Source organism: Amphibalanus amphitrite, unplaced genomic scaffold, assembly GCF_019059575.1.
Source record: "Amphibalanus amphitrite isolate SeventyFive unplaced genomic scaffold, NRLGWU_Aamphi_draft 000179F_arrow, whole genome shotgun sequence".
Taxonomy (NCBI): Eukaryota; Metazoa; Arthropoda; class Thecostraca; order Balanomorpha; family Balanidae; genus Amphibalanus; species Amphibalanus amphitrite.
Window position 1 is genome coordinate 19,639 of NW_024881674.1, and position 71,701 is coordinate 91,339.

Consider the following 71,701-nt stretch of genomic DNA (forward strand, 5'->3'; position numbering starts at 1 on the left):
CTCGCCAGTTGCCAGCACGGCTGGCTTGATATAGAAACGCGAATAGTCGGGAGGATGTGGGTGGAGTCCTTCCCTGGAAGGATGCGTGGAGTTCATCGGCCTCGAACTTGCTGCCCTGGAACTATCCATAATCCACTAGGCAACACGGAGGACCTCGATATGTGTTACCTACATGTTACTGAATGGAAGACCGTTCCTGATATCATTTACCCGAGTAGACCATACACCATTTTCTTAAAGGAAAAGGGCCACCTTCAACATGGGGATTGAAACTGAGATAGCCATCTTGTAGCCCGTGTCCGAAAACCTATCTGTCTACCTCCTTACGGCCGAGTTCGGCCTCCATTCGTAGTTATCAGCAATTTTAAAAGAAAATACGCCAGGAATGCGTCCTTATCCCAGGAATGCGTTCTTATCCGACAATACAGCCACCCGCGGCGAGGCTTTGGTTTTTTACCAATCAGCTCCAACCAGCTCAGCTTTAACCAATCAGCTTATCTGACACAATCCGACGAGTCTGTCTTCTGAACGCTGATTGGCTTGAGTGTGACGTCATCGCTATGCCATCATACAGTAGGTGCCGTAGAGAGTATCAACATAGTACCAATATGTTAAATAGTTTTAAATACTTTTTCGCGAATTGTGCACTTCTGGCACCAGTTTTAAAAAGAAAATGAAAAATAATAATGTCAAAATGAAAAACAACGATATCTTCATATTTCACGAAGGTGGCCCTTTTCCTTTAAATGTTAATGGTGACTAGCACGGCCCATGAAAAATAACGAACACAAAAATAAGCGTTTATTGGCAACGGTAACAACGTGGTAGTGCCGAAGTTGCAGTGATTGTTTTTAATATCATATGCCTCATGCTGTCACGCACACATACAATACTGTCAAACTCAAATGGCTGGTAGTGACTCATCAGTAAGGTGCGACGCGGAAAATAACAAAAAAGGCTAGTTCACAACGCATGCGAACCATTTTGAGGTGCCTTCCGGAGTCTACACAATGCAGGGAAACACTGTGTGCTGACATTGTCTCAGACACTTCTCAACACGCCACTCGCTATTGATGGTTACAGTTCAACACGTTTTGATTCTTTTAAGAATCCGGTTTGCCAAAAAGGATATCTAGTGCAATAAACATCGGCACTTTTATGTACTACACTTGCAATCTAAAAAGCAACAGGAATAGGATGCACAGCTGCAACATTCAGAGCTTCGACGGTTCTTGATATGCATTAATCAATCATTAGTCGAAATAGTGGTCCTATTATGTGATATCTACTTTCAAGTAACTAATCCAACATCAGTACCTAATTACATTTCCAATTCTAACTTGTCTACATCTTCACAAACGTTTCACAGTCCACATTATTTCGTATTCCCTTGCGTCCTTTGTCAACATTGTCCACCTCCATATTTGTATCTCCGATCCGCTCATCACTGCGCCACCTAAATAGGCACCACGATGACTGGTGGCGGCGGCGGCGGCGGCGGCGGGCCGTGGCCTCCTCCGCCGCCTCCGGCGTTCAGCACAATGATCTGCGGCGGCGGAGGTCCGTGCCCGCCTCCGTGCCCGCCACCGTGCCCTCCGCCGTGCCCTCCGCCATGCCCTCCGACGTGCACGTGCACGACAGCGCCGGGCGGCTCGGGTGGCGGCTCGTGCGGCGGCTCGTGCGGCCCGTGGTGCACGTGCACGGCTACCAGCGGGCCCTCGGGCTCCTCCTCCTCCGGGGGCTTGATGATGATCGGGGTAATGATGCCGCTGAAATGGACACATTATGTCTAGTTAGTAGGAGATCGGTCAGGGAGAAGTGGGTTTTAACGCGTGAAATTTATGAATTGAAATTGCGTTATATATTTATTGTCATGGGCGCAAAATGACCTGTGCAGTTGGCGCGCCCTAAAGCACCGATACACAACAACAACAATATCTATCGTCGTCCGTCGGTAATTTTAGCGTTTGAAATCGATATCGATAGGATTTGTTTACGTTTACCCACCCACATTGCAATGCTTCTCGGCTTTCTTATAAGTGTAAAAATACTGCTAGATTGGGCCTTGATCGTTGGGCATGTGAAGTTAACCGTAAGATAAGATCACATAGCAAGCCACAAAAGTCCGTTCGTGTGTTGAGTTTGCTTGCGATGGACTATGAAATTCCAACAACACTTTTGATTGCAGAGGAGAAAATGAAATGCGCTGTGTTTTTATTGTTTAGTTCATGTAAGTTATTTGCTCTGGCTGTTTATTGCCCTACTGTTATTGAGCAAATGCCTCTGGTGGTCCCTGCCCAAGGTGAAAGGCGGATGATGCAAATGCCAAAATAAATGGCTGAGAAATCGTTTTGTTTTTGCAATTTGGATGCATTACCAAAGACACTAACTTATACCAATATTAGGTAATCGTTTTGTTTTTGCAATTTGCATGCACTACCAAAGACACTTACTTATACCAATATTAGGTTCTCATAAGGAGATGTGAACCCCCACACCCCTCCCTTATGCAGTGACTGTCAGTGGCAAATATAATCGAGGTAATTTTCCTCAATTTCCCGATGTCGATCCCTAAGCGCAGTTTCTTGCCGTCCATCGCTTTGCAAGCGCCACCTACATCAGTTGGCGACCCACTGCCCTGTGCAGCGACATCTGAACCCCGAACCCAACCAACCTGGGTCGACCATTGCACTCCCTTACACTGTCGACCTAGAAATTTTTATTGATAATTTGGATAACAAGCTGATAAGGTATTGGGAAGGTGGGCATCATAACAACTATCGCCTTCATGCGATTCATTTGGTAATTCCGAGCACCAACGTGCTCGAGCTGCTTAATTTCTAACAATTACGGGTCATTGACCGGACCTGGAAGGTCAACCGATGACCTAGGACCTTAAAATTTGGTATCATCGGCTTCCTCTCCTGACGGGCAACACGCTCGATTTTCCGCGTAGCTCTAGCTTGATCAGGGGCTAAACGCGAGGGGGGGGGGGGTCGTACCAACTTGTGCTGCCGTCGAAGGACGCAAAATGGCCTGTGCCGGCGAGGGTTAACAGAAGGTTTCTATGCTATATATATTTTTTCAATGTTGAGCCGTGAGCGTTCATCTATCTCTTTGATGTTCTATGCCGCGTCCCCTAACTTTAAAAGTAAACTTTTCATGAAGTCATAGAAGTGAGTTGCGCTTCGCGATGAAATATTCTTGGTATAGGTGGTTGCGCCAATAAAGTGTATAATTTGTTTATGCATGAAACAAATCAATGCAATTTGGGACAATGGATTTTTAGAAATAAACAATAGAGAAAAAAGTTGACCTCTACAGGACATTTAAATCATGGTAAAACCAAATTAATGTTTGCCAGTGCTCTGGCGAGGAACATGATTGAAGGTAACATGAAGGTAACATGATTGAACATGATTGAAGGTAATTGAAGGTAAAAAAAGGTAACTTTGCATTAATTTTGCTGTAGACTCGAGGAATAAGGTCAATGTAAGACCAAATTGTTTATTTTCTAAACAGAATTTAAGCGTCGAGTGAAGGTTAACTTTTTCCCTATTTTCTCGCTTTAACATTCATGATGTTCCTCGTAAGAGCGCTCCAAAGATTAACCTTTTATTCTTATTTCGTTTTTTTCCTTATTCAATCCTCGGCCCTCGCTTATAACAATTATTTTTAACCACACTTTTACAATAAGAACAAAATTAGCCCAACGTTAGTGCCCATAGTGGGAGCAACGGAATGAAAAAAGACAATAAAACAGCCACACTTTTCTGTCATAAGGCTGTAGTATTTTTACGAGAACGCTGCCAAAATCTTGGCACAAACCCATGGTCATTTGTTATGATGCTGTTTAAAGTTTCTTTTTTTTAAAGCTCATATGCGCCTCCCTCTGCGTTACGTTAACCGCTCAGATGCTAAAAACTGCGCCACTCTCTCCCCGCGCTACTCAACTCACCCTCCAAGGAAGAAGCCGTCGGCCACCGAGATGGCACCCAGCGCCACGAGCAGTAGCACCTGTCCGACAGACGTCCATACAATGTCAGATATCATCAGCTGTAGTGCAACTGGGCAATCGACAATAGTTTCGGGCTACCTATCCGTTATGTTAATCGATAATTTAATTCGGCATTGCAGTTCAGTTACTCTTTCATTTCTGATCCAATGCATCCGGAAATAAGTGATCATGTCAAATGTTAAAAAAAAAACTTTAATTTTTATCGCTCATCATCTTTTAGAAATGATATCGCAAATAATGCATTGTTATTTTAAAAAATCGCTAACCTATTATGAATAAGAATATCCAAGCATCTATGTGTCACAGAAAGTAGCACGGTTTACGATAAAAACAGCTAAACTGGATGCATGTGTCATATTGGGCTGATGCGGTGCGACTTACCAGCCGCGTCATGGCTGGAGCCTGGGGGGCCACTGCGCTCCTCGTTTGGGCGGCCGGGCCTTTATATGGCGTGACTGTACACTAATGAATGCGGTATCGGACAACAAAAAACTGTAACACGTGCAAACAAAATGGCGATACCATAAATGGCAGACGGTTCTTGAAACCGCGTTTCCTATCTAGAATGCTGTAGTGGCGCATTGGTTTATCAGTAGTGGCAACTTAGAACATGGTGTGATTAGCAATTGTCTGGTTGTCAATGGTCAGGTAGGACATACACTTCATAGAATATTTACCTGGGCAATAGAAGTTTAGACAGCGGCTTTCATTTCAGCAGTCTTGCCATGAAAGAGACTATAAAGGGGGCTAAATTTTCAGCAGCATTTTTCAGAAATAGAGGCTATGTCTTTGTCAGTATTAGTGTCATGGGACAGACATGGTTTGTCAATGTTCTTGTCATGAGGCGGACGATGTTAATTGATTGTGTCCATTCATCTAGTGTAGCAGATGCTTCCTGCCCATCGGTGCACATTGACATTACACTCACAACTTACACGTTTCTCTCCTCAGGCTGTCAAGGACATAACATTTCCAAACTATGGCAAGGATTCCGCTGTTCTGTAGGTAAGCTTCACAAGTTGTTCTGGGTGTCATCTTCTAGTTTATTCATTTGTTTGTCGCGGCTGAATGAATCATCTGGTATGGGCAGTTTTCCATGTTTACCTCATAAACAACGGTATTAGTGGTGTGTTGATCACACGCTGTACAACCCTGACCGCTTTTTTAACCGTTTTCCGTGTGAAGTAGGTCACTTCTGCTTTCATTACATAATTGCAGCTTCGTCTGAATGACTAATGACAGGAAGCCGATTTCTATTTACCTCTCATGCAACAAATAGCAAATGAAATGAGACGAAACGCCAGCAGTTGATCATTCAGCTTCGTTCAGTTGGTCATTCATTCAGTATAATTCATTGGTCATTCATTCAGTATAATTCATTGGTCATTCATTCCTTGGCCATTCATTTAGGGTCATTCTAGCATATTTTAGCTGATACACTTGACCTCAACTTAATCTGTGGTGATGAAATTAAGATAGGTACCTTATATTTATTTTGTTTAAACTTTACAGTTGTCTCAATGGTATCGTTTGGTTACTGGAAATGGTTGTGACCGGAGTCTTTCACTTACCGTTGTTGGGCTGACAATTAACCCGCGCCCCGCTGGGCTATTCAGCCATACGCGCCCTGCTGGGGGGGGGGGGGGCAGATTCTGCCCCCCCTGTCTAACTTCCGAACCGATGGTCGTAGAAAGACGGGGAAAACGGCAATCGAAAGCTCTCAACAAGGCGGATCTTAAGAGCCCAATTTTTTTTTGCTTAAGTAGGTCAGAGGTCAGGTCAAGGTCAGGTCAAGGGTACAAAATGCAAGTTTCTACAGTATCGGCCTTGCACCGTAGTTGCCGAAGAATGGACTGAGACTGATTGCCCAAAACGTGTTCTTGACTACCAAGACAATATTCGTTGCATACAATGTCATTCAAAGGTCAAGGTCAAGGTCAGGTCAGGTCAGGTCAGGTCAGGTCACCAAAAACAAAATATAGAAAAGGGCATGTGCGACACATGTTTTATGGGTCATTTTGCTCATATAATTCAATAGGCACACTCAATAAGTGATATGGACCACCTCTGAATGAATTTCAGGTCGAGGCCAGGTCAAGGTCAGGTCAAGTGAGGTCAAATTTTGAAGTTTGTTTTGAAGGCCTAAAAAGGTGTCTATCTGATGCAGTTTTTCACGGCGAACCGAATGGTGCTCTTTTTGGTTCCGTACAAGGTCTAAAACTTCCAAAAAATCATTTTTTTCAAAAAATTTGTGTGTCGTGACGTCATAAAGTTTTGAATAGCTCCCACATTTTTGAACCGATTCTTCTAAAAATTGGTATGTAGGTGCACATAGACCACTTCCTCTGACATATATTCCGTTTTTTTCGATACACTCAAAATTCTGGATTTTATAATTATTTTCCCAAAAAAAAGTCAGTTTAAAAAAAAATGGAACAAAATCCAAAATTTTCAAAAAACCGAGACAGCCATTTGATAGACAAAGTAGAGTCACGTACAACCTTTTTTGTTACGTCTTGATTCCTTTAAAAATGAAGATGTCAGCGGCGTTTGAAATTTTGCCGTTTTTGAGGCGAAAATGGCGAACATGACGTCTTAAAACGTCAATTTCTCAAAAAAATTTCCGACAGATTTCGCTCAAATTTTCAGGGAACGTGTCAAATTGATGTATGATAAGGTACCGAAAGTTTGACGTCGCTGGCGTAACGCGTTTAGAAGTTATTGGCGAAAAACGGGAGGGGGGCAGATTCTGCCCCTCCCCAGCGGGGCGCGGGTTAACTCGTTGATCATCCGAGATTCGAAATACTGAAAGGGACGTATGTGGTGGATGCAGTATAAGCAATAAATGATAATATATGCTGTTTTTTTTTTTTGGTTCGGGAATAACTCGAAAACGAATAGACTCTTGTAAGTACTAATTGTAATATTTTCCCGAATATATCGGTTCCTTAATTGCTTTCAAATAGTCAAATAGTCACACGGCTTTAACAGATATACCTAATGGCCGCCCCATACTGGAACTCGCATGCGTGTTGCGGGTTTTTGGGTTTTCGGGTTTCTTCAAAATTGAACAATACAATCTATGCTGAGTGACCCACACTACCATCTAACAAGCGAGTCTGCATGTTCTTAGCTTGCGAGCCACCTTGAATCGCATTCCAAAAGTTGATTTTGAGTCAACTTTCGATTTTCCTCGCTGCGAGGTCTGCGAGTTCTGCGAGGTTCGCGGGTTTTTCGCTGGAGTCGAATTTTGGTTCGTTACGCTGGTGTTGCGACTACATGTAATTTATCAGGAGTATGAAAATAACCTCTTGCTCATATCTGAAGGAATTAAAAAATTAAAGACCAATATATATTCGGGCGTGGCCCTTCCTCAGTGGTACAGTGTTACAATGGAACAAGCTTGTTCCATTGTAACACTGTACCACTGAGGAAGGGCCACGCCCGAATATATATTGGTCTTTAATTTTTTAATTCCTTCAGATTGAGCAAGAGGTTATTTTTCATACTCCTGATAATCTTATCAACAATGCTCAACTCAACGTTTCAATACCTGAAATCATACATGTAATTTTCTGAAGGTGTACCGGCTTCACTGCAATCATGAAGTTTCCATGAGGGAACGGTCTAATCACTCTATAAATCAGTATCATGCCAGCAAACTCAAAACCTGCAAACTCGTAACCCGCATGCGAGGTCCAGTGTGGGGCGGCCTTAAGTTTGCGTTCCATCCCTGACTGATCCCATGCCAGTCAGGGGGGGGGGGTGCCCCCCAATAGTTTTTTTTCGCGATAGCTCGGAGCACTCCGGAGATAGAGAGCTGAAACTTTGCATACCTGACCTTTGCTTCGATCCAGAGCTTTTTACACCAACTGAATTTTCAGTTCAGGTCAGGTCACTGACCTATGACGTCATAAGTAAATCTCTGCGGTCTGCGCGGTCGTGAAGTGTCTCAAATTCGCAACGCCCTCAGTGCCAGAGGAGCTTTCACACGGAGGTGAAACTTGCAGTACCTAGTATGCTTTTGGATTTTTCCTAAAGCTCACATGGGCCCAATCTTTAAAGGTTGTGCTACCAAATGGCGTACTATCATTCCACCCCACTCTATTTACGGCACCCTATTCACGCAATCTTATAAAGAGAATAGTATGGTAAGTCTATTCACGCCATTTTGCCCACAGTACAAATCAACGCCAGCAGGAAACACGCAACGTGATTGGTCAATGTCTTGTCGCCGTCGCTATTGGAAATTATGCGTACTGTTTGCGAACAGCAAAAGTTATGTGTTTCAATTTTTATGGGGCATTTATTTCTTTTAGAGACAGACATATGTGTAATGAATAAGTTATTTATGGAAAACGTGATAGCAAACTATGGAAAACACAAACATGCTTGAAGAATTCTCCTGAAAAGTGGATTGCCGACCAAATAAATTTCAGCGAGGGCATTCTCGCGCTCAGAAATTCGAGTGAATAAAGTGTTTCTTCTACTTATCATTTGCATTTATTTGCTGTTAAGGCATTGCAATAAACTTGTTAAAGAATTATTTAAATAGTCATTTAATTATAGCTCGGCTACTGTTTCAGTAATTTAAGTAATGCCGTTGACAATGAAGCTCCTACAATTTGAGCATCAGGATATCGTACATTAACTGGATCAATTCAAGATATAGCTTATTTTCCTTCTTGTCATAAGCTCTTGACATTTTCCTTCTTGAAGATAAACTACTAAAATTCGAAGACAACGTACATGAACTGCATTAGGTCAAGTTACAGCTTATTTTCCTTCTTATTCAAGCATAGGTACCTGTTACCTAACCTAAAGCTAAAAAGCAATTCCTCAAAAGATTGAAGAACCCAGTCTACATATCAAAGCATATCAAGAAAAATACTCGGCTCAGAAGTCAGATCGAGATGCAGAAAGAGAAGAAACAACACATTGATCCGTAACTGTGCCAGACAGAAAGTGAGGAGATACGAATAGTGAGTAGGAATTAACAAATTTTTTGACAAACTAAGGTATATCATCATTAATTTAAATATCTAATCAGAAGCCATGAAGTGCCCGTTATTTGTGTCATACGTGAGACGTGAGAATAGGCTAAAGATCCATACCGATTCTATAATGCAGTGGCTGCCGAAAATCTATGATGGTTACTGGTGCTAAAATCTTCTTAAAAAATCCCCTTTTAATTTGAAAAATAAATCCATATAACGATGACCACTCGTTTTTATGTGTTTTAGTGTGCATTTAGTTCCTGAAAATACGTATTTTGAAATTGATCGTTGTCTGTATAATAGGTAAGCATCATTATAATGAACCTGAGTTAATATGTGGAGGATGTATTAATCTTAAAAATATCATAACGTAAAATATTGCATATTTATATCATAAAAACATTGAATTTATCTTAAATGAATTAAACTGTCTGAGAAGCTCGTCAGAGTACGCCACAAATTCTGGCGTGAAATAGGTGCCGACGATGCCGCAATCAGCTGATTATTGTTTGTGTTTTGAGATGTGCACAGCTGCTCACGGCTGAAATCATTCTACGGCACATCCAAAACTGGCGGTTACCAAAACCGTAAAGAGCGTGCCGTGTTTTCGATTTCACAGAGCTTTATAAGATTGCGTACTATATATCCAGCCTTAGAGTGCTGCCATATCCATTTCACGGCGTTTATAAGATTGGGCCCTGGGGTCAGGACTCAGGTCAGTCACGTGAATTCACCATTATAAGGCATTGGGGAAATATGGAAACTGTTATTTTAACGTCGGGAATGATCTAAAACTGGCTCAGGCACACGCAGTCGTGATTTCATGGACCCCTTGCAAGGTGTCCGATACTTTATTTTTGCATTGTTGACCTTGCGTGACGTCAACTTCATAAGAGATTTTCGTCAATAACTTCCGACCAAATTGAGCTAGCGAGTCGGGAAAGCCACCAATGGACTTGGGAGGACCTGCCGAATTGAATGACATGCTACATGTTTTCCTTCAACCAACTTCGTGACCTGAGGGGCTCTGCCCTGACCTTGAGCCGAGGTCAACACCTAAGTTCACCTCACCCGAACAAGAAGCATACCATTCGACGCGCCCGACAAGGCAAACACGATAATGCCAAAATCGCGTCTCTGCGTGTATTTTTGGCGAAGTTTAAACCCGTGCCTTGGACCACTTGACCTGACCAATTGCTGCGTCTCGTAACGGCGCAGACGCCCTTTTTCTTCCACGAGGCTTCAATAAAGATGAAACGGCGAGGGTATCGTACCCCCCTCGGCCGGGGCTATGTAGAGAACCAATAGGTCTGGTGAGGGTTAATAAGCTCAGGGTTTGCATCACTAGTAGTAAATGAACAAAAGTACTGCTGGGTGCAGGGTGAAGCACCTCAGTGAGTCATATTGTTCACACTTTTTCAGAAGCTAATTTTTACCGATCTAGACGTGACCGTAACTGTATATAGTGGCCGCTGCACTGGTGCCGCGCCGGCGCCGCGAGTCTCTTGTTCCGGTCGAGCAGGTAATTGATGAGGTAAAACGAGCTGAATAGCCTACTCATTCTGCGAGTTGATTAAGCCGGGAGTGGAGTTCCGAGAGACGAGCCTACTCCCATTGTGTCGCCGATTCTTTTGGAGATGTTTTCGGTTCGGTGTCAGCCTTTGCTTATGGAATCGCGTGCAATCAATGCTTTGAATTGTCATCAATGTCACTTGTTTCCTTGTATTGTGTTGTATTTGACGGGGATGTCTGTGCCGTCATGGTAGTGAAATGAATGGGTTTAATAGACGGACAATTTTTCTTTTAATTGTGCATTGTGCGTGTTATGATATTAATTTTTCATACTTATTCGCAAATCAATATTTATCGCGTCGTTATTAATGCATGATGTCTCATGCCTCTACATAGTGACAAAAAAAGATCGTTTGCGATTCAGATTAGTTAATTAATTTTCTTTGCCAATTTTTATCTAAATTTTGCAGATATCTCAGTATATTGCTGAAGCTCTTAAGTTTTAACTGAATTGAAACATCTTCTCCTTAGTACAAACAAATGGTTATTAAAGTCGATGACATTTCTATTGATAGACGTCTCATTCTACTATACCTACAAAGGAAAGACATATGCCGCTTGAGAAAAAGAAAGACATATGCCGGTACTTAAGTCAGATTTTCTAAGCCTTTCTAATCGTTTAAGGCGCTCTTATGGAAAGCCCACGTAAGGACTCAATACCTATAACATTGGCCGCTTGAAATTTTCATCTGAATCTGGATTTTTCTTTCGACTCTCTATTCATTGTAAAAGTTCGATTAGTTTCTTATTTATTTATGCACTTAAAGCGATCAGACAGGCTTAAAAGAATCCGATTTTAGCATAGTTATTTCGAATACACTACGTTCACTTGATATATTCCTTCCCGGTATATTATTATGCATGAATGTTTATTATGTGGTAAATAACAGATGAGTAGCAAATAACAAACAGAATGTAACAAAAACCGAGCGTAGAAGGGTTGAAAGGTGGCTTTGGAAGGTGGTGGAAGATGTCGGAAGATGGACGGGAATAATAACAATGCTTATGCGGGGTTGCGTCTTTTCACAGTCGGGAAACAATGAGCATTGCAAACTTCAAACGGTTCACAGAACATTGCCGCGTATTGTTCATTCACCGTACCTTATACAAACCGAAAAAATAGCAATTAATTATTAGGTGCAGGAAATTCGCTTTATTACATTAAGCGTATACATTTTTGCATTATTCATTTTTGGTTCATTTTTGGTTTCATGATAGGACAGCTCCAGTAGCGGCGGAATACCCTCAGTTAGGGGGGGGGGGGCACTGCCGACTTTTGGTCCCATTCTTTCCATTCTCTCTCTCTCTCTCTCTCTCTCTCTCTCTCTCTCTCTCTCTCTCTCTCTCTCTCTCTCTCTCTCTCTCTCTCTCTCTCTCTCTCTCTCTCTCTCTCTCTCTCTCTGTCTCTCTGCCTCTCTCCCTCTCTGTCTCTCTCTCTGTCTCTCTCTCTCTCTCTCTCTCTCTCTCTCTCTCTCTCTCTCTCTCTCTCTCTCTCTCTCTCTCTCTCTCTCTCTCTCTCTCTCTCTCTCTCTCTCTCTCTCTCTCTCTCTCTCTCTTCTGTCTCGCCCTCAAACCTGTGCGAATCAATGTTATAGATCAGAAGGATATAAAGCCAGTGCATACTGCACAGTCAGTCTAGGAGTATGTAGGCTGGTTGCTGGTTCCGATACAATTATCCCTCGCATGTGTAGGGGGGGATCGGATGGACCCCCCATGGATTTTCGCGAATAACTCGCGTAAAAAGCGGCCGATCGCAACGAAACTTTCAGTACCTTCGCATTGATCAATTTTGCGCCTACCCTGAAAATTTCATGACCCTGACCCAAATGACCTTTGACCTGTGACCTCTTTTCCGAGACCATGTTTGGCCGGAATCGCAATTTCGTGTATGTCGGCTCGCATTAGCCGCGCGTTTGCAAGCTTTTCGTGGTTTCAAACGTTCAAACATGTGATTTGATGTTGCTCCCATACATAAGGGTGGGTGGCAAGGTCACCTGAAGGTCAGGTCAGGTCATTGACCTTTGGTGACCTGGGGTGACCTCGGTTCACTTTTTCGAGTTTTACATGTTTCTAGGCTAGTTTTTGGAGCTGAATTCGAATTTAGCAACCATTTGAACATTTACGAAGTAGTTTTGGTGCCTTCGTAACATGTTACGAAGCTGTCAGAGGCGGTTGACACGTACTACGAATACCCGTCACGACGCCTACTGGTTGACCTGACCTGACCTGACCCGACCTGGTCTAAATGCTTAAAGCCATCATCTGTGATCAAAACTAACACGATATTCGTGATCAGCACCCCGAAAAACCCCTTAGTAGCCACACTTTACGACTTTCTAACAGGTCCCGATTTTCCCGACTTTGGGTCATTGACCTGACCTGGAAGGTCAACCAATGACCTAGGACCTTAAAATTGGGCATCATCGGCTTCCTCTCGTCACGGGCAACATGTTCGTTTTTTCCGCGAAGCTCTAGCTCGATCAGGGGCCAAACGGCAAGGGGGGGTCCAACCGACCCCCCCCCCTACACATTAGAAGCTGGCAAACGCCGCACACATGCGAGGGTTAGGATAGCTTCCACTTGCGATAGTGCTTTCAATGCGTGCCACATCTGTGTGTAGTTTCGCTTGCTACACTTTTACAGTTTCAATGAAAAATAATCTTATATCGTCGTTTGCAATTGTCCTTCGGCAGATCTTAAATGGCATTTGTTCGATGAAGGTCCGTATTTGCTCATTTTTCGATTAGTATTCCTTTATTACGTCTTTTAATGATAAACACCTTATTTTTTCTTAATCATGTTTGTGCGCTCGGCGTTTTCTTTATTTAGGCATATTAATTGATTGTTTGCTTTAGAAATGTCGCATTATTTCGCCAGCATAAATGATAAATATGAATGCGAAGCTCATCGATTTTTGCGTCCAGTTCGCTTTGAGAAGTTCTTCCGTGGCATTGACTGTTAAATAAGTCCAATCACTTGTAATTAGTGTTCAGCGAAGTGCGAATGGCCCACATGCCCTTTCCTTGTTATCAGAGGGATTAAGGTCTCGTTAGGAAATCGTTGCCAATATTTTCCTGTTCAGACGGTGTTTACCTGTAAAATTGTTAGCCATTGACTGGTGCTGCCATCTAGACGAGACACCTTTATTTTTGTTGTGCGATATCAATACGAGACGCCGTTATTTTTTGGGTTGTGCGTGATGAGCGTGGCAGGAAACACTTATATAGTTATTATTATTTCTACTTGAGTTTTATAATGATATTTATCACCTCATGTTCTGTTGGTGAACACTCTTATGTAGGTATAAGGGACAAAGTTAATCTTTGTTAACTGCCATCTTTGGAAAAACAAAGCTCATTACAATCATGAACATCAACAAGCCTGACCTCGTTCATGGATTTAGTGTTCAACTGTATATTGTTAATGGCCTGACTTTGAAAAGTTGATCGAATTATTCTCAATAAAAAAGTGCTAGCGATAACTAGATCAAGGTCAGTGGCGTATCCAGGATCTTGAAAAGGGGGAGGCCAAACCTGCTCAAGGGGGCCCCACCCTTACCTTAGGGGCCCCAGTGGTAGCATACTTAACCCACGCACAGGTGCGGTTCTTTGCCACTGAAGAAACGAAGCGAGCGAGCCGCTCAGAGTCACCGGTGTTGGTCCCTCAGACGTGTCTATGAAAGGCCGTCAGATCAATGCGCTGGTATGGGGTCCACACAGGCGCCGTTGTGGGGCCTTAGGGCTTAGAGACGTTGGTAGGGGCTGTCATAGGCATGTATGGGACCCTGAAAGTTACTAGTGGCCCTTCATAGGCCGGCAAGGGAACCTCAGAGATGCCGGTAAGAGGCCCTCAGAGTCGCTGGTTAGTGGCCGTTAGATGCGCTGGTATAGGGCCCTCGGAGGCCCCGGTGAGCGGGCCTTCAGAGCCGCCGATGTAGGCCGTTAAGAGGCGCTGGTGTGGGACCCTTAGAGGTGGCGGTGGCCGGTGAGGGCCCTCCCAGTCGCCATTGTAAGGGCCCTCAGAAATACTGGTGTGGGCCGTGGGGGAATAACAAACAGGTGTGGGGCCCTTACAGCTGATCCCTCATTGGTCGGCAAGGGCCCTCAGAGGCCGGCAAGGTCCTTCAGAACCTCGGGTGGGGCCCTTCTGGAGATAAGTGTGGCTACATAAGAGACCATGACGTGTTCTCAAAAGCCCCGTGGTGTCCTTTCACTCCTTTCCAGTTGAAGCGTGGCCAGCGCGGACCCTCTGATGTCAATTGGCACCGTAGGGCCCCTCGAGCCCGAGGGGACCCTAAACCACATAACGGACACGTGTCCCTCGCCCCCTGGCTATGCCATTGAATCCAAGTGATCAGGGGCCGTTAAGGCAATCAGGGGCCTCTCAGGTGACTGCAGAGGCTTTTCAATTGATCAGGGGCCCACCAGGTTACCGTGACCAGGAGACCCTCTGATAATCAAAGGCCGGTTATACCAGGGACTCCACGGGCAACTAAGGGCCTTCATGTGACTGCAGAATCCCTTCAGATAACCAGGTACTCCCCGGGTAAACATGGGCCCTTCAGGTGACTAGGGCTTCTTCAGATGACTGGCCAGGGGCCATCCAGGGGATCAGGGGCCCCTTGGGTAACTAGGGGCCACTCAGATAACCAGAGGTCCCTCAGGTAACCGGGGCCCCTCGGGTAACCAGGGGCCCCTCAGGTAACCAGGGGCCATCGTTACCAGGGGTCCTTTACCAGGAGTCCTTCAGATAACCAGGGGTCCCTCAGGTAAACAGGGTCCCGTGACCAGGGGCCCTCAGGTAACCAGGGCCCTTCAGATAACCAGGGACCCCTCAGGTGACCAGGGGCCCCTTGGGTAGCCAGGGGTCCCTTAGACAACCAGGAACCTCTCGGACAACCAGGGGCCCCTCAGATAATCAGGGGCCCCTCAGGTAACTAGGGGCTCGTCAGATAACCAGGACTCCTCAGGTAACCAGGGGGCCCCTCAGGTACCCAGGGCTCTCATGGTAGTTAGGGGCCCTCTGTGTTTGTGACTGTGATAGATATCGCTCTTTGATATTGTTTTTTTTTTTTCGAGTAAAAGACATTCTGTAGTACTGGAATTAAGACAGGGAGACCCATAACGCCTTCGTCACGCTGGTTCCCCTGAGTTATCCTTGGACCTCAGGGGCTTCCGTGGCCCCCTTGGGTACGTCACTGCACTCAAGTGACCCAAAGGGCCCACTTGCATGTCTGATCACAAAGGGGGAGGCCATGGCCTCTTGGCCTCCCCCCTGGATACGCCACTGATCAAGGTATCTCAAATCCACTCAAACTCGAAATTGAATAGTGTGGTACATTTTCCCAGGAAAGAGCTAACGGATATCGGGTTCCCAATTCCCATACAGCGCCTTCCGCTAGCTATGACTCAGTTGAATGAAAATGACCTCTATCACCAGTTTGACATGAATGTTGTTCCTTTGACATACACATGTACCTATCATTATGAATGAGAATTACTTGAGTTTCTCAATCAGTCGATTCATTTTGCAATTTCAAATGCATTTAAAACCCGTCATTTGTAAAGCTTATTTCCTCAAGTTTTCTAGTCTGTGACGTTTTCTAGTTTGTGTTATTGATTTTGTAATGAAACCAAACGAAACTTCATCTCAATAAAAAGAAACAAATATTTTGATCCTTGAAATTTTATTGTGTCAACACCAAAGAAATAATTTTCCCACGTGTCTCCTTGAAGCGATTGGATGAAAATAATTGGCTGACTCACTCCACCAAAAGTACAATTTCCTTGACCGCGATGGACCTTGTTGTCTGGCAGTGCCATGCAGGAAACACGAATTAACAACGGCGAGTCATGACATTTATTTGCACACGACAACATGAGTAACAATGGTTCACACGCCGCGGGCGTTCCGTCGACGGTGAAAGAGAAGAATGCAGGCCCCACAACAGTCCCCTGATGGGCGCGCGGCGCGCTCAGCCCACGTAGCCGCCGCCGCCGATCACCGTCACTGGGGGCGGCGCGCCGTGTCCCCCGTGTCCACCACCGCCGTGTCCACCGCCACCGCCCGGTGGAAGGTGGATCGGCACCACCATCGGCGCGCCGTAGCCGCCGTGGCCGCCGCCCGGGGGACCGCCGTGCCCGCCGCCGCCGCCGCCGCCGCCCGGCGGGAGGTGGATCGGGACCACGTGGACTGGTGGACCGCCGTGGCCACCGCCACCCGGCGGGTGACCGCCACCGCCGTGGGGCGGTCCTCCGTGCGGGGGTCCTCCGTGTGGGGGTCCTCCGTGCGGGGGTCCTCCGTGTCCTCCTGGCGGGGGACCGTGACCTCCGGGCGGCGGACCATGACCTCCGGGCGGGGGACCATGACCTCCGGGCGGGGGACCGTGACCTCCGGGTGGGGGACCATGACCTCCTGGCGGCGGACCATGACCTCCGGGCGGGGGACCATGACCTCCGGGCGGCGGACCATGACCTCCGGGCGGGGGACCGTGACCTCCGGGCGGCGGACCATGACCTCCTGGCGGGGGACCATGACCTCCGGGCGGGGGGACCGTGACCTCCGGGTGGCGGACCGTGACCTCCGGGCGGCGGACCATGACCTCCGGGTGGCGGACCGTGACCTCCGGGCGGGGGACCACCATGTCCACCTGGCGGGGGTCCGTGTGGCGGGCCGTGCCCTCCTGGTGGCGGTCCGTGACCTCCTCCACCACCTCCCGCATGGGGCGGCATGATGATGGGCAGGATGGTCAGAGGCGGGGGTGGCGGAGGACCGCCGCCGCCGCCGCCGTGGCCGCCCCCGCCGTGGCCGCCGCCGCCCTTCAGGATGATGATCTGCGGTGGCGGAGGTCCGTGACCTCCTCCATGTCCGCCGTGACCTCCACCATGACCTCCGCCATGACCTCCTCCGTGACCTCCGCCGTGACCCCCGCCGTGACCCCCGCCGTGACCTCCGCCATGACCTCCGCCGTGACCTGCGTGCACGTGCACCACCACGGGTGGAGGCGGCGGCTCCTTTTTCGGCGGCTCGGGTGCCTTGATCACGATCGGCGACACGCTGAAGCGCAAACAAATCGGGAGGTCAGAGGTACAGGGATACGTCGGACCCGTCAACTGGACACTCACCAACTTTCATCGGCGTCAAGGCATGTTGCCACATAATAACCAGTATAACGCCTTTTGGGGTGACTAACGGAGCGAGCGAGAGGGTGGGCCTTGCACGTGCGAAATTGCGAGGGGGTACCTCCAACTGACTTGTGCACGGCACCCTACTAACCGGTCTCTAGCGATGTGCCAAATTTGGGCACAATCGGCCCAGCCGTTCTCGAGATCTGGAAGCGGCACCCTGCACGTGCGCACGTGCAAAATGGGTCCCAACTGACTTGTGCACGGCACCCTACTAACCGGTCCCTAACTGTGTACCAAATTTGAGCGCAATCGGTCGAGCCGTTCTCGAGATCTGGAAACGACCCCTGCACGTGCGCACGTGCAGCAGCACCCCAACTCTGGCACATGGATATGCAGTGCCTAGTGGGTGCCTACCTACATGCCAACTTTCAGCGCGATCGGCCAAGTAGTTACCGAGATATTGCAACAATTACAAAAGTGACACCTCTTCGTTTTGCACGTGGCACGTGCATAAGGAGTCACCCACATGCATCGGGAATAGTCCAATACTTGGTAGAAGGAATGAAGCTACCCCACAAAAATTACCGCATGTAAATCGGTCAAGTGGTTGCTGAGATATAAGCCTCGCAAAAGCGTGACCACGGCCGGCCGGCCGCTCATACTCAGAAATTTCCGTTAATCTAAGGAAAGACTACGCTCGCTTCGCTCGCTCCGTAACTATTACCAGTATAGCGCCTTATGGGGCGACTAACGGAGCGAGCGAGAGGGTGGGCCTTGCACGTGCGAAATTGCGAGGGGGTACCTCCAACTGACTTGTGCACGGCACCCTACTAACCGGTCTCTAGCGATGTGCCAAATTTGAGCACAATCGGCCCAGCCGTTCTCGAGATCTGGAAGCGGCACCCTGCACGTGCGCACGTGCAAAATGGGTCCCAACTGACTTGTGCACGGCACCCTACTAACTGCTCCGTAACCGTGTACCAAATTTGAGCGCCATCGGTCCAGCCGTTCTCGAGATCTGGAATCGACCCCTGCACGTGCGCACGTGCAGCAGCACCCCAACTCTGGCACATTGATATGCATTACCTAGTGGGTGCCTACCTACATGCCAACTTTCAGCGCAATCGGCCCAGTAGTTACCGAGATATTGCAACTATTACAAAAGTGACACCTCTTCGTTTTGCACGTGGCACGTGCATAAGGGGTCACCCACGTGCATCGGGAATAGTCCAATACTTGGTAGAAGGAATGAAGCTACCCTACAAAAATTACCGCATGTAAATCGGTCAAGTGGTTGCTGAGATATAAGCCTCGCAAAACCGTGACCACGGCCGGCCGCTCATACTCAGAAATTTCCGTTAATCTAAGGAAAGACTACGCTCGCTTCGCTCGCTCCGTAATTATTGTTAATACCACATAGCATAATAACTATTATTTTTACTGTAGTTATCATTATTGAGATGTTTTATAATTTCTTTCCAGAGTATTTGGTTGACCTTCGAAGCCACTCACTTCCAGTTGCTAACTAAACTACAAGAGAACGTTGGAATGCTGAGGTAGCGAAATTTGATTTTGATCCGGCTACTTTGATGTTCTCTTTTTCATTTTCTGACAGGCGTTGCCCTGGGGTCAGCTTCAGACCCGTTTTTATTTGCCGCGATTGCTTGATTAACCTTTTCAGCGGTATTTGAGGATGCAGTGGAAAATTTCAAGCATCTGCTGCGATCTTTTATGATTCATAATCATGATGGCAAATGATTCATAGCCAAAATGGCTATATTTTTTCTCATTGTCCACGCTTTGGATGCGTTTAGATGTGAGATTGCTTCCGTCCAAAGCTTAGTTCAAAGCGTCAGCGCCGCTCAAGGGCACGACTAGCTTATTCCTGGAGCTTATTTACACATCCTGTCGTGTGCATACCTCATCTCCATATTAACTTACTTATTGAACGGCTCGGCCAATCGCTCACGAATAGCTATTAACTTTCAGGACTAACCAGTTGGAGACGTTGCTGGAAGAATGGCTGAGCCCTTTGCCATCTAAGAATAATAAATTTGTTCGCTGCTGCAACTACGATTAACATTCGAACTATAAAAAAACAAAAGGTAGTGTATCTAGTGTTTTTTTATAACTGTTATTTATCATTCAGGCCCGTGGCCAACAAACGAGCTTTTACAGTGAAACCGTTGCACTGAAATGTTTTGAAAATGTCAGTCAAAAGTGGTGCATTTTATTTTGAATTGCTCTGATTATGTCTCTTATATCACGCATCTTTTCTATTTTATAAACAATGTAAGGAGGGCAACAAACACTTATTTTGATTGATAACAAGTTATAAGACATCTACAAGTTGTTTTGAAACTTAATCTTTGTTTTAAACTACGCTGGTGGTTTTACGATGTCTTCATGTTTTGATGCTACTTAACTCGTTTATAAATCATTCTTGAACGGCGTTGTTCCAATCCATCGAAAACCGATACCCTGATCCATATGTATATATCATTTTCTAATGCCTGGTTACAGTCATTCAGTCGAAAGTGGAAAATGAATTGCTTGTAGCAGACTGTCAAGAAATCAAGCTGGAGCCCGAACTTACCCGCCAAGAGGTCCCAGGATGAAGCCATTGCTGATTGTTGTTGTCACTAAAACTGCTAAAAGCAGAACCTAAGGGAAAACAAGCGATTTATATTTGTTAGAAAGCACACGAGATAAGTTTGTCTAAGCGGTAGATATCGGCTTTCAGCACATTCATTCCTAGCCGTATTTGATGAAGCTCATCTGAGTGACAAGCAGCGACACATAAAGTGAAACTAGTGCTTAAATATACACATAAAGTGAAATATGTCAAATAAATCTAGTCCGTGAGTTCATCAGACATATGAAGTTTCTTGACAACAAATATGACTCACAACACCTCTTTGCGTTCCCACTCCCTTCCGTATTATTTCATATCGCACATTTGCCGTCGCTTCGTCAATCACTGCACTAGTCTTGCAATGCCGCTTTGCTGATCATTCCATGCATGTTCATGCCACATGGTTTGATGTTCACACCTCTGACGTATGCCACTTACCAGCTGCTTCATGGTGCCGCTCCGGTGGAACACTGCACAGTGACCAACAAGGACACCGGCCCTTATATAGCGTGCACGCCGCTGCCAGGAAATGCGACACCGAGGATGAAATTAGTGACCGACCGTCCGTGGCGGATGCCCACCAGTTTCCTGAGCCGTCGACAGCCCCACCTTCCAACGGCAGATGTGGCGAGACCCTGGGGGTAAGCGGGACTGCCCGATAGAGCACCGAGTGAGAGGGTGGAACGGTGTTCAGTTTTGGTGGGGAACTCCCTGGGTGGATGTGTCACCTTTATGTCTTTCCCGTAACATAAATTATTTACTTTCCTAGCACCAATCTTTATGGCATCAAATCTAGTGTGATTTTATTATTTTTGCTGACACACTTCAGTGGGAGCGGTTTTGCCCAACACCGAACTGACCGTTAAATTCGCATCAGCAGTCCCGTCGTGGTGAAACGAATGACGCTGCATTGAAACAGAAATGATTTGGTGTTTTCAGTGGTTCAGAAGAGTTCTATCGATTTTACTGGAAGTTAACATCGACTCTGCCCATCGGATGTTCGGGACTGCACCATAGACTCTTGCGCATGTCGTGTTTATCCGACTGGGCTCGACAATCGGCATCTATAAATCAGTCGCTCATCCATTTTCTTCTCGGATATCGGCCCTTTATTTTCGCAGAAATGACAAAGACGTATTTCCAAAGCTTCTGAAAACAAACGTTAGTAAGAGACCAAATTTTTAGGGAGGCTCCCGTTGAAAATCTTGAATTGGCGACTCGTTTCCCTGTCCTCTGCAGGTGCCGGCGCTTATGCAAATTCCAAAGGCATCAAGGATACATTTTTATTCTGAATATATGCATGATATCTGCTGTAAACAACACCAGATCACAGTTCACTCATCAGATTTCAGATCACGGTTCGAGCACCATATTTTAGATATAAGTTTCAGTTTCCCCAGATCAGTGATCTCAGCGATGCGATCCATGCTCCTTGAGATGAAAGGCGTGGTACATACTACATACACACATCAAGTCTAAGCGTGAACAACGTATGATCGAAATTCAAAGCACGAAACAACACCACATCAGTGTTCAGCATAAAATACTGAATAAGAAGATGCCAATGCACTCTGCTAGAGATTTTCACTCCCTGGTAAAAACAAGATGACTTGAAAGGAAGCTTGAAAACTGACTTAAACTTTTACCGTATCCCAAAACTGACTAGAATGCAGAAGAGTTTCTGATTCGGAGTCGGAGTCGGAGTCGCCCGGAGTCGTGGCAACGAACCAGAATCGGAGCCGGAATTATTCAAACTGCCTCGACCCCGACTCCGGGAATGTGCGGTTTGTAGAATGAGTCGTGGCATGCCCAAGAAGTTGACAGACTTAAGCACGCGCCATGCTTAAGTAAATTTACGCATATTATCCATTGGTTCTGAATAAGTAAGATATGACTTCCACGTTACACCATACTTCAGTCCCGATCCTTCCCATCTAAATAGTTATATGTACCGTAAAACGGGGTGAAGTGAGACAGTGGGGTGAAGTGAGACACAAGATACACTTCTTCCTATAATGAACAGTTTGTTTAGGAACTGAGCAAAACGGCGCAAACTTCCGGGCAAACTTCATGGAAGTTTGCACCGTTTTGCTCAGTTCCTAAACAAACTGCTCATTATAGGAAGGAGTGTATCTTGTGTCTCACTTCACCCCACTGTCTCACTTCACCCCGTTTTACGGTAATTTAGCTCTCTGGAACCGAGCAACGCTTCTCCGCAGGGAGATTAACTGAGGTCTCGGCTTACGCGGGGAGGTCGTCGTTCTAAGTAAGGTGCAGCGACTCACAACAGAAAGCAGCGAATTACCTTCTTCGAGATGTCTGAGATGTGCACAAACTCTTACCGTTGATCTATAATGGACTTAGGTTTTTGCTATGGCAGGTGAAAATCATATAGCTTGAAAATCGGTCCTCTTAAAGTGACCATCCCACCTTAACATTAGTTTTGAGTTAAGATAGGATACAGGCCTCTCAAACGCGTTATACATAGGCTGGGTCGGGCCGGGCAGGACCGCTCATACATGCTTAGATTTTTCCGTTATGATGAAAAGACTCACTTCGCGCTCGCTCGAAATAAGGTATGGACAACCCTGTGTCCTGCTGCACTATAGTGATTGACAAGCTAACGCTGATCCAGCCTTAACCATTCCAGCAACCTACCCAATCACCGTTCCCGCTCTAGTGAGAGCCTAGCGCTCCTACAGGGGGCCACCCGATATCCCTGTCCGGTCATATCCCAAAGAAAGAGCGGCACTGATCGTTTGCGGCGTGCTCTCGTCTGCGATGACTCGTGTCCAGAGCATTTCACCGCATTGAGGGGCCTACATCATATGCGGGCCTTTGTTGGTTATAAGTATACTGGCTTTTGGGGGCTCCACGCAGTATCCGGACTCCTGAGGGTCCACACTGGCATTTGATGAACTCGCGCCGAGCTCTGCGGGCCTCCAAAAAGAACGTTACTCATGTTTTGACTTTCGAGCAAATGTTTTATCGAGAGTTTCTTCTCTAACATTTTGTGACGGATTTGAGAAAGAAAGAACCTATAATGATTCAACTTCATGCATGCGGCAATCGGGAACGCCTCGGAAAGACATTTGAGGAAATTGAGAGGTACCGATCAGAAAATTATCCATGCATTGTTCAGTTGTTCACGCATAAGACAGTGGGAAACCATAAGTTTAGTGCGGGCTATACCTGGCAAGGAATTTAACTGTTCTTTTCTCACTGATATTATTAGAATATTTAACGGAAGACCCTGAAATAAGGTAACGGTGGCGATGCACGTAGCCAGGAAAATGGCCTCAAATGCATCCGGATCCGCACCGCATTGTACCGTTTTGTTCAAATGAGGCATTAAGTGGAACTGCGCATTATGCGTGCACCGTTACCCTTAACGCTAAGCCATGACCCATTAATCATATCCACGGTGTTAAGATTACCTGAAACACAGATAACAGTAGTACTACTGTTATCTGTGCCTGAAACGTTTATGACTGTTATTCTAAAATTTACTTTTTTACCACGGATACACCGACATAGGAATTTTGAGGCAGAGGTTGAGGTCTAGACGAGCTTGCTTATGCAAGGTCAACCGATTCGAACTCCTTTGTCTGCGACATTCGCACATCTGTCTGGTACACGACCAACATCGTGACTACAGCCACCTGCGGTTAGGAAAACGTGACTATACCACCGCTGTATTGTCAGAGCCATAGTTGACAACCAAGTGTGGCGGTGTATTTGAAACAGGCCCGTTTGGCTACCGGTGCACAGATGTAAAGGGTTCCGGCGCCCTTTTTATGAAACGCAGCTTCAAAGATTTCGACCATACTGTTGCGTCTCATCAGTTCTAGGCTAACAAATGCATTAGAATTTTCAACTCCAATTTTAAAAATATACATTGATCTAGTACAGTAGTTAGCCGCCGTTAACCGTTTGCTATTTGTAGAAAATCAGTGCATGCTGATTATATTTTTTAATTACAAGCCTGCAACTACGACAAAGACACTGTCGGCGCGTACTCAGACTATTTAACTGGAAATTTCCTCATTGTGGCTGTGAAGCTCATGAACTTGACTGAGGACAATGAATGACCGTAGACTCACCAAGGTAACAAAGGAAATAGATCCGTGTTGATGCTTTGCATCGAATGCCTGCGTGTTGCTGTGTATAAAGAGTGTCACAATGGGTGGGTCACCCGTCGACAGTGCTTGAGATATGCTGATAAACGCAAAAGAAAAGGGACGAAGCTAGAATTGTGAAGTGCGTATTGTGCGTACAGGGTGTCCCAGAATTACCCGAACATTGTTAATTAGCGTATAAAATAAGGCAAGTTTTTAATCGTTTGGATGGTTGGCATGAGTGAAGACATTATAGTCAAAATTGATGTGAAAATGTCTCTTTTGTTTCTCTTTGGTAAACTAAAGAACCAATACAATTTTTGGCATGTTATTGATCATTTTCACATCAATTTTGACTAAAATCAGGCAAACATGATTGCGCTTTTTTCTTTTTATCGTTCTATATAGTCAACTAGGGTGGCTGTGAAATAACACATGCAATAGATACGCTTGTTACAAGATCATCCGACAATTATGGAAAATGCCAGCATTGCTGGACTCAGTTGTTTTACGGGTCTCCCGAAACTGGGTGTAGACCTTCTTTGACTTCTTGCCGAAGGATAATACGATCGTATAAGATGAACTTAACATCAAAGTGTTCCCATCCCAGGCCATAAGGCATTATCCCCCAAACCAAAAATTTCTGCCTACACCATTTTTGCCGCGTTTTTTACATCTGAAGTGGAGAAGCTCCGTGTCTGAACATGGCGCGATCTTTGGCTTCCAACAGATTTGATTTCCAAAACAAACCCGTTCATGGCCATTTGGTTCACGCATCCAGTTTTTGTACTGGTAGAATATTACCGCAGTAGCACTCTGTGCTAACGGTTGTCTATGGGCCATCATATCAAGCCGAATGAGTTCACGGTGGCTCAAAATGTCTCACAGTTTGATTTTGGACGGGTGCCTGGCCGTCTCTGCTGGTGGGGCGTTGTAGCCATCTGATGTTCACACACGCCTTTTTCGGGCGGTTCAAATGACAGAATACTTTCGTTAAACCACAAAGTGTGCTTCAAATATACTTTTTTTGTTGTATGTTATGTTTTTGGGATGAATTGTAGTGATTTTCGCTGCTTTTCCCGTAGTTCTTGCATATTTTTTTTAGGCGAAGGACCCCAAATTCCAAAATTTTGTCGAAGATAGTGGTGCAAAGTAGACTGATGTTTTCTTAGATAATCCTGATGTATCGTTAAGCTAGTTTTTAGCTAGATCGGTGACGATTGCTGTCCATTTTTGACAACCACCCGTTTGACAACTGGTGGATGACCCTTTTTGGCCGAGCCCAAGCTTGTCAATCAGGTTTATCTCTTGCTCTCTCTGGCTTCGTTAGCTGATATAATTGCGCTTTGCTCAATCTTAACTGCTTGCAGATGAGCTGCTGAAACTCTCCGAAGTCCGTTTACAAAGTTGAGAACGGGAGTTGATTTACCATGGTTGCCTATTAGTGGCTTAAGCTGAAAACGGAAAAGGACTACTCTTACTTGACTCTGGATAATAACTGACTCGAGTCGTTACCGGTCACCAAAAGCACACAGTCCCCAAGCTCGATAGCTAAGGGATATCTTATAAAAGTATGATGCTTGTATATCATTAGAATCGAGCGCAATCGTACTTTTAGCCAGAAAATAAATATTCGGGTAATTCTCGGACACCCTGTATATCCACATTTGTTCTCGCATAGATCTAATCGATGAAATGTTTCTGACCGCTAGTCTTGCGAAAAATTTGTTGCAGGTGTCAAATAAAGGACCTTCACCCCAAACTTCTTTTAGGCTTATTTTCTTACCTTTATTTTCTTACAATGGGTTTATTATTGTTGTCTATCGGAATCAAAACGCTTTGTGATGTGTTGCAGGGTATGCAAATGAAAATGAATGTATTTGGGTAACATGTTTTATTGATTATAATGCTGAAAGTGTACAGCGCTATTTGCGCAGTGGGACGATTTTAGTTGACACATAGTCACACACATTGACTATCGAATGTTAATCTGGCGGTGGGCCAGTCGGTTCGCCCAGCTGTTCGCCCTTGCTGTGAGAGCTAAGCGTCCTTTTTCTGCACGTCGACATGGCTCCTTTTTTAGTGTTCGTATGTAAAGATGGGCTCATGAGAAAATCGTGCCTTGCCTGTATGATACCCAAAACGGATTTCTACTTCAGCGTACAAGTTGACCTTGTCCACAGGAAACTACAACTGTGCGCATTTTATTGCTCAAAACTCAGCCAGTTTTGCGTGATCACTAATCAGGGCCAAGGTCACCAATCACCATCTCTAATCAGAGTGAAGGAAAGTGAATCTCTGCGCGTCCCTGCGACACTGCGATTCCAGGATTCCGTCATCTCTGTGTTCTGCAGGCAGACAGTCACACGGCCTTCGTCCCATCCCTAACCGGTTTGACGCACTGCAGTGAGGTCTCACACTGAATGACGATATAGAGACTGCTATGATCGACTTGAAGACGATAGCGTCAAAAGATCTTATCGTGTGCACTAGTGATGTCATTTTCCAAAAAATGTCTGACCGATACCGACCGAAACCAAAATTTGGGAAAAATTTCCGACCGAATACCGACCGATTACATCCCAAGCCAAAATTTGACCGAAATTTGACCGAACTTCTATTTGCTATTACTCTACCCCAAAATTAAAATATTTGGTAAATTCTGATGGAAAATAATGGGAAATGGCATTTCAGTCCAAGTTCAGTCAATTCTTAGCCACTGCAAAATACATATTGTGATAGAAGTTACATTGCTGAGGGTATAGCAACACATGGACCTCAGCATTTCACAGATTTAGTTGATAAGAATTGTCAAGAATCTACTGTGGTCTATGTAAGGAAGAATGCTCATTCATGTTGCAAAAGCACGATCAATTAGTATAGTCAAATGGTTGGTAATAGGTATGTTCATGACAACATTCCCTAGGAGAAAAGGCGGAATCAAAACACCACAAAACACATCAAAACTGCTTGGAAACTTGCCTTGAGTCTTGAGATGTGGTCTGAGATACTCTACAAATAATTTGACACTGAAAATCCAGCTGAAAAGGCAGGTATTAGGTAGCTCTAAGCTTGAATTTTGTCCCAAAAATGAAATGAAAATTCATTACACAGGCACTTTGTCTTATCTCTTGTTTGCCTTATCTTTACAAGAAAACAAAATATGCAGACAAAATTAATGCCTACAAAGTGGCGCCAAAGTGGCGCAAAAAGTAATAGAAGAACCAAGGATTGACTTTTAAGATCCTCTCTTCCGTAACGAAAGGATGTATGTTGATGACGTAATATTTATTTATATGCCCTTTTGGCCGAATTATTGAAGGGAAATTAATTTTCTTGTAGTGAATTACACTCACAATGTTGATTTCATTAGGATTCAATATCGTGTTGGATCATTTACATCAATAAAATAATTCACGAGGCAGCATGTAACAATCCAAAACTTTTTTGCAGCAACTTTATCAGCTGGTTTAAAGTCTCTGTTATGGCGCATCTGTTTCGAAATCCTTCCTTGTGTTTGGAATGTGGACGATTCCAGAAATCGGACATGGGCCGATGTAGTTTTTGTCAAGATTCCTATGTTTTTATGTTGTGGTCATCTAGATTTCAAACATTTGGTTGGTACCTGCAATATTTAAGGAGAATGTGGGATAGTAGAACACCTGTGAAATGTAAATGTGATCACTGCTAAGTGCTAAGTGCTAACTGTCCAGTCTTCAGAAACACATTTCAGTAATTCCAATTCAAGGTATTTTTGTCCTTGCATTTTTGATGACTGTATAATGATTTTTGTAGGCAATACTTCTTTGATTACAGGTGAAATTTTAACAGTTAGACTGGAATAGAGTTTCAAAATTGTGTGTACTTGTGGGGCCAACTGAGTCAAAATCAGCCTGCTTGTCGTTGTGGTTGGACAATGGGTGGCTGCTGCCTGCTGGGTGGGTTGGCTAATGAGGTTGCCAAAATGTGGCATTTGGCATTTGGGGGAAATTTTGCAACTCTATTATTAACATCCCAATAAATTTCATTTTAACTAGGCAAAAATGGAATACTTACTCTTTTTGAAAATGGTTTCACTGGCAGGGTGACCGAAAGTGTCCGATTTTTGGGGGGCCTGACCGACCGATTACCAAATCGGTCAGCATATCTTTTCGGTAACCGAAATTTTCGGTAACCGATTGACACCACTAGTGTGCACTGATGAACGTTCTTTTAGTGGTTGGACCCAGTGCCTTTGCGAACTATTTCTTTGATCGGGTGGCGTTATGAAAGTACATACAGATTTTCGAGCTTCCAGTGCTGATTCATTGGTGGTGTTGCAGAACTGCAAACACATCTCTACCCCCCCCCTCATTGTCTGTAGGCCACAGGCGCCGTTTTAGCGGTGCCTAAAGTCCCTGCATCTTGCAGAGTGCGGACCGTGTGAGCTGAAGATCCGCCTCACAGTCTTGTAATGATGTGTGCTGTTCTGATCTCACCGCGCAGCTGTAGATATTCGGCGTGTTTTCCTATTAGACACGCCATTCTCTACAATGAATGGGTGCTGACGAATCACTGAAAGAATGACGACTAACGGGCGCGGGGCTTGTTCACCGATAGACCGATAATACTGCGTGGTTTCTTCTACCCGTGAGTCATTTCCGAGGGTCGGGTCGGGTAAACCATCTGTCTGCATAGGAAAACGGCTCAGACGAGAGCAGGAAAACGTATCTAGTTCGAGCAACGTGCGTGCGTTATATGAGTTGTGCGTGAATATTTTCTAGGTCATCGGAGGTGATAATATTCCACGGACGATAATCAATCTCATTACCTTACACAATAGCTACTAGACAGCACTAGAAATCTGAGTGAAACTGGTGCCAACGACAAAATCACATTGTAAGTTCTTGACACTTTAAGAATATTTCGGTTATTTATGGTCTATTTGTTCACAGCATGTGTTCAAGCTTATATCGCACCGTGCTGATATGGCATTAGGTGTTAGACTTCAGAGGGAAAGGGCGTTCCTGATTTCCTGATCTCATAACGGTCTCGGGTCTTGCAACAATGTGGAATTGCATAAAACCATATCTTTGATTGATTGTTTGGCTGCTTTTTCACACCCATTATAAATCGGTGAAGCTCGACACCGGCCAACTGCCGCTGACCGAGATTTCCTTGCTTGGATCGTGGTGGCGACCTTGGGAACATGGCCCGTACAATGGTCACCTATACGGACGATCGGGAATCCAAGGGAAAGTTAGACAACGGGCACGCGGATGTTGAAAAGGAAACATCATTTGCATGTGGTAGGAAACTAGCAAATATGAACGGAGCAGCTCTATGTTCAGCTCACTAACTATCGACGCACCGGAAATGTTGAGGTTCCGATGAAGCAATATGTTCGAAAGTAGTTCAGGCTGCTCTTGCACGCAGTGTGGAAACTCAACCACTTTATTATTTTTCAAAGTTAAACATTGCACCTTATTGGTGCACGATGAAGCGTAGCACAACGGTCATTTGAGTCGAATTATTTCGCTACTAATGAAACCTAACGAGGCCGTAAATGGTTACCTTATCCTGTCAAGTACATAGATAGGAGTCATACAACACTGGAGTCATATTTGCTTCGCGATTGACGTGGGACTTTGTATAGTTGAAGAAGGTGGTAGAGAGCGTGTTAGCTGCCTTGTCTCCTACATAAGTGCTGATTCTAGGCAAACTCTGTCAATCGACCCAGCACCGTTTCGTCTAGGAAGCCGAAAATGACCTGACTAATTTATGGCTCATAGTTCATTTGTCCGTTCGGAGCGGACGACTGACCTACCATACCTGTCACATCTGTCACAGCCTGCGGTTTATATGAATCAAGCCTCAAATGGATCGTGTCAATTCATCTGAACGGATGTAACTTTTTATTTTGCAATGCCGCTCACTTTCCTGGTATCGCTCAGCTGAAGCTGTATTTCATCTCAACTTATTAAAAACCCTGACCAATTTTCCCGCGCCGCACGAATATCCCCGACATTGGGACAAAGGAACGGCCCTCTGCAGACCTTGTGCACCGTTGCTCCCACGCTCTGGCGCAGGCGGGGCATCTCGTGCGGCGATTCTGCAGAGGGTGGTCCACCGCATGAGGTGGGTATAAAAGGCCACCTGCACCTCCAACTTCACCGCAGTCAGCTCCTGATCTCAGCCCTCCAGCACCGCTACAATTCACCAGAAATCATGAAGGTATGTGTTGGTGGTGCTTACAGTACGACAGAGTGTCGTTTCACAACCACTTTTCTTACGAACTGTATAGTCCGGTTCGGGTTCCTCTCTTTGAATGGCTTTGTTGACTGAAAACGTTTTTGATTGCAATGATTATTAAGTATAGTAATTCAATAATAATTATATTTTAGCTTTTGGCTCAATTATAGGTAGGTGCATGCATAAATTTCGTTGTATTTTTTGTTCTTCTATTTTTTAGTTTTACAATGAATATATTTTACGAGTCATTCACGCAAAAATCTGACTCAGACTGACCCAGCTTACTTATTTGCAATGACCAATTTGTGTAGTTTCAACATTCTGAAACAAAATATCAATTTTATTTGGCAATTTTTTATATTTGCGATGCCTAATGAATAGCTTGTATTTTTTTGGAAGGATGCGGAGTTTTTTTATATTATCTTCAATGTATGTGCCAATTAGAGCTGTTCAGTTTTCATAGACCTCCTTATCTGACCTCCCCCCCCCCTCCCTGCAGCTGGCTATCCTGGTCTGTCTGGTGGCGTCGACCGCCGCCTCTTACGCCGGCGTCGGTGGCGTGAGCGGCATCTCAGCGGTCCGCGCTGCCGGCACCCCGGTCAACCCGTACACCCAGCGGTCCGTGCTGCGTCCCAGCTACGGCCGCCTGGGCGGTCTCGGCCGCGTGGGCGCTCTCGGCGGGGGCGTGGGCGCTCTCGGCCGGGGCGTCGGAAGTCTCGGCTACGGCCAGGGCTACGGCTACGGCGGTGTTGGCCAGCTCGGTCTGGGAGGCCCCGTCGGTCTGGGTGTTGCCCCCCTCGGCGTCGGCTCCATCGGTGCCGGCGGCTATGGCGGTCCCCTCGTCGGTGGACGTTTTGGACGCGTTGGACTGGCGGGAGCGCCCCTCGCTGGTCTGGGACGCGGATACGACTACCTGTAATCTGCTGACGACCGATGTAACTGCCCTGAACACCACGGCAGTGAAGATGGAACATCAGTGGTATGGATGCTAGGTATGTGATGTGAATGTGTGCGTGTGTAAGTTGAAATATATAATGATTTGATATAAACAAATGCGGTATAATTTGGTGCGTTAGCCGTAAGGAGCGACTTTCTTCATCTTAACCCTCGCCCGCACATGGGGGGGGGGGGGTGGTTGCCACCCCCCCAGGCAGTTTTTCTGCTCTGCACTCAACATTTTTAGAGCTAGAAGGCTGATTTTTCGTATAGCTGCTCGTCTATCCTTTCTTGATGTCCACTGAAAATTTCAAGTTTCTGTGATTTTTGGTTCCGGAGATATGACCTTGTTTTTCAGGTCATGTCATGACCCAAATGGCCAATTCTCAACATCTTGCGTTTGCCATGGGCCTTGTGAGCTTTTGACACCCTGATTTCGGCCTTTTTTGCCAGTCTTACCTCCCACCTATCATGGAACATGTTGTTCGACGACGTACAGGGGTCAAGGTCAGGGTCAAGGTCAACCTAGGTCATCTAAGATAATTGCGTTTTAGGCAAGCTGAATTTACTTTTTGTGAAGTTTTTTGACTGCATTTTTGGTAAAAGCTTCTCAGATCATGATTTCATGTGATATGGACCCAAAAACAATCGGTGCACACATCAGTATACACACAGACACACACAGACATACAAACACATATAATTGACCTTGACCTAACTTGACCTGAAATGACCTCAGCAGCACAATTCTGGTCGGATAGTGTGACAAAGAGGTTCTAGCTGGCTTGGCACCAGAAAACAGCATCGTCATCGGTATTTGATAAGCAGCGCACTTGATATCCAACGGTGACCCAAAACAGCAACATTTTTTAGTTTGACCTGACCTGGAAGGTCAATGACTGACCTGAGAAGGTAAAACTGGGTATCATTGGATTCGTCTCTTCCCAAAGAATCTTTTTGGTCTTTACTGCTAAGCTCTATCTCCAACAGGAACGAAATGGCGCGGGGGGGTGGCAACCACCCCCCCCCCCCATGTGCGTTCTAGGATGGGAAAATGGCATGTGCGGGCGAGGGTTAAGTGGCCTGACTTACCTCCATTGAGTTTTACATCGATTTCTGTGGCGCAATTTGGCAACGCATCGCTGGATATTCGTTGTTCGACCACATTCAATGCCTTCTTACAAACCCACAGGCTTTGCAAAGCTGCGCGAACAGTCACATATTGTTTTGTATCTCAGGTTCCACAACATCTAGCACAATGCCTTTACCTTTGGCCATAGACCTCGCATACAGAGGTCCTTGATTTGGCATATTGACAATCGAGTGAGATCGTCAGTGTTATAGTGACAACATTCACATAACAGCAAACCACAAAGCGTAGAATGCCTCTTAACCTCTGACAGACAGCTCGTTGAGATGTCAGTAGCCACGCGCATCGCAAAACACGACTATTCATCATTTCGTCTGACCAGTCATTCACAGCCCGCCCAACATCAATTCAATCTCACAGGACAAGCCTCACAAATAGGTATACCAATGCGCACACATGACAAAAATGAGTTATCGCTCGCACGCACATTCATATAACTTCAAAGGTGTGTAGTGGTACTTTATAGGCTGGCATCTTTCTCCAAGCTCGCATCCCACTTTCCAAGCTCGCTCTGCGCCACTACAATTTTGACAAATTGTGATGGCTCAGCCAGTGTCAACTGACGACAAAATGTAACGGTGCACGAGGATTATTTGTGAGAATTTATGCGCAATTATCTTCACTACCTATTGAATACAAATCAGTTATCACCTATCTAACTTTTTGCATCAACGATATTGAAATTATCAACCATTTTAGAACCGTATGTTGCTGGCATTTAAACTAGAGCTTAGAGTCCTCTTGCGCCACTTTACCGAACGACCAAAAAGAAATATCCGTTCAGACGCCATCTGACCACTCACCCTCACAAGCTCGACACATCACTCACACCCTGGTTTCCATGGAGACGTCATGACTGACGCCGTTGATGCGCAGGGTCGCCCTCCGGCCGGTGGGTAGAGTGCCGTTCAGGGAGGGCGAGGAGAGAGCGCGGGGGCTCGATCCGGAGCCGGAGTCGCGGTCAGCCGAGGTGGCCCGTGCGCGGCGGGACAGCGCCATCACCGTGGTACTGGTGCTGACACCTAGCGGCGACCGGCGGCCGCACAGGGTCTCCTGTGGGGGAGGAGGGAGGGGTCAGTTGACATGTCAGGGCGGAGTGGTCAGCATTCAACAGTCTGTGAGGGTAGGCGGGATTTTGGGAATGAGAAAGGATTTTTTTCCGATTTGTTTTTCGATTTAACCGTGTTCGGGACTAGGTAACTATGTGCTTAGTGCCCTGCTACGTGTCTTGCATTTGATCTACACGATGTTTGAAGAAAACTGTGACTATGTAGAAAATTAATCCGTTTTCTCGTTCCGTTTTGTGACTATGAATTACATCGTACCTTTACTTTTCAGATCCTCCAGACCAGATTTATCAGCCTTTTATCTTCTAACCAATCGCCAAGTAAGATATGCGCATATATGCGTTTCACCTATCCAAATATTAAACTGCCCTTACCACATGTAAATTAATAACAAACGGAAAAGGCCCCAGCCTTAAAACCCAGGATGTGAAATAAAATATGGTGCCCTGTTGCACTTTGCCCACCACGACTCAACCGTAGCAGAATCGTGAGCTGGATAAAGGCCAACTCGTGTGTCATCTGCGACTGACAGGCCGCCCGCGCTCGTCACTGGGGACACGCTCGGATGTGACGCTTGAATATTTCATGGCTTCATTTCGTCGGACATCTATATGTTACGCTCCAAAGGAGGCGCTTGGAGGTTTGAGGTTTCGATACGCCACAGGTATCCCACAGCCAAGTTTGAGGATTAGTGTGTGGCCATCCCATTCAACCTGTTGATTGTTGAAAGCATGATCAATGACCGATTTGGTGCTGAGGTTAAGCTTGTTTGAGCTTCTACACATTGATGAAGTTTGACAATACCTGCGAGATATTAGCTCCGTCTCTTGTTGGATATTGCACTTGAATTGTGTTCGAAGGCAAATGTAGAATAATTTAAATCAAAAGTTTCCCTTTATACTTGATAAGCTTTGAAGTGACAGTACATATAGGTACATGATTACGCAATTGCATAATTACATTTCAAAACTAAGTAGGTACGATCTTACGTCATTGATGCGTGGCTGGCGTGCGAAATCCATGTAGCAACATAAGAAACAGGCTATCGGAACTTTGTCGGTTATGCGATTAGCAGTCTTGAACATTCAGGCCATTTATCATTTTATTTTGAAACACATTATTCGATACTTGCATGATGCAGCACATAAATACTCCTTTTTACCGCATTGCGCACTATCCAGCATTTACCACGATCAGTTTTTACCATGACACGCTGATCACTCACCTTGAACGCTCGGCGGTATTTGGCCGACATGACGTTGTACAATATCGGGTTTATTGTGGCCGAGACGTAGTAGAAACAGCCGGTGGTGTAGTACATGTACTCGTTGATCTCTCGGTAGTTTGGCAGCTGCTTCCCGTAAATATACAGCAGCCTCTGAGCATGATAGGGCGCAAAACAGAGGAAGAATCCAATGACAACCGCAACTGAAATAAGGACAAACACGCATAGTCAGCATGATTAGTTGATATTTACCTCACGACGAAGCATCCAAGAAATTATCTTGTTCACGAAACACAGAACAGCAATATCACGTTCATCAGTGTCAACGTCACGTTCTCATGCGTCTGAACGCACTCGGTAGCAGTTTCGGATTTGGCTCAGCTGAGACAAGCTCTGATGAGCCGAACTGTCCCACTTTTGTGTGGTCATATCTCAAACGATTGACACAAGGACAGGTCGTTTATCGCTCTGACCGGTCATCCATCTAACAGCGGACAGACGCCGAGGACAGGTCATTTTCATTCTCCCTTCCCTCGGCACTTCCTCATGTCAGATTCCAACACTGCCATAACATTTTATTCGTTATTTGTAAATGCCCACTGCCCAGCATAAATAGCTAGCGTTGAGTAGCTGGCAAGACCCCAAGTATATGTGGAGGCTCCCGTCATGTAACGTTTGCTGTGAATCTATAAGCTCTTCATTCGAAACAACCGTACAGTTTCCTTTTCGAAACATTGGAATGAGCCGGTCCCACAGCTCAGTCGGTAGAGCGTTGGACTCCGCGTGGTGAGAGGACGCGTTTCCGGTTATAACAGTTCAGGTTCGAAGCGCGACGGGCGCTTGACATTTATGGGCCTCCTGACAGGTATGGTTGCGGTTGGTGGTAGGCCGTAGCCAGGCGAAGTCAGTGAGGGAACCGGCCTTGCGCGGCTATGTGAGCACGTTAAAATTTGGACTCTAAATCTGCCATAGAACCGGAATTGCGCGATCTGAGGGTAGAGGACAGGGTCAACGCAACAAGCTTCGCTTAGCGGAGGCCTGTCCTTGTGAATCCTTCCATTCAAAAGGTTTGGATTAAATTTATAAAAATACGTATATTTTCACCAGAGCTGTTGCAAACGAACTCCTTAACGTATGTATAAGCTATATTATTGCACTGGCGATTTGATTAGTTAGTCAAAGCAAATGACCGCATCAGCATTTGAACACACCAACGCGAAGGATGCTCCTTTTACCGCACCGTCCCACTTTAGAGAGCATTCCCGCGGCACTTCTGTCGCCCACTTACCGTCCCTACCAAGAGCACTGTTGGCCCTGTGCCCTCCTTTTACCGAGCATTGGGGCCCTCCTGTTGCCCCTGCGCCGTACTTTTCCAATATTTGGAGCACGGTCTACGGTCCTGTGCCGTGGATATACGCTCCGAACGTTCGGAGCCAAGCTCACCTGTTGCCCCTGTATCACTCCACTTACCAAGCATTCGGAGCACGGCTCCACTTTTTTCAGCTCCTTAAGTTCTTACCGAGCATTCGGAGCACGGCCATTCTGTCGCTCCTAAGTCCTTACCCAGCATTCAGAGCACGGCCGACGGCCCTGTGCCGTCCTTACCGAGCATTCGTAGGACGGCTCTCCGGTTGCCCCTTCTGCGCGCCTCCCCGGAGCCGGTGGGGCCCAGTGTGCTGCCGCCCACCGTTTCCACGCGATGAATCTGGGGAAAGGGGGAAAGGGAGGTGGGCTATAACAGTGGGTAGGGGACCGTTGGGACCACCTCCGCTCCTGTCAGAAGCCGGTGGGACCCAGTGTGCTGCCGCCCACCGTCTCCACGTGGTGAATCTGAGAAACGAGAAAATTATCAGGTTATCAGCAACAGGGAATCAGGAAACCCTGGGGAGCAGCCGCTTCTGCGGCCTCTCAGGAGCTGAGCGGTTGTATTTATTCGATGTATAGAACCACTTATTTTTTAGGGCGCCGGAAAATGTAAGACGAACTGTTGTACGAATGAACCTTGACCTGTTTCCAGATATATCCGGATCAATGGACATATCACGGACGGAAGACAAACTGTCGGGCATTAGACGCTGCTCGCTGTTTTCATAGATAACGTTCTGAATGAGGGTCAATAGAGAGGTCAAACAGCGAGGGCTTGCTGCTGCTATTCTGAACAGAACAAAAATAGTAGTTTTACGGATCATGGAATGATTGTACGACGATAAAAAATGCTGCTCATGTAGTGTTCTTGTTTTTGGAAGGTTTTGATGCAAGCAGAACGCAATGGTGCTATACCGAACAGAACGAACCGAATGATACAATATAATGTTCGGTACAATTCTTCCGTCTACGGATTGTCTTGAAAACATATGATAAAATTTCTGGTGTCATGCAGCCTCAAGTCTGGAATGCTGTTAAAATTAAACAACATGCGTATCATACACTATAACAACTTTCATTCAACTTTCATATTATAACAACTTTCGTTTCAGGTGGGGCTCTAGCCAGTCTAGCCTCCCTTGCCTGACCAGCAACCATTTTCAGCTCCCGAGCTACTAACGGCAATAAAGCCCGTTGTCGGCCAGCGAAGCCCCAGATCTCCTTCGCACCTGCCGGGCGGCAGATTAACGGCGGCCATGCGTTCTTTTGTACGACAATCACACGGTCCAGTGCGGCTGGCGCCGTGTCCATTACCAGTGGGGGAAGGGGGCTGGGGGAGCTGGGGAGGGGGTCAATCAGCGGCTGCGGCGGGCGCCGGGCACTCAGCGCGTGAGAGAGCGCCGCAGAGCCGCTCCGTTCAGTGATTGTCCAATCCTAGTCTGGACACAGCAGAGGAGCGAGCGCCATGCATTTGCGGAGACGACGGCGCAGCTGGGCCGTGCAATGTCGGGAAGAATCGGTGAGCTGTGGAGCGGAATGGACGCCGAGGCGCGGTTCGTCCTCGATTGGACCGATGGGTGCAATTTGCTCCGCTAGTTCGCGGCGCCAACAGATTGTAGTCATTACTGCATATTGTGTTTGTGTCGTTTGAGATCATAAAGATGATCAGTAGATAGTGATATATCTATAACCTACTCCAAGCACAATGGTAGAAGGACCGTTCCATCATGTATTTTATCCGATGTACTAGCTATTTCAACAGCTCTAGCGCAAATATTCACCCCTGAACCTCCTTGTAAGAACAGTTATCATGGTAGCCGAGAATTCAAAATATATACCGAAAAAAAGATTGTTTCATCAATTCGCTCGGTGAACAAACCCTGCGTTTATTTCACATCCACTGCACTGCAAATTCCAGTCAAAATGATAATCTACCAGACACCTTGTTTACCGCCTGCTGAATCCACAAATCCAGCGTCTGGTGTAGTTGTCGCCACCAATTTTGCCGGAAGAGATCCGGTATTCTCGTGCCATAGTCCGATACCTGAGAGTGACATACTGAGTAGAGAACACGGAATGGAGGCACAAAGGATGCTGTGCGGACGACCGGCACCATTGTTGTTCTCCTGATGCCAATGACAGGCCGACAGAGAATCCTCGGAATTTCATTATCGGCCTATCGGAACTAATTTCTGGCTTCCAGATTGCCTGGGGGAAATTGGAGTTGTCACTGCCGGGAATCCAGGTGTTGTTTTTCGATTTAGGATGTGTCTCGGATTGTGGATAGTTATGGTTATAGGAAAAGAGGAGAAGACTGGTAGTTTAGATGTAATTTTTCTTTTTAGTAGGAGGGAATTAATGTCTGCTGTATGGATACTATGCCTATTAATTTAGGGAAACAAACCTCATCTGTTTTTCTTATGCCCGTCTCAGGAAATATCACATTCGATTTCCTGCACATCCTCATAATCTCTGATCCTCGTCATAACAAGTCACACTCCAGCTCCGCCGCATCATTATCACGACTTATCACCTCGCATGAATATTTTCCCTCCATAAAAACACGTTTCCCGTGTATCGTCGGGCCCATCGGACTGAGCCGACGGCCTGCCATTCCAGCCGGACGTATCGTAACCATCGTCCTACGTCGTCTATCCGAACGACCCTCGCCCAGGGAGCAGAAATGTTCGGCCGAGAGACATGGCGGCGCTTCAGCAAACACGGGCGGCGCTGTCGTGGGCCACTTGTCTTAGGTGGGATGGGTTAGGGACGGTGAGGGTTTTTGTCAGGTGTTGCTTCGTGTTAATGAATAACGAGACTGATATGCATGCCATTGGGTGTTAGGGGGCTTATAAGCGTCGCACACATTTAGGCATTACTTCTGCGTACCTGAATTTCATAGCTTGTTTGCTTCAGCTTTAGTAGATTTTATTTCCTTGCTTATTCGTTGATGACGGTGGTCGGTGACTGCTTTGCGCAGTTCGAACAAACAGAAAGACCAAACGTGTGAGGTCAATTCCGATTACTACATACATGGTTTCGTTAACACCAGTGCAAATATGTGCTTTTATTGGAGGGGAAACTGATAGCAAACACGGATTACGAGCAATGCGACGTTTCAGTAAACGCTATTTGATGAACAGCCTTTGCGAAATGGGAACTGATTAAATTATTCATACGAAGTCAAGAGTAATTTGTTGCTCCAGTTCAGCAGTAAATCGCATTACGGAATCACCATGTAGAATGGCAATGAACTTGACTGCCCGAAACACGCGTCATTAACCCCTTGCCCGAACCCCTTGCAGCTATAGGGCTTTGCCTTGAAGATCCTCTCAAGTCTCAACATTATCAACCACAAAACAAACAAAGACTTTGTGGCGCTCCAAAGTTCGTCCGTTACCACCAAACAGGGAATCAACTGTTGGCCTCCGAGGACGATGTTTCTGTCTCGCGCTGCGGTCGGATTCGGTGTCAGAGCCGCGCCACGGCCCAAGTTGAGTTATCGACCTTTGCTGACCTCCTCCGGATGGCGGCGAACGCTCCGCCTTTCCGCCCGCTATCGACGGCAGAGCGGAGAGGAGAATGGGAGGAAGAGCATGAGGCGAAAGAGGGAGAGAGAGGATGACGGAGGGTGGGAGAGGGAGCCGACGGACAGCGTCAGGATATGTAGATGGATCGGTGGGAGGTGCCACCGACATCGACGTCGCCTGATCGAGGCGGCGGTGGACCGAGTCAGATGACGCGTGATAAGGGGTGCGCGTCTGTGTGCCTTTTGCCGTCTCGCTGTGTTGGTGCGTGTACTTTAACATTTATAATGTGTAAACAATTTGCATAATATGTATGTATGGTTGCATTGCATGCATTATGTATGTTTCTCTTTCTCTGTCTGCCTGTCTGCGTCTGTTCCTAGGAAAATACATCGTCAGCCCATCCATGCACGCGTGCACTCATGCTTGGGTGCGTGTCAGCTCTCCAAGCAGCGACAATGCTTCCTCTCCCCAAATGATAGGGCCGGAGCCGGGGCGGCCCCTCCCCCGTGGGAGACTGCACGGCGGGGTCCCCGAGGACTCCGGGGATGACAGCGCGGCCTCTCGGTACCCAGGTGCAAGATTGGTGGGCCCAGCGGCGAACGCGGGGCTTCGCCACGGATATGGCGGCGCGGTGCTGGGATATCTGTGCTCAGACGCTCTCAGAAGCGCCATGAGCATGTGCCCCACGTCCCAGACATTTCAACCAGCTGGGGAGTGGTGCGACTTTAGGCGATGGAAGCAGATTATGACCTTTTGTCTGGGAAGTTTTCAATGATGTTTTGAGCTGAACGTCTTGGGCGGCCATCCATTTCGTTCGTGGAGCTTTGTATGGAAAGGGTATACCTACCAAAATCGGCACAATCAGTTTCTTGAGAGCAACCATGTGTGCCATATGTGCAGTTTTTATTGTGAGTGTTTCTCGTAATCATGTTGTCACATCATATTTTTTTCCAGAAATTTGGCATTTCGACGTGTTGACTTGACACATGCAAATTGCGATATTGAGCTTGACATTTAATCCCCAATATTTAATTCAATTTTCGCGTTTTCTGATGATTACACTCGGATATCGAATGATTAAACTGTCAGCTACACATCCTTTGCTCATCATTAGGAATGTCAAAATGCGTTGGGCAATGACTGAACGTGATAAAATAGCTCCAAAGTTGGGTATGCTAATGAAATGTTTTTATGGATTCACATTTTGGTTGATGTAATCTGTTCAAGCTGCGACGGAGCCGTTTGCCGTTGTCCTGATGCATCGTATTGAGCCTGGAATGACATAGATTTCGGAAGATGCGGATCATGTGGATTGCCAGGCTTGAAACAATCGCCAGCATAAATTAGCCATGAAACTCGTCCATAAGAAAACTGTTATGAAATGGTCGCTTAGCCATAACTTGTTTCGAGCAAGTGTGACATTTTGCACATGTTGCTGAGGAAGGATCTCGAGATGGTGGTATTTACAACGTACCGACGGCACAAGAAGTGGGTGTCTTCTGATCAGCTAGCTAGACTTTACATGTCTGACATGCCATCGTTATGCGCCGGCCGTCTGTATCATCACAATCGGAAACTGGACCGAAAAATAGTAGTGTGTTGTCTAGTGAACCATTCCGACCACAAAAACCGCTATGCAACAGGAATAGCAGTTCGCGTTTTGACAACCGCCTACGGATTTCATTCTTACATCGGAGTCTGTCATTGAATCATAGGCGGCGGAACGATTTGAGACAAGGGGGGGCACCAGCTCAAGGAGCCAAACCTAGGGTACCCCCAAATCCCGTTTTCTTATCGGATTTAGGCCACTTATTTTTCGTCACAGCCCTGACACGATGATTTTTTTATTATTTTATTTTTTATTTACAAAACGAAAATGGCAGTTCACCCCCGTATGTGTGGTTAACTTTAACCCTCGCCGGCACAGGGGGGGGTTGATGTACCCCCTAAGGTTTTTCGCGAATAACTCGCGTAAAAAGCGGCCGATCGCGACGAAACTTTCAGTACCCTCGCATTGATCAATTTTACACCTACCCTGAAAATGTCATGACCCTGACCCAAATGACCTTGACCTGTGACCTCTTTTCTGAGACCATGTTTGGCCGGAATCGCGATTCGGCGTATGTCGGCTCGCATTAGCCGCGCGTTTGCAAGCTTTTCGTGGTTTCAAACGTTCAAACATGTGATTTGATGTTGCGCCCATGCATTAGGGTGGATGTCAAGGTCACCAGAAGGTCAGGTCAGGTCATTGACCTTTGGTGACCTCGGTTCACTTTTTCGAGTTTTACATGTTTCCAGGCTAGTTTTTGGAGCTGAATTCGAGTTTAGCAACCATTGGAACATTTACGAAGTAGTTTTGGTGCCTTCGTAACATGTTATCGAAGCTGTCCGAGGCGGATGACAGGTACTACGAATACCCGTCACGACCCCTACCGGTTGACCTGACCTGATCTGACCCGACCTGGTCTAAACGCTTCACGACATCATCTATGATCAAAACTAACACGATATTCGTGATCAGCACCCCGGAAAACCCCTTAGCTACCACACTTTACGACTTTCTAACAGGTCCCGATATTCCTGATTTATGGGTCATTGACCTGACCTGGAAGGTCAGCCGATGACCTAGGATCTTAAAATTGGGTATCATTGGCTTCCTTTTGTGACGGGCAACACGCTCGTTTTTTTTCCGCGAAGCTCTAGCTCCATCAGGGGCCAAACGCGAGGGGGGGGGTCGTACCAACCCCCCCCCCCTTGTGCCGTCGAAGGACTCAAAATGGCCTGTGCCGGCGAGGGTTAAGCTGATCCTCAAGTACCTATGTGTTTGTCTCTTCCTTATTGTCGTTTGATAAATTCCATTTATCCTACATGTATCAAATTCCCTTGAAGCCATCGCAGTACTAATCAGTGGCGAATCCCATGAATCCCAGGGGGAGGTCACATGGGTCATGACTTAGGGCCTGGGGTCACCACATGCCTGCCAGGAGCACCACAGGCCTGACAGCCGACAGGGGCACCACAGGCCCGCCAGGGGTATCACAGGCCTAGCAGGGGCATCACGGGCCTGTCAGTGGCACCACAGGCATGTCAAGAGCACCATCGGCCTAGCAAAAGCACTACAGGTCTTCCGGGGGCACCACAGACCTACCAGGGGCACCAGAGGCCTGCCAGGGGCACTATTGGCTTCGCAGGGGAACCACCGGCCTCGCAAGGGCACCATGGACCTGTCAAGGGCACCACAAGCCTGTCGTTGACACTTTAGGATTGTCAGGGGCACCACAAACCTGTCAAGGGCACCTGCGTTCTAACAGGGGCACCACAGGCTCGCCAGGGGCACCACAGACCTGCCAAGGCCCAGGGACATCACAGGCCTAGCAAGGACACCACAGGCCTGTCAGGGGCACCACGGGCCGGTCAGGGACCATGGGCACCTAAGTCATGTCAGGGCCCACCGTAGGCTTGTCAGGGGGCAGTGTAGGTAGGTACCACAGTCTTTCCAGGGGCACCAGCGGCCTAGCAGGGGCACCAGTCATCACATGACTAACCAAAAATAAGGAAAATAAAAAAAACTGAAAATAGGGCACCACCAACATTAAGTGGCCGAAATCCGTTGAGGTTTTAATTTTGGGAATAGGTAAGGGCACCACTTCGATTCTGATGACCCTCCCCTTGGAGTTTTCCCGAATCCGCCACTGGTACTAATACATCAAATTTAAGGGGGGGCACCTTGCTATTGGTGCCCCCCTTGCAGAATTCAAGGGGGGGCACGGTGCCCCGGTGCCCCCCCCCCCGTTCCGCCGCCTATGCATTGAATTGAGTTTTCTTATATTCGTATCTGTCGTTGGGTTTTGTTTCTTTTTCTCCGTCCGACGAATGCAGGGCTTGTTTCGGTCTAAACCGAATACACGCTGCCAACGTTTCTTTGATAGGAATGTCGGATCGCCTGTAGTGCAGAAGCATTTATCATGTTTGCGTCTTAGCTGAGCTTTAAGCTCACATCTCTTCTCAGTCTTCTGCATATTTCCTTGTGTGTTTTACCCCATGAAATAATGAATGCTAAATTTGATTTCAGCCCATTGATTAACCACTTATAAGCAAAAAAAAAAAACAAACAAACAAACAAACAAATAAACAAGCAAACGAATAAACGAACAACGGTAAAGAGAAGTCAGTGATCAAAATGTGTATCCAGTAGATCCACTGCCCTGAGGTGAGGCGAGATGGTATGCAATCCGCTCTGTGACTGCTAATTCGTCTAACCGTGAGTTACTTTTTATCCGAGCGCGTGATAAACTCGTCTGACGGTGATTTAACACTCACTGGGGGATCGCGGCTGGGTGGTAAATGGGCGCAGTGAGCCCTGACCTCCACTCCGGACCCGGCTCCGGTAGCTCCGGGAGAGCAGTGTCAGTCCATCGCCGGGTGGTGGGTTCGCCGGTCGGTATCGATTGCGCGTTGACTACCGATAGTCATTGATGGTCATTGGTTACCTATAGTTATTGATAGTCGCCGAGAGTCCCAGATAGTCACCGACAGTCATCGGTCGTGCATCTCTCACTATACCTGTGACTGCTCATTTTAAGCAGGCATGCATCATATCGCATTTCATATATGCACGGTGCAGCCTCTTCATATTGATGCATAAAACGCAAACCTTGTTGCATAATAAATATATTCAAAAGTGTCGGGCGTGGTTGCTGATTGCAATGAAACTTTCTTTGATTATATGTGTGGGTAATGCAGTTATCCTATACCTAACCATATCCTTGTATGATATACGATGTGTGATGTAACATGCATGATAAAGGTGAAGGAACTGATTGTGCGCTAAACCTTAGCAATATTACGCGTCGGTGGAACTTGGGTGGAACTGCTTGTGACGGAATGGGGCAAACTTCAACAAAACAAACCCATGAGCCCATTAATGCCCTTCGCACGCTGTGAAACCACAGATACGTAAATCAGGCATGCATACTGCACGAGAAGCGATACATGCATAGAAGCGATACATACACGCATCGATTTGCTTAATCACTACAAATTGGGCAATTGAAAATGCATTCATTATTGAGATTGCAAATGTAAGAATATCAGTACCTGTGTATCAGACAGCACAGCCCGGAAGTAGAAAAAAAACAAATGAAAAGAGTAAGATTATATGAACAATAAAAAGATGAGCGGTAATCGTGCTAATGGCAGTAGCTACAGTAGCTCACAATAAAACAAACCGTTAGCTTTTTCATATCCCGTGAAGTTTTACCAAATCACGAGAAAGACAGGAGCTGTGCCGGTGTTTTCAGCAATGAAAGATTTATTCGCTGCTGAAGTTAAGCCTTTGTTCACAGAACTTTCGTCAAAACAAGAAACCAATCGCTCGTCAATTAAACTTCTTTGTATCTTTTGAGCTCTCACCCCCATCATTTCGGTCACGGCAGACCACACTCTTGAGAAGTTTTCTCAACTTTTTCCCACAATATCATTGGAGGATATTTTTCAACACACCATCTGCATACAATGCCATTTCCTCAGACTTTAATCAGGATTCGCTCGCACCTTGTTTGACACGAATGAGTCAATTTATCATCCAGCCTGATATAAACTTCAACAATAACAATATTTCATGCCGTTTTGAAGAGTATTGATAGAGTAAAATATAAAAAGTTACGTTGAACAATATGAATCGGAAATGTCTGTGCACCTAATCAGCTCAGCATCAACATAAAATGTGTTTATAATATGTATGCGTTCCCATAACAAGAACTGCATAAAACACTAACAGGATAATCTGTTTATGATCTTGTCCAGCACTTTGGACGCCTTAGTGACCTGTTTAAAGTGACTCACCTTTATACCTATGCAGATGTATATGAACATAAGCATCGACATAGGAACGATGAAGAAGACGAACGAACTGAAGATGAGAGGCCATTCGTTGGGCATGTAGCAGATTGTCTCCAGAAATATGCCAGAACCTGAAACAAGGTATCGGTTACCTGGAGAATATCACCAATACTCACCTTAGATGACTTGTCTTTTGTTCTAATTGACGAACTGGCTCAACTAAAATACCTTTTAAGCATAAACAACATTCAGATAAACCATAAAGGCCTTTCAATAAAAGATAAAGATAAAGATAAACAATGTCTTTCAAGTTTTACTGAACACTGTTGATTTTCCGTGTTCAATTAATATCTGCTGACATTTAATTGCTAAAATGTGACAGGATTTTTTCCCAGGTGATGCGCTCCGCCCTTCATCTTTACATGTGCCCGAGCATTCAATTGCTAGGGCAAACATGGCCGCTTCCTTTTTCTCGCCAGAGGTGCCCCCCCCCCTCCCTCCGACCCCTCCCCTGCGTCAGCGATTGGACCGTCGTCGACAGTCAGATCGGATCCCCGGCAATCTCTGTCCCAGCTGTGGACCAGCCATGTCGACTGTGGGTCGATGGTGTCAGCGGTCGGTCGCAGCTGTCACGGCCTCTGTTCAGGTCGTGTCACAGTCCCTGCAGTCAGCTCGTGTTTGGACAGAGTCGAACTGGCGTCAAACAACCTCTGAATCTAAACGCGCGGCCGAATTGACACTGAGAAGCTGAATGGACTGAACACGGAGACGAGGTGTTTCTGAACCCACCTTTACGGAAGTTGGCTAGTGTTCCACGCACACCCCATTAGAGGATCAATAGGTGAGCACTTACACGGGAATCTGGGGCGCGGTGCACACGCGTCGTCCCCGGTAACTCGATATTGGCGACCTGTACTCCCAGGAATTATTCAGAATCCCAGAATATTTGCTCTTAGTAATGTGATATGCGCCGCATTGAGTGCAGTAGGTTTGTCTGGTGTCCTTTGCCTACATGAAAGGTAAGAACATGCATTCATTAATTATTTTGTTACTATTGCAAACTCATGCTCGTGCTAGCCTACAAAACCATAAGGAACTCATTGATTGTCAAGCTGAACCCTGGACCCCATTTCTAAAGCTCCCGCGACAAAATTCTATTGATGCCACAGAGCAATGGCGCCTTTCTTTTTTTTCTCAATGAAACCCTATAACGGTTCGTTCAAAAGCATGTTCTCTGCCGGAGGCGTCGTCTCCCCAACCGGTATTTACCATTGAGAAACTTGAATTAGCAGGCATCCATTAAGAAAAACACCGACTCACCGCTCCGGGTAGGGACTTAAAGGCATTTCTCAGACACTCGTTCAAGAAATACTTACCACTTCCATCTCGATTTCTAAAGGTTTTCTGTAGCCTGCAGACTGCGAACTTTTATGTCTAAAGCCTCAGCGCTCAGAAACTTGCTTATATAAAGTACTTACTGAACAATGTAAGCGTGGTCACTCACCATTGGGGAACTATGTATATTTAGAGGGACGTTCGTGCGCTAGACCACTGGCTATTTAAACTCCGTAAGAGCAACTGCACTCACCGCTGGTGAGCGCCGCATGGATAGCCGCCACTCACCGCTGGGGAACTCGATGTAGTGCACGTCCGTATAGAAGGCGAAGGGGGCCGCCGCCAGCAGCGAGAGCACCCACACGCCCACGATGATACGCGTGGCCCTCCGTCTTCCGGCCATCGTGTACGACAGCAGCGGATGACAGATGGCGAGGTAGCGCTCCAAACTGAACGCCACTATTATCAGTGCCGACACGTACGATGTCCTGTCGGGGAGAAGGGTGTCTTGTTAGCGCCTCGGGCAGACACCTGTGGAGGGTTGTAGGCGCCCGAGACGAGTAGGGTGGTGTACATAGGGTGACTGGCACGGGTGAGGTGTTCAAGGGCGAGGTACAGGTGCGGTGTTTATCGCTTCAGCTTTGGATTACATAAAAGGTGTAGTAAATTGTTACAACTCACAATGAAGCAAAGCGATGTGGAAAATAAAAAAAACTATTTTAACAATCCCTCTCTTCGCTGTTTTTTTTTTTGTTAAAGTTTATCAATAGAGCTCAGCAGCCAGTGATTGCGTACAAGTTAACTCGTTTTTACTAAAGAAAAAGTCTCATTATATGTGCAATTGATTATTGCAGGCACGTCGTAATATTATCGATATCGTATATGTCATTTTGGTAGGTACATAGCTCAAGCTGCGGATTTCGCTGTGAACAACAGTGTTTACCTGTATTCACCACCAAAAACTGAGGCAAAGCAGTTCGCATTCGACATCTTATTGAAATTCCACAGATGCTCCTGCCGTAAATTGCAGCAACAGCCTGGCATAATCACCGCGATTCACTCGTAGCTCCTCCGCGGCTTTAAAGAGTCCACATTGACACAAACGATGCCGGCGCCGGCTCTTGAGTCTCCCATTCCTCGCGCGTGGCTCGGCGAAGCGCCGGGGCGGGGTTGGATGACGGGGAGCGACGCCAGGTCACGTGCGGCGGGTGTCTTCCAAGGTGAAAACACGCCCGCTGTCACGACTGCCACCTCCGCGGGAGACTGTGATTACAGCAGCTCCTCCGGGGAGAGCCGAGACGTGAGATGAAAAACATCGCCGCCTCGGCGCTCCGCCGGTCTAACACAGCTCCGCCGTGTCGAGGCATGTGATCGGCTGGATTTGGTGGAAAATAACAACCAAGTATGTCGAACCTCATTTATATTGTGTGGATGAGGTAGTGCAACAAAACGCTTTGAGCAGAAACGGGGGGAGGATTTTGGTTATGAGAATAACATGATTATCTCATTAGCCGGGATCTGAGGTGGCTTTGATGTTGAGCTCGGTGAGATAATGAGATCAGTCAACGTGTGCGGAGTAGGTACTCACATCTCGGAGATGAGGGCGCGTATTTTGCAGAGCGGCCGTCCCAGGGCCCACGGGTACTGGCGCCAGTACACCTTCAGGTCGTTGGGCAGTCCTGTAGTGGATCGCATGGGGTCAGACCACGCAACGGCTTACCATTCACAACGGGCGGAAATAACCATGCAGTAACGCATAAGCCATTTGCGGTAATATCTGCCATGGAACGGGATCATTGATTATTGACATTCATCAGTGGGCATTAGATGATATTGAACGCTTACATAACCACTTCAGCTGTGTTGCTGGATGTAATAATTTAGGCCTTTACTGAAGGAAATGGCATTGGAAGTGGTATTTCACTTCCCCTTCATTGCACTAAATGAAACGATCCTCTTGAACGTAACACTAACCATGCAAGATATACGAGAGCCATGCATGATTTTACGTCTCGTCGGTCTTGCATGATTCCTTTCCATTGAACGCGGCGCAAATGGAGTGGAAAATTTTCTGTGAATGAGGAGAATGTGTTGAAGTAATTCCCCATTGACCAGCATGCTCATTGTGCACACTGCACAATTCATTGTCTTATCCCGCGCACCGACAGGGGGCGGATATCCGCCCCCCTGAGGTTTTTCGCGAATAGCGGGAAAACCGCGGCGCGTAGCGCCGCGAAATTTGGTATGACTATTCCCTCATCAATTTTACACATGGTGTGCAAGTTTGAACCTCCTACCTTTTAAGGTCAGGTCACCAGGTCACTTTGAATGACCCAACCTCAAGTCACTTTTTTGCAACTTTGTCACCGTGCCAGAGCTACAGTAGATGTCCGAGGCCTTTGAAAATCGCAGGATGTTATAAGGTCATTAGTAGCTACAATTTGTATATCTCGGAATTTTGATATCGGTGACCTAAGGTCAGGTCAATTTCGCGACCTCCCCATTATAAGTCAATAGGGGAAAAATCAACTCCCTGTTTTTACCACTAAAACGGGTCGGAATGGCCCCATATACCACACATGACTTCATATACGATCAACCTTCACTACCTTGAGGTCTGTTTTGCTGTTGGGCAGCTGTGAGGTCATGTGACGTCATCAAAGGTCACCAAAGGTTTTTGGCCAATAACTCCGTACAGGAACAAGATACAGCCGCGTGGATGGTCTCATTGTGTTCAGCTCGTCAAGACGCATCGAATGATATACATGATGACCTCGAGGGCACGTGACCTGAGGTCAACCTTTGACCTTGACCTTCCGAGGTCAACATATATATCATTCGATGCGGATTGACGAGAGGATCACGATGATGCCCTTAGTTTGTTCCTATCTTGACTAATTCGAAAGCTATTCGAGAAAAACTCTCCATATCTAGCGCCGCCATTTTGACTTTTTCGACCCCTGTGACGTCATCTTTGACCTGACCTGAAAATGACCTTTGTAAAAATTGTAGATCTTGACCGTGCGTATCCGATGCCGTTTACCGCTTGTCGCTATCTTGCTTGGTTCTCGAGATCTCAGGGGGGGCGGTCATCCGCCCCCCCCCCCTCCCGTCGGTGCGAAGTTGGCGCAGACCCCCGTCGGTGCGCGGGTTATATTTCTCACAAGTTTTTGCGCTAAGGGCCTGTAGGCCTGAACATTCCAATTTTCGTTGACTGTTTTAACAATATATAAAATAATTCGATCATTTTGATTCCCGATGCACTGGAAACCACGGATCATAAGGTCACGGCGAAATGGTCATCCTGGCTCGTCGGATGAAGCCGCTGGCCGCTGGGATTATGGGCAGTCGACGTTTAGAGCCTGGTTAATATCAGACTCACTTCCGCTATTGATGCTATACCGCTTGGGGACAACCGCCGTGAGAGACCATGATTGTATGTAGATGACCATCTGAGACTGAGCGACAGCGTTCGCTACGGATGTAAGTACATACTAGGACTGAGAAGGGCCACATTTATTTCTATATTTGCAAGTGAATTTTCTTGCGTAGTAATCCTAGCCAATAAATACAAGTTTGGTACACATGTATGAATGTCAACACCTATTGCAGCTTTTTATTTGAATTGTATCGTGTTTCTCCAGCATAGCACTCCAGCAGCAGCACTGCTTTTGCACTTGAAGAGCCCGTCTTGTTTTGAGTATCACCCATTCCTAGTACGAGTGCCTCCCTTGGCTTCATTTCAACTTGCTATTGCCCGCCCCTCTCGACCATTTCAACAACCACCGTGTACCACAATTATCTCGTCCCAGCAATCTCAGCACTATACGGGTTATTTAGTGAAGTAATCTAGCCGTCCCCGTCCCTCCCGTCCCCTGTCCCCCGCCCAGTTCTCACCTAGCACGAGCACGGTGAGGTCGGCCACCGCCAGACTGAAGAGGTAGAAGTTGGTAGCTGTCTGCAGTGCCGGGTGACGGAAGATCACCAGACACACGGCCACGTTCCCGATCACGCCCGTGACGAAGATGAGGGCGTACACCACAGTGATGGGCAGCACCACGTCTAGTGGAAGCTCCTGCGGCCCGATGGTCCGACGAAGGAAGCTGGCTGCGTCTTCAGTGACCGTCGCGGGTGAGGTGGAGATGTTCCAGCCCCCGTCGCCCCCGTCTCCTCCTCCGGAATCGCTGGCAGACGCCGCGTCCATGGCTGGATGGAAATGGAACGATGCGTTGACGACGAGACGTCAGAGAGCGGTGGGATGGAACAAGCGCTGATGTGTGGCGATTTGTCTGAGAGATGAATCTGTAAAACAGGGAGAGAATGGTCAGATTTTGGGATAGTGACGCGCATTGAAAAGATGGGGTGATACAACCAATTCGTGTACATATTTATTGTTTATTGTGTATTCGTGTACATGCATTTATAAATGCATGAGGCTTCAAAGAGTACGTTCGCTTCTGGTCCCCAGCTGTGCGCTGTTCACAATATTTTCTTTGAAAAATACCTTCCAGTCGGTATGCATCCAGTGTTGCAAGAAAAGTCTATATGTTCGGGGAAAATATCCTGTCAATAGACAAATTTATGAGTTTTCTGTGAAGAACTTTCGTTTTTATGAGAAAAGCTTTGCATTGTTTGATCATCGCTAGAAGCTTACGCACAGTGTGCGTTGAATGAAATTGATTCGTTCCGGTGAGAGCATTTTATAGGGCAAGTTGTGGTAAAACACGACCAACAGATTGATCATAATTCATAATTCACGATTAATGTTCATCTTGAGAAGTTTGAATAATGTTTTATGACGAGATGGGCTTGACAAAGTTGGTTGAATGGAGACAGAGATGTGACTTATCAAATGATCAATTCAAATTTGGGTAAGAAGGGGAAGACTTGCGTGACTTTGTTGTTGATACTATTGTCTGTCAGTTTTTTTTTTACTTCTTTTGCTATTCCAGAAGATGAAACAACACTTTCGCTAGGTTGAAAGCGTCGTGAAAGCATTTCACAAAGTTTCCACCTCTGAGATAGGCTCCTGTTTATTTTTATCTTTGATAACCTGCTAGTGGAAGCCAGGCATGTTCGGTTTCTGTCATGCTTGTCAGGTCTGCCAACAACGTTCTTCACGCTCCCGTTTGCAGCTTAAAAAGAAGCGTTCTTCTGTGTTTATTTTGAGTGGGGATGAGAGAACCGCCTTGTCGATCTGAACTGATAAGAGCAAAGCAAAGCAAAAAAAAAAAAAAAAAAAACGCTGATAGCAAAAGTCATGCTTTCTACAAACGAATGCCGAAACGCTGCCTGAACTGAAAGACCAGCGAAATGCATTTCCTACTTGGTTTCTATAAGCTACTCTTGTCTCGAAGAAGCTTGGTGTAATTGCGCATTCTAGTGCCAGCTTGATTCATCCAGTCTGTTTCCACTCAGTTTGAAGTCTTATCTATGGACTGCGACAACCCCTGCCTTTCGTCGGCGACTGCTCCGTCGACTGAACTCCTCTGATCTCGGCGACGACAGCCGACAGTCGCGTCGACGGGCTGTGTCGCGACGGGCCGTCCTGCCGAGACAGCTCGGCTGACGCTGACGTCCGCCGGTGCCGCGGCCGGGGCCAAATCGGACGGCCGCCCTCCCCAGCTCCGGCAGTCGCGTGCCGCGGCCGGATCAGTGCCGGCGGCGTGCCGAAGCACGGCCGAGGGGGGGGGGCGGGCACGGGTCTGGGAGGGGTATGGCTGTGGAGGGGGGGGGGGGGGGGCTGGGGCGGGCACGGGCCTGGCTCTGGGGCGGCTCAGGCCGGGTCAGGTCCGGACGGAGTCACGCCCGGGGCGGGGCCGGAGCCGTCGCGCACAGCCCTGATGACCTCCGGCCGGATGCGGGGCCGACTTGGCGCGCGAGCCCGGCGCTCCGGCGCCTCTCTCGTCCCGAGGAACGTACCGGTCGCTGACGAGGTTCGTAACGGCCCCGGCTGACACGCGCAGGCCGAAAAATGGCCTGTCAGTCGGTAACAGACGCCGCCACTTTGGCGCGCGCCGAACCTCGTGCGCCGTCTCGGAGGTGCTGTTGTAGGCGACGCCGGCTAAAATTGGCCCGTCCGGTGGCCCGTGTGGGTGGGGCGGCGGGCGGTATCCGCGAAATGAATGGCTACACCGCGCACTGCAAGAATATTGGGTACCCCATTCGGACGATTGGCCAACCCTGCGAAAGGTCGCGAAACAGCGATGGAACGGGCGTGAACTACCCAGCAGTTGTTGGCGACAAGCTGACGTAACTATACATATGTAGACCATAGACAGGTAACCAACCTTCACAGCTTCGTTTTATGGTATTTACTATATTGCTTTTCTTTTCTTGGGAGTGGTTTTATTTCTTATCTTTCGAAAAGACTCCTTGTTGAAGTTTATGAATAGTCTTGACAACCCCTCTCCTTATGAAGCCGCTCTTTTGAGTCGATCCTGTCTCTCAAGTTTGCGAGATCGGCTTTTTCGTGAAATGACGTCCCGCTGAAGAGTTCCGACGGAATGGTGGCGGGCTCGGATCGCTGTTCGTTTGATTGGGCTCTTTTTGCGTTTATCTCGGCTCTAAAGATTGCAGCCGTCAGCACTTCGACATCGTAGAAGTGGTTATCTGAATGATGTGCCGTGTAGCTGGTTCTTCAATATTCATTTTAAATTGCTTATTTTTACCCATACATGGCCTCAGCTCTGATGCTTGCTATTCAGGTTCCCTTTCAGTTGTATGCTTATTGTCAGGGCTTTGGAGTCGTGGTAGCGTTGCTCCGACTTCGACTTCAACTCGGCTTAAGGTCGGCTCCGACTCTGGGTCAGCGTCAACAGACCCGGAGTTGTTTTAGGTCTTACATTAGGTCTTGTGTTAAAGGTAGGTATGTGAAGACTGCTGTTTTCCCTAGCGTTTTAGACGATTTGGAATGCTCAATATGTGCACGTTTGTTTATCTTATTTGTACCGTTAATCTTATTTGTACCTTAGCAAAAGTGCTAATTTTGTCAAGACTGTGTAATTTGATGTCCTGCGACTTTAGCCATAAATGACCGTTTAGGCCCCCGTTGCCCGCGCCACTATCACCAAGCGTTCGCCTCAGTTGGCTGTCAGCGGCCGAAACCACTCGCGTCGGCTCGTTTGTAGGGTAGGACGGCCCCTAAAAAACGCACCGACGGAGTGATAACGACGAGGTATATGGTCGGGATTAAGGATATGCAGGTTTGACGAATCTCGAAGTCGCATCTATTAAATAGGTGAGGGTGGGTGGGAAACTTCTCGCCCACTCTCTGCTTCACTCGCCGTCCGTCGCAGTCGACGACTGCCGTTCGCGCCTCTCGGCTCTGCTGCCAGCGGCGCGCCCGTTCCTACACTCCCCTTCGCACCACCCCTAGTCAGGGTCTGCTCCGCGTCTGTCGGCGGGGTGATTTATCTGTCTCCGACCCCCGTCTCCCTTTGCTCCGGTCACGTTCAGTGGCGCCCGGGCAGGGTCCTAACCTTCCATAGCCGCGTCGCCGCTATGAGTTGATTAGGCCCCCGTTGCCCGCGCCACTATCACCAAGCGTTCGCCTCAGTTGGCTGTCAGCGGCCGAAACCACTCGCGTCGGCTCGTTTGTAGGGTAGGACGGCCCCTAAAAAACGCCAAATACACCCAATGGAATGAAAAAGTCTTAGGCTAAGCGTCCGCTGCCCAAACCTTTCTCGATCTCTGCTGAGCAGTTAATGGTTTGACCACGAATTCGGGCACATGCCGCATGCGGAAAGGTTCCCAGTGTGTTCCGCTGGCGATGCCCGGTCTGTTATTGCGGCATGGCTCTTGGTGGTGATTTTGGGTCGAACCCTTAGTTAGTGTGAACCGGGGCGGCGAGGGACTCCCTCCACCCCAAGGTCGGCTCCCGTCCTGAGTCAGCTGTGACTGGACCCCATACTCCCCGCACAGTGCCGCCAGTGACTCACTGTCGACCCGCGTGGGGGCGCCGCGACCCACTAATGGAACGTGACCGTGTTCGGGGTGTTCGTTGGTCGTCTGCCTCTCGTGGCCGCCGGGGGACCAGCGGGGGAGCCGGGTCGTGCGGCGTCGGCTGGTATCAGGTTGCGGCGGGCGGCCCGTCCCGCCGCTGTCGCCTGGTTTGAGGACCGTGGCGGCCCCACTGTGGGCCTCTGTGGCCCCGCGGACGGTACCGGCAGGCGGGCCCGCGGCTGCCCCGGCGTTGACTGTCTCATCAGCCGGTCCGGTGTCGTGGCGGTGCCGGGGCTGTGCCAGCGGCCGGCGGCCGGCTCTGGCTCCGCCGATGGCTGTCTTTTCTGACTGGCGGTCGGCGCGGGCGGCCTTGGGGGGGGGGGGGGGGGGGGAGGGGCGACTGTGGTTCCCGGCGGCCCAGCCTATTTCGTTCGTTGCTATTCCGGTGTGTGTGAAGCCATGCCTGGACGCACTGCGGTCAGGGGGGGGGGGGTCCGATCCGATGGTTTTGTCCCCGTGTCGGTCTTGGACCCCCGTGTTCACGGCCTCGGGGTTGCGAAGTTTAGCCCGGCACGCTTCCCGGCGCCTAAACCGACGTCATCGGTGCTGGCTAAAATGGAATGCCGCGAATCTGGGATCAGTGGCCTGGTTTCGCCTTTGATATCGTGCTGCAGATTATCTAGTCGTCGGCAGCGGTCCCGTAGACCTATGTTGCGCGCAACTTAGCCGCGGCGTCGGCGGCGGACCCGGTTTACGTGCTCATACGACCGCACATACATAAACGAGGTTTGTATGGCCATGTGGCCGTGAATGACTGGTAGAAAAGGTTGTGCATGGATTCCGGTGCTGTGATGGCACCGCACGCAAAGCACAGTGCCTCACGGAAAATAGGAACGGTGCATTGTTAGCGTACTTTAAACGCACCTACCCAGGTACCTAAGAATCACGTGCTGTTCATGAGGCCTGTGAGCACGGGCGCCGATGACTTTTCTGCCGCTCCGTTCTGGCCTGCGGGATGACGACTTGCATGCCAGCGCATGTGGGGACTCACATTTGGCAGCTGCTCGCACGGGTTACCGTGGGTGGGCAGGGTTCGCGAAAGTGTCGGCTGCCAGCTTGCCGCAGATTGCAGTGTCGCGACGCTTACTCGGAGTCTCGAGATTGGGGAGCCGGCAGGCAGCGGCGTAGTCGGTGTAGTTGTGTCCGGGCATGATCTTGCATGCATTTTGTCTGTGCTTGCTCGATTCCTGCACTCAGAATGCACTTTGAGAGCAGTTTGAATAAAGACTCAATTGAGCGCTGAGACCAGCCTCAAATGTGTCTGATTTTAAACGGTTTCAGTAAGGCTTCCTAAGGGCTCATGTACCCGAATACTGGATTCAAGCGATACCGAAACTGGGGTTCGGACTAGAAACTGGTTTCATAGTGAGACTAATTTTTTAAAAGCTTGACACCGAAAATAGGTACCGACTGAGCTCTGTTTCTGCGATCAATGGCGTTGCTCAGAAAATATTCTCAAAATGTGTGATCTGTTTTGAATCGGGGACATTAGCCCGAAACTGATCTCTGAGACCAAAAATGGAGAAACTGTTTTCTCAGTGTGTGCGGATTGTTCGTTCGGTCTCGTCTGCCACCGCTGAGCCCAGTGTTTCAGACATTGGACGAACGAAGTTCATAGTCTGTCGATAGCTAGATGCCTGTCGAGTTGCAGAGCAGCCGATGCATGACGCAGACCGGGTGTGTATGTGTGTGTGTGTGTGGGGGGGGTGCGTGTGTGTGTGTGTGTGCGTGTGTGTTAAGCGCAAAGTGGCCGAGGCGTCGGCAGCGGACCAGGTGTGTAGTGAAGACAGAGTGGCCGAGGCGTCGGCAGCGGACCAGGTGTGTAGTGAAGACAGAGTAGCCGAGGCGTCGGCAGCGGACCAGGTGTGTAGTGTAAACAGAGTAGCCGAGGCGTCGGCGCCGGACCGGATGTATGCGTATGTCGATGCAGAAATACGGAGGCGGCCACTTAGAAAATACTTGAGACCTTTTTACAAAGAGACTCCTTGAGTGCTAAACCGAGCCTCCAAGGTGACTGGCTGAGATGTGTTTCTGCGGCAGCGTATGTCCATCAAGTTGCGTTCGGAAGCGCTTCTCGAAATGCGTGGTCTGTTTTGACAAGGGGCATTATCCTAAAGCTGGTCTCTGAGGCAAAAAAAAAAGAGATGCTGTTTTCCAGTCCCGGCGAAGAAAAAAAAAAGAATGTCGAGTTGCAGAGCAGCCGAGGCGTCGGCGGCGAACCTGTTGTATATGTATCTACGTATGTATGTATGTATGTATGTATGTATGTATGTATGTATGTATGTATGTATGTATTCACGTCATAGGGCACATCCCCGTAATTGAGGCTTTCCTGTACCCTGGAGTCGTTAATATAAAACAGACGATCAGTTGGGTCAGCATACACATACATACACATGCACACACGTGCACCCACATGCACACATCTAACCAACCCCCCACGTTGCCTCGTCAACAAGTGCTGCTTTATCTCGCTATTGAAGCGGCTCCCAGGCAGGTTTCGTGTCACGCTTAGCAAGATGTTATATGCGATGACAATAGCGTGTCTGAACTACGCCTGCCAGACTCCAATCGAATCGCCGGCGTGACTAAATGGTCTGCGTTCCGTGTTGTACGGTACGGCGGTGAACATCTCCACGAGTGACCAGGTCGCCGGCGATCGACTCAGGCTCTGATGTCACTAAAATGCGCTTTAGTAAGCTAAGTGCCTACCGTGTTGCAGAGGGCCGAGGTGACGGCGGCGCACCTGGCCCTGTAAATTGCAGAGTAGCCGAGGCGTCGGCGGCGGGCCTGATGCGTGTGCATGGGTTGCAGATTAGCCGAGGCGCCGGTGGCGGACCCGATGTGTGCAGGGGTTACAGTGCAGCCCAGGCGTCGGCGGCGGGCCCGATGTATGTGCATGAGTTGCAGAGTAGCTGAGGCGTCGGCGGCGGTCCTGATGTACTTACGTGCAAGGGTTGCAGCGTAGCCGAGGCGTCAGTGGCGGACCTGATGCGTGTGCGTGAGTTGCAGAGTAGCCGAGGCGTCGGCGGCGGGCCTGATGTATGTGCCGTTGCAGAGTAGCCGAGGCGTCGGCGGCGGACCTGATGCATGTGCAGTTGCAGAGAAGCCGAGGCGTCGGCGGCGGACCTGATGTATGTGCCGTTGCGGAGTAACCGAGGCGTCGGGGGCGGACCTCATGCATGTGTGTGAGTTGCAGAGTAGCCGAGGCGTCGGCGGCGGACCTCATGTACGTGCGAACATGGGTGGAGAATTGTTTTCAAAGTTGGTATGGCGCCAGTTGCTTGAAACAATACTATCGTGTTTTATTCTTATCAAACTGAAAACCTTAAATTTCGTAGCTTTTACCCTGAAAAAGTTGGTATGGCATTGCCATACCATCTTTTAAGTTGGTGTGGCGCGTGCCATGCCTGCCATACCATATTCTCGACCCATGCCGGTGCAGAGTTTATGGGGTGGCTGAGGCTATACGACGGCGAGCCTGATGTGTGTGCATGAGTAGCAGAGGAGCCGAGGCGTCGGCGGCGGACCTGATGCAAGTGCATGAGTTGCAGAGTAGCCGAGGCGTCGGCGGCGGACCTGATGTATGTGCGTGATTTGCAGAGTAGCCGAGGCGTCGGCGGCGGACCTGATGTATGTGCGTGATTTGCAGAGTGGCCGGGGCGTTGTCGGCGAACCTGATGTGTGTGCGTGGGTTGCAGAGTAGCCGAGGCGTCGGTGGCGGACCTGGTGTATGTGCAGTGCAGAGTAGTGATGTCAACTACGGAAAATCGGAATACCGATACCAAACCAAGTACCAACCTAGGGTGCATTATACCAACAAATTACCGAACACATTAGGAATCAAATACCAAGTACCGAGTTGGTATCAGTATGGTATCGGTATACCGAAAAGTTGTATCCGAGGACATCTCTACTGCAGAGTAGCCGAGGCGTCGGCGGCGGACCTGATGCATGTGGGTGCCGAGGCGTCGGCGGCGGACCTGATGTATGTGCGGTGCAGAGTAGGACGTCGACTACGGAAAAATCGGAATACCGATACCAAACCAAGTACCAACCTAGGGTGCATTATACCAACAAAATACCGAACACATTAGGAATCAAATAGCAAGTACCGAGTTGGTATCAGTATGGTATCGGTATACCGAAAAGTTGTATCCGAGGACATCTCTACTGCAGAGTAGCCGAGGCGTCGGCGGCGGACCTGATGCATGTGGGTGCCGAGGCGTCGGCGGCGGACCTGATGTATGTGCGGTGCAGAGTAGGACGTCGACTACGGAAAATCGGAATACCGATACAAAACCAAGTACCAACCTAGGGTGCATTATACCAACAAAATACCGAACACATTAGGAATCAAATAGCAAGTACCGAGTTGGTATCAGTATGGTATCGGTATACCGAAAAGTTGTATCCGAGGACATCTCTACTGCAGAGTAGCCGAGGCGTCGGCGGCGGACCTGATGCATGTGCGTGCCGAGGCGTCGGCGGCGGACCTGATGCATGTGCGTGCCGAGGCGTCGGCGGCGGACCTGATGCATGTGCGTGCCGAGGCGTCGGCGGCGGACCTGATGTATGTGCGTGCCGAGGCGTCGGCGGCGGACCTGATGCATGTGCATGAGTATTTATGTGCGTGAGTTGCAGAGTAGCCGAGGCGTCGGCAGCGGGCTTGATGTATGTGCAGTGCGGAGTAGCCGGGGCGTCGGACGCATTGCAGTTGCAGAGTAGCCGAGGGGTCGGCGGCGGACCTGATGTGTGTGCATGAGTTGTAGGGTGGCCGGAACCAGGTGTTTTGTGTGTATCGCGTCGCAGGTTGGGGTGCCGCGTTGCACGACCCTTCAAAGCGTGCCTACCAGGCTCCCCGGTTTCCTTTACGATTGTGTGTGCGCTTAGTATGCCTCTGAATAGATGCGCGTCAGTCGCCTGGGAACCATCCTCATGGTGGCGCCGCGTCAGTCGCCGGGCAACCATCCTCGTGGTGTCGCCGCCAAGGAACCGCACTCCGCTGTACGTACCCCCGAGCCGTGCTCGATACGCCTCACCTGCCGTGCCGGCGTTAGTGTGCCTGACCATAGAATCCTTGTAGCCGTTGGTACTCCCCACAGCTTTCCTGGCTCCCTTCTCGCTCGCTCTCCGCTCCACTCGCCGGCGGCCATGTCGGCGTTAAGGAGTGCGTGATCGGATAATCCTCGTAGCCGTTGGCACTCCACACGGATTCCTTAGCTCACTTCTCGCCCACTCTCTGCTTCACTCGCCGTCCGTCGCAGTCGACGACTGCCGTTCGCGCCTCTCGGCTCTGCTGCCAGCGGCGCGCCCGTTCCTACACTCCCCTTCGCACCACCCCTAGTCAGGGTCTGCTCCGCGTCTGTCGGCGGGGTGATTTATCTGTCTCCGACCCCCGTCTCCCTTTGCTCCGGTCACGTTCAGTGGCGCCCGGGCAGGGTCCTAACCTTCCATAGCCGCGTCGCCGCTATGAGTTGAGTAGGTACCGTGGCTGATATGGTGAACAAATGAAGTGAAATAAAAAGAAAGTGCACTGCTATGGCCGTAATTCTAAACTCCGCCTGTAAAGGCGGGGAAGTTGACGCAACCGTTCTTCAGCGTTTTGTTAGCTGACTGTCGCACGTTTTGTCGGAGTCTGCTGAAATGTTCAGCATTCTTTAAGGCATTCCTTGCTGGCCTGGTACAAAAAAAGAGTAAGCTGAGAAACGAAGATTTAATAATTAATTTTTACCTTCCATGACTAGAGCCAAATATTGATCCATGCCATGGTGAAAGTCTGTGCCCATGTGAGACATCTCCGCTACATTAATCGCTGATTTTTTTTTTATCGCTACGACGCTTCATTTGGAACGACGGCGTCGTACCTGAGCCGATACCAATAGATCGAAGGCCACAGTATAGCTTCATTGCGGAGAAGAGCTGCTCGGTTTGAGATGGGCAACAAATAAACTTAGGTCGCTATGACCGAGAGCAACTTGTGATGTGAAATCGAAGTCTATTTTGATTTAACTTCATGTATAGAACCAAAAGATACGTAAAATTAGTCAACACAGGTGCGTGCCTGAGTTATCACCAACGTCATGGCAAGCCATGGCTCATTGCTAATGTACATTTGCTGAGATACATTTGTATGTACATTTCCGGAGTCGAAGTCTAGGCAGCTTCGACGACTCTGACTCCGACTCCTGCGTCGTTGATGCGACTCCAGGTGACTCCGACTCCGACTTGAAACCCTGCTTATGGTGTTTTTCTGCAAGCTGGTCCCGCTTGTTAATCTCAGTTGCTCTGATAAAGGCATCAATCATATCAAACGCACAATTTGTTTTGTACCAGATCGCAGCGTGCAGATATAAAATCTGACATTTTTATCAGTCAATTATCATGACGCGTTGCGAACACTCGTGCTGAATGCTGCCACTCGATCAATGCAGCATGCCCCAGTATGCAATTAGACCTGAAGCCTGGATAATTTGTTTTGCCAGACTGAATATACCTGACACCAGTGTTTGCACGGGGTCATATAACCAGTACCCCTGCACAGAAGCTCTAGCCTTGGCATGCATCGCATGTAATCGCTGGAAATGGAGGGCCGCCATGCTACATAGACATGCAGTATATGGATGCACGGCTTCTGTACGGCGAAGTTACAGCGTTTGCTGTAAATGGGGTTCCCCCATCACTTAAATGGCACATTTCGTCACGGTCTGGGATCAAATGAGCTTCGATTAGTCGCGGTCCGAGTCTACAGCTGAAGTAGCTTTCGGACACTCAACATATCTACCTAAACATGGGATTGAATGGATTTTCATGTAGAGCTTTCTTGGATTTGGTGATGATTTTTAGGCGCTACGCTACAAAACTTTGGTATTGAAACATTGGTTTGGTTTGATCCATATAACATAATTTTCAGTGCGAAAAAGGTCATTTTGCAGTGGCGGATTGGAACCAGAAGCCTGTACGCAGTTCCATTTGTTTCGTAGATTAGGGATTTGTGATGAGGGTGCTCCGTTTCTAACGTTTTGTCAACTAAAGTTGCTTATGATTCATGTCCCTCAAAATATGCCAAGGCATTCGTAATACAAAGTTAAGACGAGCTCCATCTTCGAAGGCATTTTTAGGCTTCTACCTATCTTAGCGCCATTGATCAATCAACGATTAAAAGATTAAAAATTGCTTGATTATGAATGCACCGTCCTATACTCGCCTCGCTCCGATTTCTTATATGATGATCGACTGTTGGTGACACGCAGCCACTCATCCACGAACGCAAAGGATGATCTGGGTGAGAGCGTTTTTAAGGTCTCTTGTACGGAGGCTGCTGAAAGGATAGACCTGCGATGTGACGGCTGGACCTAAACTTTCTATGCATATTATCTTTGAAGTTAAAGTAATGATGTTCTTATTTAAATTAGACTGCGACCAATAGGTATGATTGATTTGCTTCCTAAGCCATGTCGTTACTATAGTGTTGGCTGTAATTCATTTCTTATATATGTAATTGTAGTCTAACTGGGTGACTTTAATGCAAGGTTTTAATTCAAACGCATTATCTCATCACATTCTGTAAGATTTGCGAATTATTATTAAGCCCATCGGAAAATGTTAACCTCACCACTTCCATGCTGCACCACATTCTTTGACATCGGTCAAATTGATCACAGTTACGGATCCTAGCGTCCCCTTCATTACCCCTCCCCTCCCCCTGCACACCCCCCGCAGCGCTCTACCTCCACACTACTCTGCCGCTGATGGCTGACCGGCCTCCACTAGAGTTCTGCACGGCTGCAATTTTCCACAGCCTAGCCGCCCCGCAGCCGTGGCTCCACAGCCACAGCCGCCCACAGCCGTGGCAAACTGTGGGCAGCCAGCCGTCAGCCGGCCGTTGATACTTTCAATGAAATGCAACCAAATAGTATATACTAAGTTGTTTTTAGTTGAAACATATAGCCAAAGGCACATTGCAATGGGCTATAGATTCTCAAGCTCATGAAGCATCATAGGTTAAGTGGTTGTGTATCTGGCTTTAGGCCGAAGGCCTGAAGCCTGATGCGCAATGCATGCCTACACAAGCCCTTGCAAGTTGTTAAGAAAGATGGGTAGGTAGGTACCTACATCAACAGAAAACATAAACAACAAACCAGAATAGAAGCACTAGCAGTGTAGACATCTAATGCCAAATCCTGAAGCATGGTTGTGGGACAGAACAACAGACCCTGATGCTTTTCATTATCAATGTTAGGTATGGAAAATGAAACTGAAGTTGATGGACTGTCAAACAGTGATTGTCTAAGTCAAAACTCTTGCTTCTTTCTTACCTTGCATATTTTCTGGGGTGTGATATGCCAGGCTTGAAGCAGCCTTCCGAGCAAGTCTCAAACTGATTTGATATGCAAGGCATCAAAACACTAGTGAGCATCCAAGAAAGAAAAACATTCATCTAGTTTGATTTTTCCAAATAATGATCTTCGCTCAAATCCCCAAGGACGTGCGAGCCACAATTACCTGTTTCAATCAAAAATTTTACTTGAGTTTTTAATGACGTCAATAGAAAGGAAGTGGCAATAAATTGTTTTGTTTCACTATAAACAGCCATAAAAATTATAATTTTTTAAATAATAACGCTATGCAGTTAAAAACTTGCTCTAAAACAAAGATCAAGTATCAAATTTTTACATTTCTAGAAGAAGACGTCATTTTGTTAGTAAAGTCAACAGCTCGCGTAAGAAATATTGTGTTCAGGGTTTTCACCGTCATGTGAATTACGTGTTCAGGGTTTTCACCATCATGTGAATTAACCGTAAGTAAGGTTCATGCTCACTTATAATCTAATTCCATTGGCTTCATTGATCGGCATTTTCTGTTAGCGGTCACTCACACACCAGTTAGAACATAAAGCGCCAGTTTTATATTTTGTAATTGGACTTGCCGAAAATCCAGAAATTCATCTAAGAGGTATTTTAGATAATATTTTATGAAGCCTTTACCTGCCTTTACCTAGGCATGATTTCTTTTTCTATTACCTGAAAGAATTATTGAACGCTCGTCTTCAATAGCTGTAAGGTGCTCTCCTAATGACCAGGTGAGATTGATTTGAGAGGGATGTGACAATGCAACATGTTGCATTTTCTGAAACTGTCAAGCTCTTGATAATGAAGGAACAATTGGTACCTATTATTAGTATTCTGTACCAGAGTGCAAACTCCCCTACAGCAAATGGTAAAACCATTACAGGTTCTCAAAGGCTTCACCACTTTCAATGTTGCTGGGCATCCTTTGCATGATTTTTACAGGCTATACTGCTTATCAGAATGTAAGATTAAGGATTTAAAATTTTATATTTGAGTACTTAAGATTGAGCTTGAAATCTCACAGCCGTGGCCACAGCCGTAGCCGTGTTCTTGGAGATATTTGCAGCCGCCCCGGCCCACAGCCGTGGGGCTGCAGCCAGCCGCGGCTGCAGCCGGCCGGTGCAGACCTCTAGCCTCCACAGTGCCCGGGGCAATCTAACGCTGTCCTTCCTGACAGCCGGGCTGTGCCGCTCGCCCCTGAGGTGCCCGAACCACGACAGTGAATCGCAGCACACTGCGCAATTCGGCCTTGACCCAGAGGTGTGATGACGAGGGAACAGTTGTAGGTCGTAGAATATCCAAGACAGTTAGGATAAAGACAGTGTTACAGTGTTATTGTTATCATTTATCCTAGTTGTAGGTCGGTTACAACTCGCTGCTGGACTTGCAATGTGATTAATGGTGTGTTGTGTAGTAGGGGTCACGGACCGTGGTGAAGTCTGCAGCGGTTAGGAATGAAAGGGCAGCGGCCTCATATATGTAAGGCGCATAATGATACATAGAGTACATAGATGTACCTACATACGTGTGTATGTATGTATACATACATACATAGATGTACATAGAGGCAATGGTTAATGGGATGACAATGACGGGGAAAGTAGTAATACATATGGATGTTTAGAAGGTCGAGATGTGCTTTATTTATGAATGAATCAAGCTAAAACTGCGAAGGTCATTGAACAAAATCAGGAAAGACTGTTCGGTCCTGATATTTCTTAATTTCATTTGTATTTTCTTAAAATATACAGTTCGGTCACGTTTGAAATCCACACGTTTAGCTTTTATCACAGTAATTTGTGGAGAGCTGGTATCCCGGTGGTATGACAATGAAAAACCGCCGGTCATATTGCCAGCGAGCTGCCCACACTATAAGGCCGACTTTATATTCTGGGTCAGCAAGAAATGATGAAGGTAGGATCAATAACAAGTGCCGTGGAATACGAATGGCGATGGCGCCAAAACTATGCCAAATGAGAATGCTACGTGGAGGGCATACAAATATTCGCTAATCTGCTGAGCACTCTAATCTTTTCACCCGCACTATACTAAAGTAACTTCTAGCATTAGGTACGTAACTCAACAATGAACACGAGGAAAATATGCTTATCATGCTCGAGGGCTAATGAATCCATTCTAGGATATTATACATTCATAGACCAAAGACACCATGGCAGTTAATGACAAGAGCGAAAGGTAGATGGAGAAATATTACCTGTTTATTTATTATAGTTGAGAGAGAGAGAGAGAGAGAGAGAGAGAGAGAGAGAGAGAGAGAGAGAGAGAGAGAGAGAGAGAGAGAGAGAGAGGAGAGAGAGAGAGAGAGAGAGAGAGAGAGAGAGAGAGAGAGAGAGAGAGAGAGAGAGAGAGAGAGAGAGAGATGGGAGGCAAATCTTTTACTAGGCATTTAAGTCGTCTGTTTTCCCAAAAGTTTGCTAAGTTCATCCTCAAACTTTCCGTTTGACATGTATCTGCTATCCTAACCTGTCCATAACTTCCATCGTAACACCGACACAAGTGAGGACGGGAGACTTAATTGATGGATGTGAGACAAGTCCACTGACAATTTGCGCTTAAATATTAAAGGCTGGAGTGGTGAGAGAAGTCCCACTGAGAATTTGCACTTATAATTTAAAAGTTGGCTATAGGCAGTCTGTACGATCACACTTTTGTCAAAACGCTACGTGATAAGGACGAGCACAAGTAAGTCATGAAACATGTTGTCGAATGATTACAACTTCAAAATAATAATTATAGTCGCCATGAGATGAGACGCGAAGAGGGGCATTTCACCACAACTTTTTCAGATATATCATATCCTATAGGCCAATTTTCTATATCTATAGGTGCATGACACATGGTGCATGTCATATCCATCCTTACTTTTTCATTTCATTGCGCTGAAACTATATGCGCATGTAATTATAGCCTTTTTTATTGACACGACACAGTATGGGTGCGTAACACCAGAAGGTTACAATGCTATTTTTTCTTTTTCTTTGTGTAACACACTTTTTATAACAAAGCTTTTACATAAGGAAACTGTTAATGTTTAAACTGCTCTGTTATCAGCTCGTTCCCATAGAACAAATTGTCACGGACCTTTTTAGAAAGTGGTGAGACAAATAATTTGTGCGTCAGTTCGTCTCTCTGATTTGTCTGCCGTTGGACATGTTCTTTATCGATAATGGTTCGCATGAGTCAACTCAGCTCCACAAATGCAAATTTCAACTCTCAATGAAATCGCATGGAGCTAAAATGACCAGCTAGAATGTGCAAAGATATGGCGTAGAAAATATGTATATTATTCAAACGCAAAGTGGCTCGAACTAACGCTAGGGCTAACTCCACTTTTCATTTTTATTATTAAATGCATGGGTGATGTGCAATTTATCTGTAGGTATGTGATTAACCACAACCGATGTGTAAGCTGCACTTTCTTCATGATGCAGCCTTGTGGATGCGATTTCAACACAAACTACTTGTCCAACGTCCAAGGGTCAGCCCATAGCTGTAGTCTTTGTGTATCAGTCTGCTATTCTTCCTACCAGACCCGGACAGTGAACAACTCGCACACCAGAACATCTCTCAACGCCGACAAACAACTCATATTACACGTTTGGCAGTCCCGACGGTCCCATTTCGAAAGGAGACAGTCCTTGTTAGGCCGGGTCCACGGGGACCTCTGTGACGGCAACAGATGATGCATGACGCGTGTAGAGACGCACTCCGACACGGTGTGAACGGCTCTTCAGTGGTAACGGCTCGTGACTGATGGGGACGGCACGCCACCGCTGCCGGGTGACAGGGATGCCTCCTTCTTCGCCAGTGGAGGTTCCGCTGATGGTGGCGTTTGTCACCTGAATTGGCTGTGTCGGCCCCAGGCTGGGAGGCGCCAGAAACGGAACGCTGAGATTGGGAGACGTGTTTTCCGGAAAGGATAACGGGCAAAATTGAGGGCGTATTGAGGGTATTATATGCTGTGATGATTTTATTTTGTTCCAATGCGCAATAGCGACACGGTCACAGACGATGCAATGGCTTCGTCTCGTTGGAAGAACTTGTGAACCAATTCAGGATCTAAGTTCTATCGGCGATTGAGAAACGCTTGATCTAACACCAAGGGTATGGATTCCAGCTAAATGTTGTGGTTGGCAAATGGCCAAGTTCTGTGTACACCGGAAATTGATTTCGGGCAAAGGGCATTGTGAAACCTGCTTACAGCATCAACAACCAAATCTTATTTCAAACGAGCTGGTAGAATCGAGGATTGCTCAATTTCTATCCCGCCTGAACTCAAGAAAGTGGTGACAAATTACCTACACATTGCGTGAAAGTGCAATGGCTTTCTTTCACGACTAAAATGCGTCTGATTTCGAGCAGCGGCTGCTGAGATGGCGTACGTATCCGGTCACGAGCGGACCTAAAGGTCAGTGGGCCCCAGTGGACTAGCAGGAAATGATCGCGACCACTGCACTGGGACGAACACGTTCTCACTGGATGAATGCTGTAGCGACGTGAGTTCAAAAAAATGGTTAAGTGTCGACAGCGCATAGAACTGTATCTACTATAGCTGCTCAGTGCTCATCTTTTCAAATAGAACTGTATCAGTTTAACTGTATAGGCATTTCTTTTAAGAATTCAGCTGTTCAGATCAGTGCGTTCTATTTTCACATTCACTTCTCAAAACCAGTGTGCATGATAAATAGCAGACTGTTGATTTTGGAAACTCAGTTGATTTTGGAGTTTCCTTCTACCAAGGAAACTCCAAATCATTGATATTGTTCCAATAAAACATGGGCTTGCGTAATACAGTGGCTGGTTTTACAAATGTACCTATGTAACTACATCTAACAACAAGTTAATGCTTTGTTTACCTTACAATAGTCAACGCCAAAACTGATAAACAACTTTTATATCCATCAGCGCCCAGAATATTGCACCAAATTTATGTTTAGCATCACTCTAGGAAGTCTTACAACATACTGTACTTGTGAGGTTGGACATTCAAGGTCCTGGCTTAGCTCCCTTGTTGTTTTGTATGATTTACTTGCATCATTTGTCGGTGACAGAGCTATCTGGGCAGCCTATGGTGATACGAAGACAAGTCATTCATTTGTCTCCGAGTTTTCTGAAATAAAGACCGTTGAATAAAAGCATAGCAGTGGCATCCACTGTAACGAAGCTAAAATAAAAGCAGATTAGAGCATTAAGCTCTTAATAAACTTGTGATGATCATTGTATTTTTAAAATAAAAAGACGATTACGGATTATTGTGATATTGAGATTTTGACTGGCGTCTGAGAAACACTGCTTTGTAAGTTTTTTGGGCGTATGGTCATTGAATTTGTGCTTTCTATGCTGAGCAATGACGCAATGAATTAATGATTGAAAGACAAACTGCAAGAATTTGTTCTTGAAAATTTAATTAAGCTTGATTTGCTTGAGGCCCTAGCCTAATTTTGTACAAAATGATGAGACATTTGCCAGGAAAAGTGACACCTTTCTAACGTCAGTACCTAATGGAAAAATACAAAACGCAAAATTCACTGCATGCAAAGTTAACAAATAATTTTTTGAATTTTTCATACGCTGGATAATAATAAAACAAAATATTAGAGAATGTGGTGGAGATAGCTGAATATGACTTACTGTCGATTAGCTGGCTGAAAGCTGGCCGGTTGGCTTTATCAGTCTGTTATTGCCAAGTCAGCATCCCCAAATCACCTTCAGCTGGTTTATGATCGGTATAACTGCTCGTCCGTCCTCAAATCTCTTTACCAACGACCAGATATTTTCTAAAATGAGTTTCTCGGCACTAAATTTCAACAACAAAATCGTAAAAGATACAATTCCCAACAAACATTCTGTTTGATGTTTATATAGACTCACTTACCGGATTCGCGCGCTGTCACCGCTCCTCTCCTCTTTCACCGGTCGTCCTCTGCTCCGATTTCCGCCCCGACGGTGCGTCGGTGCCGACACCCGACCGCTCTCACCGTGCCGCCTTGGGCCACTGCCGCTGCCGTCGCCGCCGAGGTGCCAGCCAGCAGCGTGCGCCGCCCTCCCCCCTCCCCGGTCGGGTCGCAGGGGGGGGGGGGGGTCATGGGGGACGACTGTAGCGTGCGGTGTGTGAGGTGCGTGCGCGGGGTTCTAATAGGTGCAAGCATAATCGTGCGTGTTCTCACAATCTGTCAGAAAAAGATTTTCTAATCATACTATTTTCATTCTTTCGTTATGGGTGGTGTGCAATGATTACGGTATTAATTAACCGTGATGTACTGATTGCACTGATTGTACTATGGGTGTTATACCATATAGATTAGAAGTAAAAACACATAGCGATGATTATACGCTTATTCGACTGTATGACTCGTCCGAAGACTTCGTCTCCTACGCCCTGCCAATCAAAACGGTCAGTAATATTATGTGAACGTTTTCATGCATGAAAATAAGAGAGACTGCAGGAAGTAGTTACTTTATCCGTGCAGTCATGTTTGAACGTTGATATATAATGACGTGATAGCGTGTTGAATGTATTTAATCGCTAAAATTGGGTCTTTGCATGATTCATCGATATTCGATACGCATGCGATATCCGAAAATAGGATAGGTCCTAATGATTATCTCAGCGTTATTAACTGCTGTTCTCGTTCTTAACGGATTAATGGGCTCATCTAATCGAACATATGAACTGCGCACTTTGGCACACACAAACTGTGCGTCATTCTCAATTTCAGGATAAGGAACCTGTCTTTCTGCTGAAAAAAATTATTTTCCGCTTCCCCTTCGAGCTGCCAGCAAACATAGAGACAATTAGCTATGCTATGCGTAACCAATCTCAGCGCCAACCTCACAACCAAGTCCCTCCAGGAAAACACTGTAGCTGTACAAAAAGGGGCTATTGGTATATTCAGCCCAAATGAACACGACACAAACATACTAGCAAGTATACATGTCTCAACCGAGATTGCCCTGCCAACGGGCCGCCACCCCTCCCCCCGCGCGGCGCAATGGTGTCCCCACCCAAACTAGAAACCCTGTCGTGTGTGTCCTCCCCCGGAAAAAGTCCTAACTAGAAAAAAACCGGGGGACCTAGTTGGGGAAAAAACCACATTTTGTGGAAAAACCCATCTTTATTTAAGAGTGTGGTGCGTGTAAAAAAAGAGCCCCAAAAATGGTGGTGGGTGGGTGGGAAACGCAAAAACATTTCAGAGCGAGAACACTGCTGACTTGCGTCAGACCGGGCGGCTTAGAACAGAGTGACCGCGCAAATGCACTCAAACCCCGCGCCGTCACGGTCACGTGACACGAGTCGCTCCACCAATCAGAGGAGGCCGCCGCCTTAGCGGCCTCGCCGCCCGGGGGCGCAGGCGGCCGCCCGCCTGCCGCCGAACGCTGCTCGCAGAGGCCGGCCCGGCTCCGGGGCCGCCCCAGAGAAGACGCTCGTAGTGTCGCGGAAAAACCGGTTATATCTTGTCATATATAACCGGGCGTATTTTCCGCTTCCCCTTCGAGCTGCCAGCAAACATAGAGACAATTAGCTATGCTATGCGTAACCAATCTCAGCGCCAACCTCACAACCAAGTCCCTCCAGGAAAACACTGTAGCTGTACAAAAAGGGGCTATTGGTATATTCAGCCCAAATGAACACGACACAAACATACTAGCAAGTATACATGTCTCAACCGAGATTGCCCTGCCAACGGGCCGCCACCCCTCCCCCCGCGCGGCGCAATGGTGTCCCCACCCATTCAATACATCCACCCAGACACCAATGCGCCAAAATAAAACACCCCCTTCCCGTCCCCGAGACCAGCAGACCGAATGGGGGATACAAATTAACACAAAAGACCTCTAGTCGCCGCCAGTGTCGAGACCAGTGGCAGAACCCACCCAAATACGTGCTTGGTTGAAGGTAGGTAATTATTTCCTCAACCTGGCCCGAAGCTTACCAGAAACGCCACGATCCCTAAAACCTGCCAACATGAATGTGAGCGATACAGCGGTCACCAATGAAGAACAATATTACGGCATTACAGCAGCCCTTACAGCAGGACTAACAACCATTAGCATTAGCCACTACTGCGATGATAGCCTCCACCAACTAAAGGCCCTCGATATACCCGCCGAAAAAACAACCATCCATGAGTTCTGAGGCATCTGACAACAGAAGCTGTATATTCCTTTACCTTGAAC

General features: G+C 47.3%; 4 protein-coding genes across 4 annotated transcripts; 1 reads left to right on the forward strand and 3 right to left on the reverse strand.

Annotated features, from left to right (window-relative positions):
• Positions 1-786: 786 nt before the first annotated feature.
• On the reverse strand, positions 787-4,421 carry LOC122383986 (wiskott-Aldrich syndrome protein homolog). Its single transcript, XM_043370890.1, has 3 exons — positions 4,400-4,421; positions 3,959-4,017; positions 787-1,769 (listed from the first exon to the last, which is right to left on the reverse strand). Exons 1-3 carry the CDS (start codon positions 4,409-4,411, stop codon positions 1,457-1,459), a joined length of 384 nt encoding a protein of 127 aa, XP_043226825.1. The 5' UTR covers positions 4,412-4,421; the 3' UTR covers positions 787-1,456.
• A 12,140-nt stretch (positions 4,422-16,561) lies between these two features.
• LOC122384016 (glycine-rich cell wall structural protein-like) lies at positions 16,562-20,952 on the reverse strand. The gene is made up of 5 exons (XM_043370975.1): positions 20,788-20,952; positions 20,311-20,378; positions 17,237-17,643; positions 16,789-16,896; positions 16,562-16,596 (listed from the first exon to the last, which is right to left on the reverse strand). Exons 1-5 carry the CDS (start codon positions 20,797-20,799, stop codon positions 16,562-16,564), a joined length of 630 nt encoding a protein of 209 aa, XP_043226910.1. The 5' UTR covers positions 20,800-20,952.
• A 7,107-nt stretch (positions 20,953-28,059) lies between these two features.
• On the forward strand, positions 28,060-31,751 carry LOC122383987 (glycine-rich protein 23-like). The gene is made up of 3 exons (XM_043370892.1): positions 28,060-28,084; positions 30,536-30,680; positions 31,198-31,751. Exons 2-3 carry the CDS (start codon positions 30,675-30,677, stop codon positions 31,615-31,617), a joined length of 426 nt encoding a protein of 141 aa, XP_043226827.1. The 5' UTR covers positions 28,060-28,084; positions 30,536-30,674; the 3' UTR covers positions 31,618-31,751.
• A 1,121-nt stretch (positions 31,752-32,872) lies between these two features.
• LOC122384017 (neuropeptides capa receptor-like) lies at positions 32,873-51,351 on the reverse strand. The gene is made up of 8 exons (XM_043370977.1): positions 51,045-51,351; positions 48,736-48,826; positions 47,436-47,635; positions 45,816-45,943; positions 36,889-36,906; positions 36,682-36,781; positions 35,077-35,279; positions 32,873-33,837 (listed from the first exon to the last, which is right to left on the reverse strand). Exons 1-8 carry the CDS (start codon positions 51,349-51,351, stop codon positions 33,610-33,612), a joined length of 1,275 nt encoding a protein of 424 aa, XP_043226912.1. The 3' UTR covers positions 32,873-33,609.
• Between the last annotated feature and the right edge of the window lie 20,350 nt (positions 51,352-71,701).

Bases quoted from the DNA above. Each gene is read 5' to 3' on its own strand.
- LOC122383986 (XM_043370890.1), bottom strand. The intron at 1,770-3,958 runs GTGAGTTGAGTA...TGTCCATTTCAG, and splicing joins GACGGCTTCTTCCTTGGAGG to CGGCATCATTACCCCGATCA.
- LOC122384016 (XM_043370975.1), bottom strand. The intron at 16,897-17,236 runs GTGGACATGGTG...GTCCCCCGCCAG, and splicing joins GCCACACGGACCCCCGCCAG to GAGGACACGGAGGACCCCCG. The intron at 16,597-16,788 runs GTCCACCAGTCC...CGCCGCCCCCAG, and splicing joins GGGTGGCGGTGGCCACGGCG to TGACGGTGATCGGCGGCGGC.
- LOC122384017 (XM_043370977.1), bottom strand. From the start codon at position 51,351: ATGGACGCGGCGTCTGCCAGCGATTCCGGAGGAGGAGACGGGGGCGAC. The intron at 48,827-51,044 runs GTGAGAACTGGG...GATCCACTACAG, and splicing joins CCTCACCGTGCTCGTGCTAG to GACTGCCCAACGACCTGAAG. The intron at 47,636-48,735 runs GTGAGTACCTAC...TCTCCCCGACAG, and splicing joins CGCGCCCTCATCTCCGAGAT to GACATCGTACGTGTCGGCAC.